Genomic DNA, 72089 nt, shown 5'->3' on the forward strand with positions numbered 1-72089 from the left:
CACTTTGCTTTGATAGCAGCCTTCAGCTCGTCTGCATTGTTGGTTCTGGTGTCTCTCATCTTCCTCTTGACAAGGTCTGACGAGTTTACTGGCCAATCAAGCACAGTGATACTGTTGTTTTTAAACCAGGTATTGGTACTTTTGGCAGTGTGGACAGGTGCCAAGTCCTGCTGGAGAATGAAATTTCCTTCTACCAAATTTTGTTAGAAAAGTGAAGCATGAAGTGCTCTTAAATTTCCTGGTAGATGGCTGTGCTGACTTCAGTCTGGATAAAACACAGTGGACCTACACCAGCAGATGACATGGCTCCCCAAACCATCACTGATTGTGGAAACTTCACACTAGACCTCAAGCAGCTTGGATTGTGTGCCTCTTCACTTTTCTTCCAGACGCTGGGACCTTGATTTCCAAATGAAAATTGGAACGCTGGGACCCTCTGCTGTGTGTCAATGACTGCCTTCTGCGTTCAAGTCAGCAGTCTTCCCTATGATTGTGGAGCCTACTTAAACAGACTAAAGGCCCCGTCACACTAAGCGATGCAGCAGCGATCCCGACAACGATACGACCTGTCAGGGATCGTTGCTGCATCGCTAATACATCGCTGGTGAGCTGTCAAACAGGCAGGCTCACCAGCGATGAGGGGAGCAGCGATATCGTGGAAAGAATCGTTCCACGATGTCCTGCTCCCGTTACCAGCCTGCTGCTTAAGCAGGAGCAGGCTGGTAACTATGGTAAATATCGGGTTACTAAGTGCGCGTGTGCCCCTAGTAACCCGCTGTTTACCATGGATACCACTGTGCTACGGTGCGCTGGAGCCTCCGCTCAACGTAGCAGAGTGGTATCTATGGTAAACAGCGGGTTACTGAGTGCGCGCGTGCCCCTAGTAACCCGATATTTACCATGGTTACCAGCCAGATCGTTGGTCCCGCTGGTCACACACAGCGATGTGTGCTGGCCAGCGGGAGGCCAACGACCAAAAAATGGTCCAGGACACTTTGCAACGATCAGCGACCTCACAGCAGGGGCCTGATCGTTACAAAGTGTCACACATAGCGACATCGCTGGTGAGGTCGCTGGTGAGTCACCAAAACCGTGACACAGCAGCGATCTCGCTAGCGATATCGCTTAGTGTGACGGGGCCTTAAGGGACCTAAACGCTTAGGAAGCCTTTGCAGGTGTTTTTTGTTAATTCTTTTAATTTACTGAGATAATTACTTACGTGTTTTCATTGGCTTTAACCCATAATAATCAACATTAACAGAAATAAACACAAATAAGTCACTCTGTTTGTAATGACTCTACATAATATGAGTTTCACTTTTTGGATTGAAGAACTGAAATAAATTAACTTTTTGATATTCTAATTTAGTGAGATGCACATGTATGTGTATATATACACTGCTCAAAAAAATAAAGGGAACACTTAAACAACACAATGTAACTCCAAATCAATAAATCTTCTGTGAAATCTACCTGTCCAGTAATGAAGCAACACTGATCTGATTGTGAATCAATTTCTCCTGCTGTTGTGCAAATGGAACAGACAACTGGTAGAAATAGGCAATTAGCAAGATACTCCCTATAAAAGAGTGGTTCTGCAGGTGGTGACCACAGACCATTTCTCTGTTCTCATCCTTTTTGGCTGTTGTTTTGGTCACTTTTTCATTTTGCCATTGCTCTCATCCCTAGAGGTACCGTAGCATGAGGCGGTATCTACAGTACAACCCACAGAAGTTGCTCAGGTAGTGCAGTTCATCCAGGATGGCACATCAATGCGAGCTGTGGCAAGAAGGGTAGCTGTGTGTGTCAGCACAGTGTCCAGAGCATGGAGCAGATACCAGGAGATGTGGAGGGAGCCATAGGATTGCAACAACCCAGCAGCAGGACCGTTACCTCCTCCTTTGTGCAAGGAGGAACAGGAGGAGCTCTGCAAAATGACCTCCAGCAGTTCACAGATGTCCATGTGTCTGCACAAACGGTTAGAAACCGACTCCATGAGGGTGGTATGAGGGCCCGACGTCCACAGATGGGGGTTGTGCTCACAGCCCAACACCGTGCAGGACGCTTTGCATTTGCCAGAGAACACCAGGATTGGCAAAGTCGCCACTGGCGCTCTGTGCTCTTCACAGATGAAAGCAGGTTCACACTGAGCACATGTGACAGACGTGACAGATTCTGGAGACGCCATGGAGAGAGATCTGTTGCCTGCAACATCCTTCAGCATGACTGGTTTGGCTGTGGGTCAGTAATGATGTGGGGTGGCATTTCTTTTGAGGGCCGCACAGCCCTCCATGTGCTCGCCAGAAGTAGCCTGACTGCCATTAGGTACCAAGATGAGATCCTCAGACCCCTTGTGAGACCATATGCTAGTTCAGTTGGCCCTGGGTTCCATCTAATGCAGGACAATGCCAGACCTCATGTGGCTTGAGTGTGTCAGCAGTTCCTGCAAGATGAAGGCATTGAAGCTATGGACTGGCCCGCCCATTCCCCAGACCTGAATCTGATTGAGCACATCTGGAACATCATGTCTCGCTCCATCCACCAATGTCACGTTGCACCACAGACTGTCCAGGAGTTGGCAGATGCTGTAGTCCAGGTCTGGGAGGAGATCCCACAGGAGACCATCCGCAACCTCATCCGGACCATGCCCAGGCGTTGTAGGGAGGTCATACAGGCACGTGGAGGCCACACACAATACTGAGCCTCATTTTCACTTGTTTTAAGGACATTATATCAAAGATGATACAACGAGTAATCAGTTAGGAAAAGACACTGTAGTGCTGTCATACATGTATATGTTTTATAAAGCAAAAGAAAATAGTATATAAGAAGAGTTTGGCTCAGTTCACACGATGCGTATTTCATGCGTTTCCGCGGCGTTTTTGCAGTTGCGTAAACGCCGCGGAAACGCATGAAAAACGCATGGTAGAAGGGAAGCAATGTTCCCCAATGGAAATCCGCATGTGCTGTGCCCATGATGCGGATTTTTCCGCAGCGTTAACGCTGCGGTCAAAAATCCGCAGCATGTCAATTAATTTTGCGGAAACGCGGCGATTTCGCCGCCATTGACTTGCATTAGAACGCGCCAATTCCGCAAGACTGCATCTGTACTTGCGTAATTGGTGCGTTCTAATGTGCGGATGGTACCCGGGTGTGGAGGAGAGGAGAGTCTCATCCACACCCAGGTACCATTAAAAAAGCTGTAAAAACAAGAATAAAATAAAAAATAAATGTATTCTTACCTTCTGTCGGCCCGCGCAGCGCTCCCGCTTGCTTCCCGGCACTTGCAGTGAGTTGTAGGACCTGCGGTGACGTCAGAGTCATGTGACGGGTCACATGACGCTGACGTCGGCAGGTCTTTCAATTCAAAGTTGCCGGGAGAACGGAGTGAGCAGGACAGCGCGGGCCATCGGAGGTAAGTATATACACTCTCTCGGGTCACACTATATAAATCCATGCTGTTTGCATGGATTTATATAGTGTGACCCAGTTGTCAAGCACTTTCCAGGTGATGCTAAAATCGCCTGGAAAGCGCTTGTCAATCTGCATGCGGAAACGCATGTGAATCTGCATGTGGATCCGCATGTATTCTGCAGGAAAAACGCATGCACAATCTGCATGCGTTTTTTCTGCCAGGGAGATGCAGAAATGATGCAGAAATTTTCTGCTTCATTTCTGCATCGTGTGCACATACCCTTTAAGTGAAAAAATATACAACGTATACCTCAGATATATTGTGTTCAGGAAAGCTACTGTTTACTCGTTGTATCATGAAATGATGTGTTTATATGTTATAAAATATGACATTGTTTCTGTATAGATCCTCATCCCTGATGAAAATCATGTTATGATTGAAACCATCGTCGGATTTTTTCTTTTGGATCAAATGAATAAAAGGATCTTCTTTTTGCATATTATCTCCTTGTCTTCCAGGATAGTATATTATATATTGGACATCTTTTTCCTGAGCACCAGAATATTATCGGTTGAACACAGCCTTATCCTCTATTATTACCATCATTTTATAGACTGTCATCTTGGCTAGCTCATACATAAATATGACTTGTAACTATGTAGTATATGATTTGTTACACAGAGTCCCGTCAAGTCACTGCTTAGTTATTGTTTTGCTCCAAAAAATCAACATTTTAATTTTTATTCAAGGACAGAAATCCTTAAAGAAGTCGTCCTCTACTTTCACATTGATGCCCCATCCGTAGGGCATCAACAATTAAAAACACAAGAAATGCACTGTACAAGACCACAACATTATACTCTCATGGTCAATCCTCAATTCATATTATAATTAAAATATCGCAGAATGCAAAAATACCCCACAGCAAACCCAAGACAGTATATCAATGCCAAAGTAGTGGACAACCCCTTTAACTGTATTGACTGAACAGTACCATTATATGCCACCATAACATTACTAAATATGTAACTGTAACGAATACTGCCATATAGCTAGTAAATTATAAAATAATACTTTTCTAACATGACTTTAGCACCACCATACTGTAACTGAAAAGCAACATCATATTGTGACTTGATTGCTTGGGGGCTCAGCAGTTGGATCCCCAGCAATCAGTATGTTGTCACTTAATTCTAATTCTCATATAGAAGTTGGCTAAACCTATAATTTGGTCTTGAATCGGTTGACTATCTAATGTCTGTGGGGGCAGGGCTGATTGTAGCTTTTTAGTTGCCAGACGTGAATATTCAAGTGTCACTGCTCCCAGCAGTTCAATATAAACCTGTAATGAATAGACACAATTCCATCATTGTTTTTTTTGGAGTTTTGCTTTTAAGATATTGATTGTGTGGTAAAAGTGACATGTGAACATGATTCTCCAGGTCATTGCAATTACAGCAGTACCAAACTATCATAGATTTTTACTTTTTGTAAAAAAAAAATGAAGATTTGGTTTGTGATGCCATTTTTGAAGACCTGTTATATTTTTATTCTTCTGTCCATAGAGCTATGTGAGGGCTGTTTCTTGCTTTGTAAGTTGAAATATTTATTGAAATCAATTCAGAGTGCAGAGAACATTTTGATGGCTTTTTGCTGCATTTTTAGGTGTGAAAAAGCAGTTCTATTACTTTTTTTCTCTGTACTGTATGGCTAGGTTGACACATGTTGGGTTTTTCAGTGTTTTTTGCTGCAGATTTTTATGCAAATTTTCAGCTGCATTTTGCAGTACCAGCAAAGTCTATAAGAAACCAGAATTCTCTATTCACACATCTTTTTTTTGCGTAATTTGGGCCTTGGTTGGGTTTTGGAAAATAGAGCATGTCACTTCTTTTAGCGTTTTTCCACCCATAGGAAGTAATGGGTGGGGAAAAAAATGCTGAAAAAACGCAGGTAACGTTTTTTCAGCGGTTTTGATGGCAAAATAGAATGGGGTTCTTTTTTCACAGAACTTTATGTACATGCATAAATAGAGTGTGGGGTTTTTACTCACTTGGGTGTGTCAGGAGGCAAACAGGAAGCATTTTCCTTTAAATGTTCGTGTCAGTTTATTACTTCATAAACCAGGCAAAAGCAAAGGAATACAAACATCCTTTAGTTCAGGCAAAAACAAAGTAAAGAGTCCTTAAGGCAAAGTTTCTGCTTAGCCAGTCGTGTGGGCACACAGGCTGGATAGCATCCCGTTCTCTGGCTCAGTCAGGAGACCACAATACACAAGAGGCCTACTCCCTGCAAACACACAGACCATGTGCCAAACAACGGTCTCCATTTTATAGCTTAACCACACCCAGAGGTGAGGTATGTGGCTAGCTAGACCCGCCCATCTCTCCAACTACCCGTAACCCGGGCCAAACAGTCTTATTAGTGCTTATGTGCACTAGAGCAACATTCTGGGTTATGTCACAGAGGACAGACATCTCTTTGATACATACCTCCCATCAACTATGTGTTCATTAGCTACCTTACATACCTCCCCCTCTGCCTATTTCAGTGGGGCTTGGCACCTTCTACTACTTGACAAGGGATTCTCGAGAGGGCATCGGCATTACCATGTACAGTTGTGCTCAAAAGTTTACATACCTCGGCAGAATTTTTGCTTTCTTGGCCTTGTTTCAGACAATATGAATGATAACAAAAAAACTTTTTCTCCACTCATGGTTATTGTTTGGGTGAAGCCATTTATTGTCAAACTACTGTGTTTTCTCTTTTTAAATCTTAATAACAACCAAAAACATCCAAATGACCCTGATCAAAAGTTCACATACCCTGGTGATTTTGGCCTTTTAACATGCACAGAATTTGTCACAAATGGGTTTGAATGGCTACTAAAGGTAACATCCTCACCTGTGACCTGTTTGCTTGTAATCAGTATGTGTGCATAAAAGCTGAGTGAGTTTCTGGGATCCAGACAGACTCTTGCATCTTTCATTCAGCCACTGACGTTTGTGGATTGTGAGTTATGGGGAAAGCAAAAGAATTGTCAATGCATCTATGGGAAACGGTAGTTAACTGTATAACACAGGAAAGGAACACAAAGAGATATCCAGGGAATTGATAATGCCAGTCAGCAGCATTCAAACTGTGATTAACAAATGGATAATCAGGGGCTTTGTAAAAACCAAGCCACGGTCAGGTAGACCAACAAAAATTTCGGCCACAACTGCTAGGAAAATTGTTCGGGATGCAAAGAAAAACCCACAAATAATAGCTGAAATTCAGCACTCTCTGAAAACTAGCGGTTTGGCTGTTTCAAGATGTACAATAAGGAGGCACTTGAAGAAAAGTGGACTGCCGGGTTGAGTCACCAGAAGAAATCCATTACTGCGCAAATGCCATAAAGTATCTCGCCTACAATACGCCAAACAGCAAAGAGACAAACCTCAAAACTTCTGGACCAAGGTAATTTGAAGTGATGAGACCAAAATTGAACTCTTTGACCACAACCATAAACGTTACATTTGGAGATAGGTCAACAAGGCCTATGATGAAAGGAACACCATTCCTACTGTAACGCATGGAGGTAGCTAGCTGATGTTTTGGGGATGTGAGAGCTACAAAGGCACAGGAAACTTGGTAAAAGTTGAAGGAAAGTTGAATGCAGCACCTTATCATAAAATACTAGAGGCAAATTTGCACTCATCAGCCCGGAAGCTGCGCATGGGAGGTACTTTGACGTTCCAACATGACAATGATCCAAAACACAAGGCCAAGTCGACCTGTCATTGGCTACTGCAGAACAAAGTGAAGATTCTGGAGTGGCCATCTCAGTCTCCTGACCTCAATATCATTAAGCCTCTCTGGGGAGATCTGAAACGCACAGTTCATGCTAGATAACCCAGGAATTTACAGGAACTGGAGGCTTTTTGCCAAGAAGAATGGGCAGCTTTACCATGTGAGAACATAAAGAATCTCATCCACAACTACCACAAAAGACTTCAAGCTGTCATTGATGGTAGGGGGGGGCAATACACGGTATTAAGAACTGGGTTATGTGAACTTTTGATCAGGGTCATTTGGATGTTTTTGGTTGTCATTAAGATTTAAAAAGAGAGCACAGTAGTTTGACAATAAGTGGCTTCACCCAACCAATAACCATGAGTGGAGAAAAAGTTTTTTTGTTATCATTCATATTCTCTGAAACAAGGCCAAGTAAGCAAAAATTTTGCCGGGGTATGTAAACTTTTGAGCACAACTATAGCTTCGCTGCTCTATGTTCTACCTGGAAGTTGAAATCCTGTAGGGCTAAAAACCAGCGGGTGACCCTAGCGTTTTTTCCTTTTTTTCCCCTTCATTCATCTGAGTGGGGCATGGTCGAATACAAATCTAAACTTTCGTGCGATAGTACCGTAACGTGTCCACCACCCACTTTATGGCCAAGCACTCTTTCTCTATGATAGAATAATTTTTCTCGCATGAGTACAGCTTCCCACTCAGGTAGAGAACAGGGTGCACCTCCCTGTGTATCTCCTGGGAAAGGACTGCTCCTAATGTGACATCTGATGCTTCTGTTTGGAGTATAAATTTTTTCTTGAAGTTGGGGGCAACCAGAACCGGTTGCCTACACAGAGCCACTTTCATTTCTTGAAAGGCCGTCTCCGCCTCTACAGTCCATTTGGCCATGGCTCATTTTGTTCCCTTAATGAGATCAGTCAGGGGTGCGGCCATCATGACGAAGTTTGGGATGAACCTCCTGTAGTATCGCACGATTCCCAGAAAGGTTCTAACTTGCTTCCTCGACAGTGGTTTCGGCCAAGCTTGGATTGGTTCCAATTTAGTGATTTGGGGTTTGATCTCGCCTCTACTCACTACATATCCCAGGTATTTGACTACTACTTTCCCCATGGCACAATTTTTTCAGATTTATTGAAAACCCCGCCTTCTTTCGAGCATCAAACACCACCTGGACCTTTTCCAGATGACTTTTCCAGTCCAGTTTGCAATATCATCCAGGTACAGTTAGGTGCATATATATTTGGACAGAGACAACATTTTTCTAATTTTGGTTCTAGACATTACCACAATGAATTTTAAACAAAACAATTCAGATGCAGTTGAAGTTCAGACTTTCAGCTTTCATTTGAGGGTATCCACATTAAAATTGGATTAAGGGTTTAGGAGTTTCATCTCCTTAACATGTGCCACCCTGTTTTTAATAGGACCAAAAGTAATTGGACAATTGACTCCAAGGCTATTTCATGGACAGGTGTGGGCAATCCCTTTCTTATGTCATTTTCAATTAAGCAGATAAAAGGCCTGGAGTTGATTTGAGGTGTGGAGCTTGCATTTGGAAGGTTTTGCTGTGAAGTAAACATGCGGTCAAAGGAGCTCTCCATGCAGGTGAAACAAGCCATCCTTAGGCTATGTGCCCACGATGCAGAAATGAAGCAGAAAATTTCTGCAGCATTTCTGCATCTCCCTGGCAGAAAAAACGCATGCAGATTGTGCATGCGTTTTTCCTGCCAGGGACATGCGGAAATGAAGCGTTGTTCATTTGCATTTCCGCATGCGGGTGTCAAGCGCTTTCCAAGTGATTTTAGCATCACTTGGAAAGTGCTTGACAACTAGGTCACACTATATAAATCCATGCAACCGGCATGGATTTATATAGTGTGACCGTAAAGAATGTTAAAAATAAAAAATAAATCTTTACTTACCTTCCGATGGCCCCTGGTGTCTTGCTGCGCTCATGTGCTGGCTGCCGGCACATCGCGGGACACTGTACTGAAGGATCTGCCGTGACATGACTGCCCTTCGCGATCTGCTCGCTAGCACAGGGAAGGAGTCCGGGGGCCGTCGGAAGGTGAATATAATCTTTATTTTTTATTTTATTCTTTTTTTTTACAAGTTTTATGGTACCTGGGTCCGGAGGAGAGTCTCCTCTTCTCCACACCCGGGTACCATCCGCACATTAGAACGCATGGAATGCGCATGTACAGATGCAGTGATGCGTTTTTCATGCTTTCTAATGCAAGTCAATGGCAGCGAAAACGCAGCGCTTCCGCAAAATTAATGGACATGCTGCGGATTTTTGAGCGCAGCATAAACGCTGCGGAAAAATCCACAGCATGGGCATTGAAAGTGCGGAATTGCATTGGTGACCATGAGGGAAGGTTTCCCAAGCGTTTACGCTGCGGAAATTGCGCAGTGTAAATGCTTGAAAAACGCATCGTGGGCACACAGCCTTAAGCTGCAAAAACAGAAAAAAAAACCATCCGAGAAATTGCTACAATATTAGGAGTGGCAAAATCTACAGTTTGGTACATCCTGAGAAAGAAAGAAAGCACTGGTGAACTCATCAATGCAAAAAGACCTGGGCGCCCACGGAAGACAACAGTGGTGGATGATCGCAGAATAATCTCCATGGTGAAGAGAAACCCCTTCACAACAGCCAACCAAGTGAACAACACTCTCTAGGAGGTAGGCGTATCAATATCCAAATCTACCATAAAGAGAAGACTGCATGAAAGTAAATACAGAGGGTTCACTGCACGGTGCAAGCCACTCATAAGCATCAAGAATAAAAAGGCTAGACTGGACTTTTCTAAAAAACATCTAGAAAAGCCAGCACAGTTGTGGAAGAACATTCTTTGGACAAATTAAACCAAGATCAATCTCTACCAGAATGATGGAAAGAGAAAAGTATGGCGAAGGCATGGTATAGCTCATGATCCAAAGCATACCACATAATCTGTAAAACACTGCGGAGGCAGTGTGATCGCTTGAGCATGCATGGCTGCCAGTGGCACTGGGTCACTAGTGTTTATTGATGATGTGACACAGGACAGAAGCAGCCGAATGAATTCTGAAGTATTCAGAGCCATACTGTGTGCTCAGATCCAACCAAATGCAGCCAAACTGATTGGTCGTCGTTTCAGACTACAGATGGACAATGACCCAAAACATAAAGCCAAAGCAACCCAGGAGTTTATTAAAGCAAAGAAGTGGAATATTCTTGAATGGCCAAGTCAGTCACCTGATCTCAACCCAATTGAGCATGCATTTCACTTGTTAAAGACTAAACTTCAGACAGAAAGGCCCACAAACAAACAGCAACTGAAAACCACCGCAGTGAAGGCCTGGCAGAGCATCAAAAAGGAGGAAACACAGCATCTGGTGATGTCCATGAGTTCAAGACTTCAGGCAGTCATTGCCAACAAAAGGTTTTCAACCAAGTACTAGAAATGAACATTTTATTTACAATTATTTCATCTGTCCAATTACTTTTGGTCCCTTTAAAAACAGGGTGGCACATGTTAAGGAGCTGAAACTCCTAAACCCTTCATCCAATTTTAATGTGGATACCCTCAAATGAAAGCTGAAAGTCTGTGAACTTCAGCTGCATCTGAATTGTTTTGTTTAAAATTCATTGTGGTAATGTCTAGAACCAAAATTAGAAAAATGTTGTCTCTGTCCAAATATATATGGACCTAACTGTATATCATTAAGTATTTCTTATGGGGTGCAAGGATTCAATCCATGACTCTCTGGAAGGTGTCAGGTGTTCCCTGCAGTCCAAACTGCATCCGAACATATTGGAAGCATCTGTCCGGCATAGATAACTCAGTCTTCTCTTTAGGCTCCCTGTGAAATAGGGATCTGCCAATATTCCTTCATCAACTCCAAGGCGGTTATGTACCTTGCTGGCCCAAGTCTCTAAATCAGCTCATAGACACGCTGTATCGTATATTGGTCGAATTTAGAGACCTCATTCAACTACCGATAGTCATTGCAGATTCTCCATTCGCCATCTCGTTTTGAGACCAGTACCGTTGGGCTCGACCAACTGCTCTTGGATTCCTCAATGACCCTGAGTTTCAGCTTACGACTCACTTCTATGGAGAGCAACTCTCGTCAGGCCTCAGGAATCTGATAGGGCTTCAAGTTCACGCGCACATGAGGTTCCGTCAGAACCTCGTGCTTTATAACCTTTGTGCATCCCGGAAATTTCGAGAACAGATCCCTGTTCTTCTGTAGCAATTCCCGACACTGCTGTTTTTGGTCTTTCATTAGTGTCTCCGCTATTGCGACTCCTCCAACCTCGCCTTCTGGTTTGGCCAACAAGCTCGGAGCTTCAACAGCCTCTCTGTCTTGCCACGGTTTGATGAGATTCACGTGATAGATCTGGTATGGCTTACGTCATCCTGGTTGATGAATCTTATAATTCTCTTCACAAACCTTTTTCACCACCTCATAGTGCTATTGCCACTTGGCCAAGAACTTACTTTCAACAGTAGGAATTAACACAAGGACTCTGTCACCAGGAATGAACTGCCGCACTCTGGCTGATCGGTTGTAGACCCTGACCTGAGCCTCTTGTGCCCGGAGGTGATGTTATTTTATGATGGACATCACCTTCGCAATCCTCTCCTTTATCAGGGCTACGTGCTCGATGATGCTCCTCTGGGGTGTGACCTTGGCTTTCCAGGTTTCCTTTGCTACATCCAGGAGACCCCGCAGATGTCTGCTATACAGGAGTTCAAATGGCGAGAACCCAGTAGAGGCCTGTGGAACCTCTCAGATAGAGAACAACGGATACGACAGGAGACAATCCCAGTCTCTGCCATCCTTTTCTATGACCTTCCTCAGCACAGTTTTGTTGAACCTCTCCACGAGGCCATCTGTCTGAGGATGGTATACTGATGTTTTCAGTTGGGAGATTTGCAAGACCTTACGCAATTCCTTCATCACCTTACTCAAAAAGGGTGTTCCCTGGTCGGTCAGGATCTCTGTTGGTAACCCTGTCCGGGAGAAAACATTGACCAACTCGCGAGTTATACTCTTAGCTGAGGAGTTTCTCAGAGGGATCGCTTCAGGATAGCGGGTGGCATAGTCCAAGATGACCAATATATATTGATGCCCACAAGTAGATTTATCGAGGGGACAGACCAAATCCATAGCAATTCTCTCGAACGGCACTTCAATGATGGGCAAAGGCACGAGGCGACTTCGAAAGTGAGAGGTGGGGGCGGATAATCTGGCATGTAGGGCAGGACCTGCAATACTTTACTATTTCCTGGTGAAATCCAGGCCAATAAGGCTTCTGCATGATTCGTTCCTGCATTTTTCCACTCCCAGATGTCCTCCCAAGACATGTCAATGGCCATGTCCAACACCCTTAGTCTGTAGGGCCCTTTACCAATAACTGTTCCACAAGCTCCTCCCTCACTTTCGTAACACGGTACAACTCCCCACTCAACATTAAATAGAGAAGTCTTGTGTCAGCCCCCGGCTCCTGTGCAATCCCATTCATGACCGTGACATTATTAAAGGCTTCCCTCATAGTTAGGTCCCTATGTTGGGCATATCCAAAATTCTCACTGGTCACCCCTAACTCCGGAATGTCTGACTCAGGAGACACTATCGCCTCATCATCCACAAGAACACAAAAGAGAAATCCGTCTGACTCTGGGTGTGGTGATACCACTTATGCTATGTTCACACACGTTGTTTTTTTCTGCTGAAAATCTGCTGCTAACTTTTCTCTGGCAGGAAAACAGTTGCGTAAAAAACATGCGTATTTGCTGCGGATTTTGTTGCGTGTTTGCTGCGTATTTTTGACCAGCCATTACTTCCTATGGGTTAAAATACGCAGCAAAAACTCAGGTGCGTTTTCTGCGCAGAAACGCTGAAAGAAGTGGCATGTTCTATTTTCCAATTACGCAAGCAAGGCAGAAAATACGCAGCAAACAAAAAGCAACATGTGTGAACAGAGAATTCTGGTTTCTCATCGACTTTGCTGGTACTGCTAGACCCAGCTGAAAATTTTCATAAGAATCTGCTGCAAAATACGCAGCAAAACACAACGTGTGTGAACAAACTGGTTTCTTATCAAAGCAAGCGAGCCCAGAACCCTTCCCCAACAGATCCCAAAACAAACAAAAGTCCCGGCCTATAATGATGGGGTGCAACAAGTCTTGGACAACAGCGACCTCGTGGGACTCAATACCGTGGCCCGTTTCATTGTCCACTCTGGCCGTGGGGAAGTCTTTAGCATCACTATGAATGCTTCTTTCCTGGGATCAGTTGGAGAGGAAATGTGGCCTTCACAAGTGTCACCAGACTCCCGGAGTCCAGCAGTCCCGTTACCTGCCAACCATTTACCTTCATAGGACATGCTTGTGGCCCCTCGTTGGGTGACAGTTCACACTGCAGGCCAGACACTGCAGTCCATCTGCTCGAGGGTCAGGGGACAACGGGCAGCTATATGGCCTGGGCCGCTGCACTTCCAGTAAATAATTTCACTCGTAGGGACTTTGAGCATTACCTTCCCCGCCCCTTTGGACCTGGGACGTCCCACCCCCTTTTGGGTCTCCGCCCCCTGTATTGAGTGGGCTGCCTTCCCAGGGAGCCCTCAACCCCTTGTTGTCTCTCGACCAGTCCATCTACATTCCGGGGATCACCTTGGGCAAAACAGGTCTTTACTGGCTTCGGCATGGAATGCACAAACCAATCCATCATCACTCGCTTTACCATCAGCGCAGGGGTAGAGGACTCCGGCTGCAGCCATTTTTGACCAGGTGCAAAAGGTCAAACATTTGGGAGCGAGGGGGTTTGTACCGGTAATACTCTCAGCGGTGGACCCACTGTGCCCTGACAGTCAACGTCACCCCCAGGTGAATTTCGGTTTTAAGTTTTCCATATTCCTTGGCGTCCTGCAGAGCTAAGTCATAGTAAGCCTTCTGGGACTCCCCCATCAAGTATGGCACCAGCACTTCTGCCCACTGCTCTGTCTGAAGTTTCTCCCTCTCGGTGACCCTTTCAAATACAGTCAGGAAGGCCTCTGTCATCCCCTGGGTCATTTTCTGTAGGGCTCTCCTTACTGCCTTCCAGATAGAAAAATCGTCCACTGACCTGGTCTTTGCGGTCGCCGTGCCACCGATCGTCTCTGCAAGTAACTTGAACTGCTGCTGCTGTTGATGATACTCATCCTGTTGCTGCTGCTTCTGGAGCTGGATCTGCTGCATCAGCAACTTAGTGGTCTCTTGTTGCACCATTTGTTGCTACTGCATTAATTGCTGGTGTTGCTGATGTTGTGCCTGCTGCGCCTGCACCAAATGTTTCAGCAGGTCCTCCATTTTGTCTGCTGTCACTTGCTGGCTTGTGGCAGACTTCACCCTGAACATGCAGTCTTCCTTTTAGCGGTCACACGTTTCTGCTGGGAATGCTGTCCAAACTACTAACACCAATTGTGGGGTTTCTACTCACTTGTGTTCATCGAGAAGCATTTTCCTTTAAATGTCCATGTCGGTTTATTACTTCATCAACCAGGCAAAAGGAATACAAACAGCCTTTAATTCATGCAAAAACTAAGTAAAAAGTCCTTAAGGCAAAGTCTCTGGTTAGCCAGTCGTGTGGGCACACAGGCTGTGGATAGCATCCCTTTCACTGGCTCAGTCATGAGACCACAACACACAGGAAGCGTTCTCCCTCCAAACACACAGACCATGTGCCAAACACCGGCCTCCTTTTTATATTTTAACCACTCCCAGAGGTGAGGTATGTGGCTAGCTAGACTCGCCCATCTCTTCCAACTACCCGTAACCCGGTCCCAGGTGCACCAAACAGTCCTCTTACTGCTTGCGTGCACTGGAGCAACATTCCGGGTTACATCAGAAGACAGACATCTCTGTGATACATACCTCCCATCAACTATGTGTCCCTTAGCCACCTTACAAGAGACAGTAGGACTGTTAAAAAAAACGCACAAAAAATACAGTAAAACCTGCATTTTTGACACAGCTGATTTCCTGCCAGAGACTAGGTTTTGCTGCAGATTTGTGACGCTGAAAAACCAGACATGTGTGAACAGAGCTTATGTGTTTTTATGCATATGGACATAACAAAATATTTTTAATTGTGTATTTTATTTTAATGAGGGAAGGCAGCACCAGAGCCATTATCTTTACATGAATATATCACAAGAACATTTCATCAGTGTATAAATACAGCACCAGCACCACCATCAGTACTTAAACACAGCTGATACATAAATTCATCACTAGAACCATAATCAGTAATTGAATATAGCACTGGAACCATCATCAATGCACAAGTACAGTATCAGAACCCTCATCATTACTTGAATACATCAGCAGAACCACCAACAGTACATGAATACTTGACTAGAACTACCATACAGAGATAACAATATCACCAGAACCACCATCAATACATTAATACATAATAAAAAAAAAACAGAATTTGTGCATGAGTACTTTTCCAGAATCATCATCAGTACATAGATACAGCACTAAGCTTAAAGGATTTGCCCTGTTAAACTCTGAAAATGTTGTACCTCTGCGCAGTTTGTTATTAAAAAATAAACCAGCTGTACTCATTGTCCCCAGGTCCACTGATACATTTCAGCTGCTGCACTAGTGCCTGGAATTGACTGCAGTCCTGATGTCACTTTGACAATGCGGCAGCTAATAAGTAAGCTCTGCCAGAATAGATAGAATGACTTGCTCAGAGCCGCTGAGCTAGGTTGTTGTCTGACACACTGTCGATGTGACATCAGTAATGCAGCCAATTCCAGACACCGATGCAGAAGACTTAGCACTGCACCTGGAGACAGTTTGTAATGCACGTATTTTATGTTTATACAGTATAACAAACTGCACTTGGGTAAAAAAAAATTCTGAATTGTGACACCTCCTTTAAAGGTGCTCTGTCAGCACAAAATTACTGCTCAAACAAAGTACAAGCTCTCGGTGCATCACCGCTGGGCCAATAATTTAAATTTCACTTTCTCATCTGCTTTGCTTCCATCTATCTCTGCCTTTCTCAGGCCTTATGAATTTAGAGCTGATAATCAGAGAAGAAAGGAGTATGAAGCAGATGTAAAGGTGAATTTAAATGATTGGCACAGCCGTGAAGAACCAAGCACATGTACTTAGCTTGAAGAGTCATCCTTTGCTGAGTCCCTTTAATACAGCAATCAATTGCAATGTCAAATCTTGCCCCAACATATACATTTTTATCTCCCAAATCTATAACTCCCAGTATGTCCATAACAATGGTAAGGAGATATTAAGCGTTGCTATCAGTCAACATCAGACTGCGGACTATACAGAAGCCACAGTACTGATGAGACAGGCAACATCACAAATAAACATTTATATCCCGGTACTTTATAAGCGACATCTTCTCTGATTGGTGTTGTTTTCTTTCTATTCTTCTCCATGTTGTCCAGACGCCATGATGACTTTTCACATCCACAGCTTGTGTCTACAGACTTCCATCTTCTCTAGTCTTCTGCAGCACATCCCAACACAGTACCTTTCAAAATAAGAGTATCATTATAATGTTCCTGATTGAAAATATCTGCCCTATGCTGCAGGGCTGTGAAGTCGGAGTCGGAGTCGTGGAGTCGGTGTCCATTTTGATGGAGTTGGAATCGGAGTTGGTATAAAATGGACCGACTCCAACTCCTAAAATATATAATAAATTGGGTACAGTAGTTCAATGAAGTTTGTGGGGAATATTTTTTTCATAATAATTTGGGAAATTTATGAAATGTCCTATAAATGTCTGTCCTATTCCTCATCTAAGGGTCTAGGACGTGCAAGAAAGAGTTTCCAGTTTGTCAGGGAGCGCTTCCAGGTGATTCATTACTTACTCCAAATCTTTCAGGAATAATCCAGTTTATTTTTATACAAACAACGCGTTTCGGCTATACATAACATTAGCCTTCATCAGGTAAAATCATAATTGTCTTTAAAGGATACATTTATATAGAATAAAAAGAGGAGGAGGAACTAATCCAACCCCTCAATCAATTTTCAGCAATTTAAAACACATGTGCAATTTCTAAAAGGTATTAAGCAGTTAATAAAAAGTGAACTCTATGAATTTAGAAAGGGGAGAGGGGAAAAAATTAAAAAAAAACACCACTATATATTGTTTTTTCCTATTCAATAAAATTTTTTCTATAAAATTGTTTGTCATATGACTCCATTTACTATCCTATTTTCTACTTCACTGATAAGGGAAAAAGGGTCTAGACTTTTAGCTGAGATGAATCTGTGCTGCTACAGTAAATTTATCACTTAAACATGAACTATGTATGTCTGAGTCGGAGTTGAAGTCGGTGTCATGGAAATTGAGGAGACAGAGTCGGAGTCGGAGGTTTGGCTTACCGACTCCACATTCCTGCTATACTGTGCCCCTGAATAATTGCCCCTCACTGTGCTTCTTGTACAAAATTTGACACCCACTTTGTCCTTCTCAAGATATATGTCCTAAACTTCCCTGTACTAGAAAATATTTCCTCCACAATATCCCCCCTTATGATTTATAACCGCTACACTGCTCTCCTTGTCAACCACAGCCTCCATACAATTCTGTCTTAGGAGCGATGACCACCACAATTGTCCTTATGAATTATAACCACCAGACTGTTTGCTCATATTAGCTATAACCGCCAGACTGTTTTCCCTTTTGAACTATAATGTCTACATTCTCTGATTTTGTGAACTATAACTGCCACACTAACCACCCTTATGAACTTTAACCTCCACACAGTTCCCTTATGAACTATGACATCCACACCATCCCCAGTTTATGCTGTCCCCTATCTACTAATTATGTTGATGCTGTAGCCATCTCCACACTGTCCCTTCTTTATCAAGTCTCCCACAAGCTGTCCCCTCTCCATTCATACTTCCCCCTCATGCTGACCCCTCTCCATTCTATCCCACACACGATGCCTTCTCTACAAACAGTTCACCACAAGCTGCCCCTTTTCAATACTGTGCATCCCACAAGCTATCCTCCTTACTGACAACATAATGTTCCTCCCATGCTGCTTTCTAGCACATTTCTCCCCCCTCTTGAACCATGTTCTCCCATACTGCCCTCTCATACTCAAGGCTGTGGATTCGGAGTCAGTGTTCATTTTGGTGAACTCGGTATAAAATGGACCGACTCCTAAAATATATAATAAATTGAGTACAGTAGTTCAATGCAGTTTGTAGGGAATATGTTTTCATAAGAATTTTGGAAAGTTATGAAATGCCCTACAAATGTCTGCCCTTTTATAGTCTAAGGGTGTAGACTTTTAGCTGAGATGAATCTGTGCTATCATAAATTTATCACTTAAAGATGAGCCATGTATGAGGGATTCGGAGTCATGGAGTCGGAGTCGGTGTCATGGAAATTGAGGAGTCAGATTCGGAGGTTTAGCTTACCGTCTCCACAGCCCTGCTCATACTAATACAAAATTATAGTTTTCAGTGTCTTCAGCTAATACCGAGAACTTACCTTAAAGAAGTTGTCAACAACTTTTACAATGATGCCCTATACGTAGAATAGGGCATCATCGTCTGATTGGCTGGGGTCCAGCACCCTCGCCGATCAGCTGTTATCGGTGGTGGCGGCGGCTGCTGGAAATGCTTACTTGTAGAGCTTGGCCATCTAATTGTAGTGGCCACCACGGGGTACTGCATATCCGCCTCCTATTCAATTCATTGGGAGGCAGATATACAGTACCCACAGCGACCTCAACAACTAGATGGCCAAGCACCGCAAGTAAGCACTTTTGGCCAACGACAGCTGCTGCCGACACCGATAGCAGCTGATAGGCGTAACGAGTCTGGGAGGTGGAACCTCTGAGCAACTATACAAAGGGGCAGTCCTTGTAAGGAAGCGGGTGGCTCCCAGGGAAGGCGGGCAGGTAGTCACGGCAATTGACAGGGACAGTCTCTGGGTAGAAGGGGCAGGAGGTCACGGCTAGTGACGGGGACAGTCTCTAGACAGGCGGATGGTCACGGCAAGTGACAGCAGGGTAAGAGTCTCTAGATGGGCAGGTGGTCACGGCAAGTGACAGCAGCGAAAGAGTCTAGACGGGCAGGTGGTCACGGCAAGTGACAGCAGGGAAGAGTCTCTAGATAGGCTAGCAGGCAGGTAGCAGGTGAGCGCTCCCAGGTGAGCGGGCAAGAGTCTCTGGACAGGCAGGTGGTCACGGCAAGTGACGGCAGAGCCTCCAGGTAGGCTAGCAGGCAGGTAGCAGGTGAGCGCTCCCAGGTGAGCTGGCAAGAGTCTCTGGACAGGCAGGTGGTCACAGCGAGTGACGGCTAAGCCTCCAGGTAGGCTAGTAGGCAGGTAGCAGGTGAGCACTCCCAGGTGAGCGGGCAAGAGTCTCTGGACAGGCAGGTGGTCACAGCGAGTGACGGCTAAGCCTCCAGGTAGGCTAGCAGGTAGGTAGCAGGTAAGCGCTCCCAGGTGAGCGATTAAGAGTTTCTGGACAGGCAGGTGGTCACAGCAAGTGACGGCTAAGCCTCAGGTAGGCTAGCAGGCAGGTAGCAGGTGAGCGCTCCCAGGTGAGCGAGTAAGAGTCTCTGGACAGGCAGGCAGGTATCAGGCAGGTATTTGGCAGGTACTTCCTGGTCCGCAGGCGGACTGATCCATAGACAGACTGGCAGGTGCTGGTAGGCAGACTGTCGGACCACAGGATAACAAGCAGGTAAGCAGATATCAGGCAGGTATCAAGCAGGAATCTGGCAGGTGACTGGCAGGTAACTGGTAACGGGACCTGAGGGCTGAAGCAGAGTTGAAAGGCTTTGCAACAACATTGCTCGGGCACCTCCATTTTGGAGGAGGTGCCTTATATATGGTGAGGTCCTCCGGCCATTGGCCGGGGACTCCTTAGGACGACGCGCGCGGCCCCTTTAAGAGAGGGGGAGCATGCTCGCGCGCCCTAAGCGCAGAGGCCGGGAAGCAGCGCGCGCTGCCAGCAGAGCGGGAGGAAGCCGCCGGGCACGGAGCGGAGAGGTGAGGGGAACGGCGTCCCTGTCTGGCAGGAGGCAGGGACGCCGACACTACAATAGGCCAGGGTCCGCCAGCCCTGCCAATCAGACATTGATAGAGCATCAATATAAATGTAGTGGACAACTTCTTTAATGCACCTCTAAAGCACAGTTGTGATGTCAGCCGTAAAATAAGTTCACTTCATTATGCCACTGCACATCGTGGAAGTGGAGGATGAGCGCTTATTCTCTGCCGTGCCAGTCATTTGTGCAATTGTGAACATGTGTATAAGTGTAACATACCTGGTGGCGGGCTTGCATGGTGCACCATCTCTCACTATGCAAACTTGATCTTCAGTCCAGTCTGCTAGCCTGGCTTCTATTCATGCTGTCTGTTTGTCTCTGTTCTGACTGCTTAGGGCGGCGGCCCGGTTACTTCCTGTTTCTTGTAGCTGCTGTGGGCACACCCCTAATGCATTCTCAGCCTATTGCAGTCTGTCACTGGATATTTAAACCAGCTCCACCTGAAAGCTGATGCCTGAGCAGCTCTATCATTTAGTGTGCTCCTTGACTCTGAATGTGCTAGGTCCTGTTCTGTGTTTTCTTGCCTGTCTTTCTGCCTTCCTGGAGGCTGTATTTCCAGGCCAGTCTGAACATGCTCCTAGCCTGTTCGTCCCGCTTTCTAGGGGCCGCATACCTAGATCTGTTACCTGTGTTTTCTTGCCTGTCTGTCCGCCTTCCTGGAGGCTGTATTTCCAGGCCAGTCTGAACACGCTCCTAGCCTGTTCGTCCCGCCTTCTGGGGGCCACATACCCAGACCTGCTCCTGCTCCTGTATCTCGCTGCAGTGTCAGTTCCTGTCTGAACACTCAGTTCCTGTCTGAACACTCTCCTAGCCTGTTTCCTGTTTTTCTCTATGTCCGTTTTTCCCTCTATGTCCCTTTTTCTGCAGAGTCTGAACCTGCACCTAACTCCTACTTGTTGTCGCTGTACTTCCGTTTGTGAGTTTAGAGTCCACTCGCTACTTCATTGCAAGTATCTTGTGTGTATCTGGTTCTGCCTTTCCCTTCCAGTCTGTTCGGTGTGAACAGAGCCCTGTCCCCTCTGCTCTGACTTGCTCACCGCTCCGGCGGATTCTGCCCGCTCTGCCTTGCTCACCGCTCCGGCGGTTTATCTCTGCTCTGCCTTACTCACCGCTCCGGCGGTTTCTGCCCGCTCTGCCTTGCTCACCGCTTCGGCGGTTTCTGCCCGCTCTGCCTTGCTCACCGCTCCGGCGGTTTATCTCTGCTTTGCCTTACTCACCTCTCAGGCAGTTTCTGCCCGCTCTGCCTTGCTCACTGCTCTGGCGGTTTCTGCCCGCTCTGCCTTGCTCACCGCTCCGGTGGTTTCTCTCTGCTTTGCCTTGCTCACCGCTCCGGCGTTTCCTGCCTGCTCTGCCTTGCTCACCGCTCCGGCGGTTTCTGCCTGCTTTGCCTTGCTCACCGCTCCAGCGATTCCTGCCTGCTCTGCCTTGCTCACCGCTCCGGCGGTTCCTGCCTGCTCTGCCTTGCTCACCGCTCCGGCGGTTCCTGCCTGCTCTGCCTTGCTCACTGCTCCGGCGGTTCCTGCCTGCTCTGCCTTTCTCACCGCTCTGGCGGTTTCTCTCTGCTCTGCCTTGCTCACCTCTCCGGCGGTTTCTCTCTGCTCTGCCTTGCTCGCCGCTTCGGCGGTTCCTGCCTGCTCTGCCTTGCTACTTCATTGCAAGTATCTTGTGTGTATCTGGTTCTGCCTTTCCCTTCCAGTCTGTTCGGTGTGAACAGAGCCCTGTCCCCTCTGCTCTGCCTTGCTCACCGCTCCGACGGATTCTACCCGCTCTGCCTTGCTCACTGCTCCGGCGGTTTATCTCTGCTCTGCTTTACTCACCGCTCCGGCGGTTTCTGCCCGCTCTGCCTTGCTCACCGCTCCGGCGGTTTATCTCTGCTCTGTCTTACTCACCGCTCCGGCGGTTTCTGCCCACTCTGCCTTGCTCACCGCTCAGGCGGTTTCTGCCCGCTCTGCCTTGCTCACCGCTCCGGCGGTTTCTCTCTGCTCTGCCTTGCTCACCGCTCCGGCGGTTCCTGACTATGCTTACCCCTTTAATTTAACTGCACTAATACACTTCTACACCCTGACATTTTCTTTAAATATTGGAAGCAGCAACTTGATGACGTTGAAATCCCTACTAAAATCAGATTAGGCTGGAATATATTTAGAAAATACATTATAAACGAATCATGGAGAGAGACTCAGAATAAAATAATACACGGGGCCATTTACGCTTTTAATATACCGAAAAAAGATCCCTTGTCAAATAGGATGATTGCATGCCCTAAATGTCATCACCCATACTCTGATCTTATGCACGGCCTATGGTCCTGCCCTGATTCAACAGTATACTGGAATCAAGTCTCAGATGTGATAAAGACTATATGGGGCCCAGGATACACTCTCTCTCCATATGTAGCCATACTACATCATTGGAATAACCCAGAAAATCCTGACCAAAAATCAAAAGGCCCCCCAAAACTACTTCATACTCTATTCTTGCTGGCAAAAAAAGTTACTTAAACATTGGCTGGATCCTATCATTCCCCCTATAGCAGAGCTAATAATCCAAATGAAACATTTTATGGGAGTAGAGCAATTAGATACCCTTTGTAACAAAGAACAGCAAGCTGGCAAATTTCTATCAAAATGGAAGCAGTTTATTATAACATGCTGTTCTCTGTCTGAAAAGAATAAAATTGTCAAACCATTTACTTCTACAGAATGGTATATTCTGGAGGATCTAAATAATAACCTAGGACTCTTACGTGTTAACTAAAGCAGGGGAGATAATCATCACAATTTATCGTTATTTAATTAATTCCATTGACTGTAGATGACTGTAACTTGCTAATACTTAGTTTAGATGTCTATTTGTTAAGCCAGCTAACCGGAACTTATTGATTATTCATTGTGGATGATCTGTGTACAGGTTCCTTATTATGTGCATCCTGGCTTTGATTTATTTGTTTTATATGTCTTTCTATGATTTGTTCTGTTGAAAAAAACAAATAAAAATGATGTTTGAAAAAGGCTGATGTATCTGATAGGGCCGTCACTGTCACAGTTCCTCCTTTGGTGGAAGACGGCGAATATGAAATTTCTCGTATCTTGAATTCTAGATGGCATAGAGGGAGATTACAGTATCTTGTCTCCTGGAAGGGTTTTGGTCCCGAAGATAACTCCTGGGTAAGGACGGATGATGTATCTGCTCCTAGGCTTGTTAAAGCTTTTCCACAGGAGGTTTCCGGATAGGCCTGGGCCTGGAGAATCCGGAGGATCCTCATAAAAGAGGGGGTACTGTTAGAACCCTCCTGTTTGTTTTTTCCATCTTGTGTTTTGCGGTCACGTGACCATTTGCCTTTATATTCCAGCTCCGCCCTTCTGGCTGTGCTGGACTTCAGTGTTTGACTGTTTCTCTAGCCTGGTGCTTTGGTGCCCTTCTCTGTCAGTTCGCTTGGTCCTTCTGGGACCTCTTGTACCTTTTGTCAGTTTGTCTTTTTGTGTTCTGCAACAACTTCTCTGTTTAGGAGGTGTCCCATTTTTTGTCCCAGTCCTTAGTTCTTTTAGGAACCCCTCCCTTAATGCTATAGGTCTTCGTTCAGACTAGCCGAGGACTAAGGTGGGTCTGTTCGCTAGGAACAGGCAGCCTGCTACATCATAGGGATTCAGCTTAGTCTTAATGTAGGGACAGCTTTCCCCTATCTTTCCTTAGTACATGTTGCAGATCATAACACTTTATTTCTAATTGGGATATTGGTTGGTTTAATATAATTTTATCTTCTGATATTTTGGGTAGCTTTATACTTTCTAAAAATTGATTGATCAGTTGGGCATTAGGTTGTGGTATTGTATTGTTTTTTTTTGTAAATTGTAGAGGGTTGAGTAATAATTTGCGAAGATATTGGCAATCTCTTTGTTTGGTCATTTTAGCTTTGACTTTATTCGCTTGTATTTTACCTGCTCTGTTTCCCTGCCAATAGTATTTAGCTTTGCTTTTCCGTAGGTTATGCCCGTATTTATGTTGGAGCAATTGATATAAATCGTATCTTAATTTTTGTAATTTTTGGAGAGTTGTGTTTACGGGGCTGTTTTTATGCATTTCTTCTAGTGAGGCTTTGTTTTGGTTGATTTCCTCTATTTGGCATATTCTTTCTTTTTTGTTTTGGGATGCTATTTGAATTAGTTTTCCTCTAATATAAGCCTCATGAGCATACCATACTGTTGATGCGGACACGTTGGGTGTATTATTAATTATAAAATATTCTTTCAAGGTCTCCTGCAGTTGGGGCCTAATTTTATGTGTTGCGATTAGGTAATTATTTACTCTCCATGGGGAGTATGTCGTGTAGTTGTATCCCTCTTTAATGTGTTACGAGATGGGCATGGTCTGACCATGTGATGTTACCTATCGTGGCTTTTGCATGTCATGTAATAACCATTTATCTGTAAGAATTAGGTCGATTCTTGAGTAGCCTTTGTGTGAATGTGAATAGAACGTGTAATCACGTACGGAGGTGTGCAAAACTCGCCAAACATCGTAGAGTTCTTCTGCCAAGAGAGTCTGAGAAAGAGAACGAGCTTTTTTTTTGAGGATGTACAGATTTGTCTATGCCTGGCATGGGGTGATATTAAAATCCCTGCGCACCAGGAGGGCTTTTTTTTTGCATCTGTTATTACCGCTAAAGTTTCCTTAACAAAGGAAATCTGCTTGGAATTAGGGGCATATTTGGAGGCGATCGTGTAAATTTTGTTATTTCTTCTGCATACTAAGATGATGTATCTGCCTTCATTGTCTACAATGCTGTTGATCAATTGGAAGGCGATGGTGTTTTTTATCACTATTACTACTCCCCTTTTTTACCAATTGCGTGAGAGTGAAACACATTGGGAAGTTTCTGTTCTGCAACCTGTGTGCGTCAACACTGTTTAAGTGAGTTTCTTGAACACACAGTCGGGCCTCTCTCCATAGGAGAGATCTTTTAACCCCTTTATGACCTGGGGCATACTAGTTCGCCCCAGGTCATCATACCCGCGGTTCAGCACGGGCTCCGGCGCTCAGCCTGCGCTGAACCAGTGATTTATACAACTGACATGTGCTCGCAACAGCCGCGGGTGGAATCGCTATCCACCCCCAGCTGTTAACCAGTTAAATGCCGCTGTCAATCTTGGCATTAGCCCCGCCCATCGGTGTTCCCATCACATGATCGCGGGTCACCGATGGGTTGGCATGACAACCCGCGGTCTGCAGCAGACCCCAGTGGTTGTCATGTCCTGATTGCTATGAGCGCCGCCGGCCAATGGTTGATGCTCATAGCAAGTGAACAATTCTGCTGCATATAGGCGATCTGCTCATCTCCTGTATGCAGCAAAGCCGATCTAACCCAAAATAGTATCAATAAAAACGTCAGCTCGACGCGCAAAAAATAAGCCATCACCTGGCCCTAAATTCCGAAAAATGGAGACGCTCAGGGTCTCGGAAATGGCGTGGCTTTTTTCTATAAGGAAATTTTGGATTTTTTTTTCACCACTTAAATAAAAAGAACCTATACAAGTGTGGTATCTACGAACTCGTAATAACACAGAGAATAATAATAGCAGGTCAGTTTTAGTATTCAGTGAATGTGGAAAAAAAAAAAAAAAACATTTTTTTTTGCAATTTCACCGCACTTGGAATTTTTTCCCCGTTTTCTAGTAAATGATATGGTAAGAACCAATGATGTCGTTCAAAAGTACAACTTGTCCCGCAAAAATTAAGCCCTCACATGACCATATTGAGCGAAAAATATAAAAGTTATGGCTCTGGGAAGAAGGGGAGCAAAAAATTAAAACGGAAAATCGCAAGTTCATTAAAGGGTTAAGCAGACTATTTAACCCTTTCACGTTGATATTCAAAATGTGAAGTACCATATACAAAATGCAGAGAAAATCTATATGACACCACTAGACAGTTAGGGAAGAATGGGGAAATAACAAAATACAAATCTCAAAAGATATAAATAACTATAACAGTTCCAAGAATAGAGTCCGGTTCTAAGTGAACCTACTGGACATGCCGCGCTATCCAGTATACAACAAGGGGAAGTGAGAATGAAAAAATATTTTTCTCGTGCTACCGCAGAGTATTGGAAAAAATAGTTGTATGATCTGCTCAAAAAAAAATAATAAAAGATCTAGGCAGAGCAACTAAATTGAGGGTACAACGGTTAGGAAAGTAAGCTTGCTGCTTGTTCAGATCCACTCCTTCCTCAACATCGGCGGTTTCTTCTTCTTTATTAGAGAACTTGTCCCTTCTGCCACAGTCGCCAGCGACCACTTCTGCATCAGAGTCATTCCCTGCCGAGGAGATGTCAGGACATGTGTGACTCCTTTCTTAGTCATGATCAGCTTCCAGGGTAGCCCCACTTGTACACGATCTCGTTGTCTTGCAGGATTTTGGTCGCTGTAGAAAACTCGCATCTCCTGTTCAGGGTGACAGCAGACAGATCAGTGAACATCATGATGCTCCTGAACCTGTCCGGAAGCTCTGGATTTCCCGCCGCGTCTTTGGTTATGGCTTCTTTAAAGTGGAAAAAGTGAAGCCGGGCAATTACATCTCTGGGTGCAGAGGTGGGGGCACTTTTGGGTTTGGGGATCCTGTGCGCCCTGTCTATTAGAAGGTCCCGCTGATCCTTCTCAAGGATTAATTCAGTAAAAAAGTCCGTTAGGAACTCCTTCAGTGCGTCTGCAGCAATACTCTCCGGTATCCCTCTAAAATGTAGATTGTTGCGTCTGAAGCAGTTCTCCATATCCGCCAACTTTAATCTCCGTGCATTAATCTCCTCATCTGCCTCATTATGAGCGTCGACCAGATTATTGTGAGCAGTAGTGAACTCCTCCAACTTCTCCTTAATATGTGCTTTTCTATCTCCAATGTGCACAATGTCTTTCTGTAATGCAGTGAAGGTGGAGGTAATATCACTGTGTATGCCCTGTTTAAGATCCCCTAAAAGGGACTTCAGTGTGGTCTCTGTAATGGGGGCAGAGCTGTGCCATGTGTCAGGTGCATTTGATACTTGCTGTTTGGTGTCTGGAGGTCTCTGGGCTGCAGGATTGCGATCCACATGGGTCCTCTGTCAGGGGGTGATGTTCCTGTGCAGGTCTCGGACTATAACCGCTCTTATTAGGTGAGGTCTGACCCGATAGCAGAGGATCAGACCTCATGGAGCGTTCTGCACCGCCTCTGGCTGCATGATGAGTTCTACGGCAGCCATCTTGGATTTTACAGGGTTCCTGCCCTGTGCCACATCTCTGCTCTTTGTGGTGCGCCCCATCGCCGCCCAAAGTGTAGCGGAGCTTGTGCTGCACGATATTAAGGTAGTCCTCTACTTTTTTTTGCGCTGTGAGCCGCTATTCGACGGTGGAAGCTCGGAGCTGGGTCTATGTGCGGCCGCTCAGCTCCTCATCTGGACACACCCACTAAATAACATTTCCCACATGTCTACTTTACATCAGCACAATTTTGGAACCAACATTTTTTAAAAATGGGTTAAAAATTGACCAGCGACTTTGAGGGGCCTTTATGACAGAAAATACCCAAAAGTGACACCATTCTAAAAACTGCAACCCTCAAGGTGCTCAAAACCACATTCAAGAAGTTTATTAACCTTCCAGGTGCTTCACATGATTTTTTGGAATGTGGAAGAAAACAATGAACATTTACCTTTCTTTTTTCACAAAAATGTTACATTAGACTCAAATTTTCTTATGTTCACTCACAAGGGTTTTCAACAGGAAAAAATGAACCACAATATTTGTTGTGCATTTTCTCCTGAAGAAGCCGATACCCCATATGTGGGGGAAAACCACTGTTTGGGCACACGGCAGGGCTCAGAAGGGAAGGAGCGCCATTTGACTTCTTGAATGTAAAATTTGCTTGAATAATTTGCGGATGCCATGTCGGGTTTGGAGAGTCACTGATGTGCCTAAACAGTGGAAGCCCCCCACAAGTGACCCCATTTTGGAAACTAGACCCCTCAAGGAACTTCTCTAGATGTGTGATGAGCACTCTTAAAAATAAAGAAATCACTTTTTAGGAAAATGAAAAAATCACTTTTTCCACAAAAATGATGTTTTAGCCCCAAATGTTTTTATTTTCACAAGGGTAAGAGGAGAAAATGGACCGTAAAAACTGTTGTGCAATTTCTCCTGAGTACAGCGATACCCCATATATGGGGAAAATACACTGTTTAAGCGCACGGTAGGGTTCAGAAGGGAAGGAGCATGGTGTGACTTTTTGAACGCAAAATTGGCTGGAATCGAGAGCGTATGCCATGTCACGTTTGGAGAGCCCCTGATGTGCCTAAACAGCGGAAACCCCCCACAAATGACCCTATTTTAGAAACTAGACCCCTCAAGGATTTTATCAAGGGTTATAGTGAACATTTTGAACCCAGAGGTACGACACAGAATTTGATACCCATTAGGTCATCATATTGAATAAGTTGTCATTAGTATTGAGCGCATGTGCTTGCTACTTGAGTTTGCATCGGGTAAGCACCATGTATTGCGGGTGCACGAGTGACATGCTCGAGTCCCCGCCCCTCATGTTTCATGGTTGTTAGACACCCAAAAAAAAAACATGCGGGGATCGCTCGTGCATGGCAGGCAATCCCTTCAAGTTTTTTTGGCTGTATAACAGCCGCAAAACATATGGGGTGGAGACTCGAGCATGTCACTCGAGCATCTGCAATTCTCGGTGTATACCCGAGCACCCGATGCGAACTCAAGTAGCAAGCAGTTGCTCTCAACACTAGTCGCCATATGGTCATCATTTTTTTTTTTTTTTTTTAACTTTTGATAAAATCCTAACCCCAACCCTATCTCCAACCCTAACTACTAGCACAACCCTAAAAGTAACACAACCCTAACCTTAGCACAACCCTAATCCTAGTACAACCCTAAGCCTAGAGGTTTTTTTAACACCTTTCCTTGTGATTAGACGACTTTATTCTTTCGGTCAGTGCAATTACAGCAATACCAGATTCATATCGGGTTTTTATGTTTGGCAGATGTCACACACTAAAATACACTTTTTTTTGCAAAGGCTAGTTTTTGCAATCATTTTTCCATATTTTGACCGACAGTCATGTAAGGGCTTGTTTTTTGCGGGACAAGTTGACGTTTTTATTGGTACCATTATCGGGCAAATTACATTTTTGATCGCTTTGTTTTTTATGCAGTTCCGCGTGTGGTAAAATTGATAAGGCAGCGATATTCTTCGGGTACGACATTTATATAGTTTTTTTCATGTTTTGTCACTTTTACACAATAAAAAATATTTTATAGAAAAAAAATTTTTTTTGCATCGCTTTATTCTGAGAGCAGTAACTTTTAGATTTTTTCGCTGATGGAGCTGTATGGCAGCTTATTTTTTTGCAGGACAAGATGACATTTTCAGTGGTACTATTTTTATTTACATTCGTCTTTTTGATCACTTTTTTTTGTTTGGCTGTATGATGATAAAGCATAGTTTTTTGATTAGTTTTTTATTTCTTTTTTTTACTGTGTTCACTAAAGGGGTTAAATAGAGGGATAGTTTTATAGGACAGGTCTTTCCGGGCGCCGCAATACCAAATATGTGTACTTCTAATATATATATATATATTTTCATAATAATATTTATTTATGGGTACAGAATATTTTTATTTTTTTGGATTTTTTCTTTTTTTTTAAATATTTTTACTATTTTTTTTTTCACTTTCTGATAACTCTTTTACACTTTGTCCCACTATGGGACTTTCATTTTTTTGCAGACCGATCACTTTTAAAGCATAGGGATGCAGTAGCATCCTTGTGCTATGCAGGCTGTCAGCCCTGCACTGGCACAAGTTAGATAAATCGTGCATTGCACACGCTCTACCTATCTTCCTGATGCCTGGTGACCCAGATGTTGTCATGGTATTCAAGGTTAGAGGGGCGCTCTTAACTCTGCTTGCCCCGGAAATGCACAGCCTCTGTGCGGGCGCGATCACATTGTGCGTAATCGTAGGTACCTGGTCCATAAGTACCAGGGCGCAGGGACGTACTATTACTGACAATGTCAGAAAGGGGTTAAAGTGCATTTACTCCTCGCAAACGCACCCAAAAACACATCTATATCATAAATAATTTTAAAAAATGACGCGGGGTCCCCCCTACTTTTGATAACCAGCCTAGGTAAAGGAGACAGGTGCGGGCTTATATTATCAAGCTGGGAAGATCCATGGATATTGGCCCTTTCCCAGCCCAAAAATGAAAGCTCTCAGCCGCCCCAGAATTGACGCATCCATGAGATGCGCCAATTTGGGCACTTTGCCGACTCTTCCCGATTGCCCTGGTGCGGTGGCAATTGGGGTAATAGTTTATGGGGTGGATGTCAGCTTTGTAATGTCAGTGAGCAACAAGCCTAATGGTTATTAATGGAGAGTTGTCTATCAGACACCCCCATTACTAATCCAGTAGTCATAAAAAAAACCACAGGAAAAAATCGTTTATTTTAAAAAAACACTCCCACACACCTTGCTCGCCAATTTATTAAAAAGCAAACAAATCAACATGAAGATCCGACGTAATCCAGCCACTTAGAAATAGTCCAAAAATGGGAACCTGAAAGACATAAAAAGAGAGTTAACTAAATGAAAACAAGAAACATTCCCTCATTCACCAATTTATTATTAATAATAATTCCCGCAGCTGTGATGTGACCCATTGGGGTTCCCACGACGTCTCGCGATTCTGTACAGCAACCTTTGGTGCGTCATTCTGAGAACGACAATTCACAGATCACTCCTGGTCATGTCTCACGAGCGATGACATCAGTAACTTAGTAACGTCATCGTTCGTGAGGGACCTATGAAGGGACCTATTAGCACATTCCAATAAAATGAATGAAAATTATTGCGTGAACTGTTGTTGTTAAACTTTTTATTGGTACTGTACATGAGCATCCCTTTATAGGGAACCCCTTCGGTGCTGTTACTTTTTCTTCACTTTGTAACTTATTACGCAAGGGACTATCCTCTTTTTTTCATATATCGTAAAGTTCTAGATGTAAAATTTCCTTAGTTCATGTCTGTGCATGTGAATGGTTAAAGTGGATCTGTCGCCAAATTTCACAATCCTTCCTGCACTGCTACTGGTGGCATCTCACACGGCTAAATGCATGCGGATATATTGTCCTCTATTTGCTTCTTCTTGAACATTGGTTTGTGGTTGTTTTCCCTATGATCAGAATGCACCTTGGTGTTTCTAGGTTCTCCACTGATGTAATATATTTTTTTTGTTCCTTAAAGGGAACCTGTGACGTGAAAAAAAGCTATTTATCTGCAGATATGGGGTTAATCTGCAGAGTAATAGCATCCTGAACCTGCACTGCACTTAGACCCCCGCTCTCAGGAGGAAATGAACTTTATTCCTCCTGGTAGTGTTCTGGGTTCAGTCACCGGGATGGTGCCGGTGTGGTTCAGTCACCGCTCTGTGTATAGAGAGGGCAGCTGTAACCGCATCCCCGGCTCTGAGTAATGCTGAGCTGCTTTCAGTCAGTGCCAGTGATGTGGTTACCGCCACGGCTCACTATACACAGAGTGGTGACTGAACCTACACCTGTGCCACTCCCGAGATGGAAACCCAATGGATGCCGGGAGAAATAAAGTTCATTTCCTCCCAACAGCAGGGGATTAAGTGTCGGCGCCGGGCGGGTTCAGAATAGTATTAACCTAGAGATTATCCCCATATGTGCAGGCTAATTTCGTTTTTTCACATGACAAATTCCCTTCAAGTAAAGAAGCTTTTTTTATTGTAGTTATTATTTCTTACAAGCATGTAGTAATGTCTTTTTTTGTTTTGTTTTGTTTTTTAAATCTGCAGTGCAAGCGGACCTTCAGACCGCACCTATTATAGCGGTAAGACATTTTATGAAAATTCAGATGGTATAATGAAATATGTGACTTTATATTTTATTCCAAAATTTTTATAGGTTTTATTAAAGGTACGGAAAGTATTCAGACCCCTTTAAATTTTTCACTCTTTGTTTCATTGTAGCCATTTGGTAAATTCTAAAAAGTTAATTTTTTTTCTCATTAAAGTACACTCTACACCCCATCTTGACTGAACATAAACAGAAATGCAGAAATTTTTGCAAATTTATTAAAAAAGAAAAACTGAAATATTACATGGTCATAAGTATTCAGACCCTTTGCTCAGTATTGAGTAGAAAGACCCTTTTGAGCTGGTACTGCCATGAGTCTTCTTGGGAATAATGCAACAAGTTTTTCACACCTGGATTTGGGGATCCTCTGCCAATCTTCCTTGCAGATCCTCTCCAGTTCCGTCAGGTTGGATGGTGAACGTTGGTGGACAGCCATTTTCAGGTCACTCCAGAGATGCTCAATTGGGTTTAGGTCAGGCATCTGGCTAGGCCAGTCAAGAATGGTCACAGATTTGTTCTGAAGCCTCTCCTTTGTTATTTTAGCTGTGTGCTTAGGGCCATTGTGTTGTTGGAAGGTGAACCTTCAGCCAAGTCTTAGGTCCATAGCATGATGATGCCACCACCATGTTTCACAGTTGGGATTGTATTGGGCAGGTGATGAGTAGTGCCTGGTTTTCTGCACACACACCGCTTAGAATTACCACCAAAAAGTTCTATCTTTGTCTCATCAGACCAGAGAATCTTATTTCTCATAGTCTAGGAGTCCTTCATGTGTTTTTGAGCAAACTTTATGCTGGCTTTAATATGTCTTGCACTGAGCAGAGGTTTCCTTCGGGCCACTCTGCCATAAAGGCCTGACTGGTGGAGAGCTGCAGTGATAGTTGACTTTGGAACTTTCTCCCATCTCCCTACTGCATCTCTGGAGCTCAGCCACAGTGATCTTGGGGTTCCTCTTTATCTCTCTCACCAAGGCTCTTCTCCCACGATTGCTCAGTTTGGCTGGACGGCCAGGTCTAGGAAGACTTCTGGTGGTCCCAAACTTCTTCCATTTAAGGATTATGGAGGCCACTGCGCTCTTAGGAACCTTGAGTAATGCAGACATTCTTTTGTAATCTTGGCCAGATCTATGCCTTGCCTCAATTCTGTCTCTGAGCTCCTTGGGCAGTTTCTTTGAGCTCATGATTCTCATTTGGTCTGACATGTACTTTGAGCTGTAAGATCTTGTGTGTACCTTTCCAAATCAAGTCCTATCAGTTTAATTAAACACAGCTGGAATCCAATGAAGGAGTAGAACCATCTCAAGGAGGATCACAAGGAAATGGACAGCATGTGACTTAAATAAGAGTGTCTGAGAAAAGGGTCTGAATACTTATGACCATGTGATATTTCAGTTTTTCTTTTTTAATAAATTTGCAAAAATTGGAGTTGGGGAACACTTTTTTAGTGTGTGACAGCAGCCAAACATAAAAATCCGATATACAGTGGCTTGCAAAAGTATTCACCCCCTTCGCAGTTTTTGTGTTTTTCTACCTTACAACCTGGAATTTAATTGTTTTTTAAAGGCTTTGCATGAGATCATGTAAAGAACATGCCTACAGTTCTGAACATTTGGTTTTATTTTTGTTGTGAAGCAAACAACAAATAGGACAAAATACCTGAAAACTTCAATGCGCATAACTATTCACCCGTCTAAAGTCAGTACTTAGTAGAAGCTCCTTTTGTAGCAATTACAGCTGAAGGTCGTTTTGGGTCAGTCTCTATGAGCTTCTACCTCTTGCCACTGGGATTTTTGGCCATTCTTCAAGGCCAAACTGCTCCATCTCCTTCAAGTTAGATGATTTCCTCTGGTGAACAGCAATCTTCAAGTCTGACTACAGATTCTCAGTTGGATTACAATCTGGGCTTTATCACTACAAAACATTTAGGCTATGTGCCCACGATGCAGAAATACTCCGGATTTTTCCTGAGCGTTTCTGCATCTCCCTTGCAGAAAAAACGCATGCGGATTGTACATGCGTTTTTACTGCCAGGGACATGCGGATGTGAAGCGTTCTTCACATGCATTTCTGCATGCGGATTGACAAGCGCTTTCCAAGCGATTTTAGCATCACTTGGAAAGTGCTTGACAACTTGGTCACACTATATAAATCCATGTGTGTTATATAGTGTGACCTTAAAGAATGTTTAAAAATAAAAAAATTAATCTATACTTACCTTCCGATGGCCCCCGAAGTCTTGCTTCGCTCCATTCTCCCTTGCCGGCAGCTCGCGGTACACTGCACTGAAGGACCTGCCATCACATGACTATGATGTCAGCGCAGGTCCTTCAGTCCATCGCAAACTGCCGGCATGGGAGGATGAGCGCAGCGGGGGCCGTCAGAAGGTAAATATAATATTTATTTTTTATTTTATTCTTTTTTTTACAGGTTCTATGGTACCCTGGTCCGGAGGAGAGTCTCCTGTCCTCCACACCCGGGTACCATCCGCACATTGAAACACTTGGATTCCGCATATACAGATGCAGTGATGCGTAATCCATGCAAGTCAACGGCGGCGAAAAAAATAATTGGTAGTGCTGCGTTTTTTTCCGCAATGATAACCCGCAGCGGAAATTTCCGCAGCATGTGCACAGCACATGCGGATTATCATTGGGGACCATGGCTGGCCTTCTACCATTCGTTTCTGCAGCATTTTTGCCGCTGCGGAAACGCTTAAAAAAACCGCATCGTGGGCACACAGCCTTACACTTTTTCCCTTAAACCACTCGAGTGTTGCTTTAGCAGTATGCTTTGGATCATTGTCTTGTTGGAAGGTGAACCACTGTCCCAGTCTCAAATCACTGACAGACTGAAACAGGTTTTGCTCAGAAAGATCCATGTTTTTCGCAGGATCCATCTTTTCCTGGACTTGAACAATTTCCCCTATCCCTGCTGCCGAAAAACATCCCCATAGTATGATGCTAACACCACCATGTTTCACTGTGGGGATAGTGTTCTTGGGGTGATGAGTTGTGTTGGTTTGGCACCAGACATAGCGTTTACTTTGGTGGCAAGAAAGTTCAATTTTGGTCTCATCTGACCACATCGCCTTCCTCCACACCTTTGAGGAGACTCCCACATGTATTTTGGGAAACTCAAAATACCTTACAATTTTTGTAAGTAAAGGCTTTTTTTCTTGTTCAATTATGTTTATTGGTATTTTAAAACATTTTAAAGGGAGAAATGCACACACAATATAAGCCTAAAGGTTGGCGGAGAGTAGGGGAGGTAGGAAAGCTAGGGGGAAGGAAGGGGAAGTAAAAGGTAATTCCTTTTGAAAATATGGAAAAGAGAGGCAAGTGTACAAAAAGCTGTCTTTCAATTTTACATGTAACTTATACTTGTTAAAATTATAGCTTATTCCTTATGAATTAATTGCTGAAAAAAGAAAGAGAGAAATATTAGTAAGACACATATAGTACATTAAAAGTAGCTTAATGATATATGTGGACACTTGCCGGGGATCAAGATGTTCTCCATCGACCTGGGGGGAAGGAGTTTGATTTAAGTTTCCATTCAGTCAGAGTGAAGTATGAATAGAAGTTCGCTGACCTAATGCAAATATTGAAGATTGTTTCAATTGGAAGATGGAAAAAAAAGGATTATGATCTTTTTATAATCTGGTTCTTGAAGATAGATTGTAATTCTATGGTAATAGTCCAAGATGGAAAATTGTATTACAATCCAGATGAAATCCAAGGCATAGACCCAAATTGACCCATATTGTAATCGAATTTAGTATGAATTGTAATTCAAGTGTTTATAATGTTATAATCTTGGTTAAAATCCGTAGATATTAGCTGATATTTATTCACCTAGTCCAAGAAATTCTAAGCAACACTAGACACTGTGAAAATATTACTATACACTTAATCCTATGTGGTTATTTGTTTCAAACCCATCAGGATAACAGAGACTCTAAATTCAATTAAAAATCAATATTTTTTATTCATTATCCATATAAAAAACAGAAAAACAATTTTTTTTTTAAAAAAATGACAGGGGACATCCAGAAAAGAGAGATGCAATATATAGCTTGGTCATATCACATTCATCATGATTGTATAGCCGAAAACTAAACCACCTTATTCACTTGATGCATATTTGAACCGGTATTATAGACAGATGTAAACAGATTTGACAAAGTGCAAATTATGCAATAGTCAGTCAAATATAATAAATTAAATTAAATGGTAGGGAGTCAGACATTTACATCTATGATCATAAAGTGCTAAGTGCTTGTATTTAGAAAAAATTGTCTGCATTATTTCATTGCATTAGTTGGACCGTAAACAACTGCTTACAACTATGCAAAGTGCCATGGAGTAGTCAATATACCTATTAAAAATTGGTAAGAAAGTAAGAAAAGATCAAAGATATCTAATGATAGGCCAGGCGTCCGGGGGAGCCGTCCATAGGAAGTTATCCCATCAATCATGTGCCAGTTGTAAGGTGCCGCACGCCACTATACAGGAACCGGACCCGTGGAGTAAAGCCTAGCTGTGCAGAGCAGTGGAACGCATGTGTGGAACGCATGTGTGGAACGCATGCGGACCACATGGAGCACAACCTCAAAAAGGTCCATCCCCACTTCCTAAACCATGAACCTGTAGGACATGGCATACATATCAAGGAATGACAAGGGAAAATGGGAGGGGAATGGGGAAGGAAGGAGGGAAGAAGAAAAGAATAAACCAAATGTAAAGACAGAAAATAGATGCTGTAGGAGCATCGATTACCATAAAGTGAAATGTGAAGGGGGTGGGGGGGTGAAAATGAAAGTAAGGCTGAGTTCACACGATGCGTTTTTCATGCGTTTCCGCTGCGTTTTTGCAGTTGCGTAAACGCCGCGGAAACGCATGAAAAACGCATGGTAGAAGGGCAGCAATGTTCCCCAATGGAAATCCGCATGTCCTGTGCCCATGATGCGGATTTTTCCGCAGCGTAAACGCTGCGGTCAAAAATCCGCAGCATGTCAATTAATTTTGCGGAAACGCTGCTCTTTTGCCGCCATTGCCTTGCATTAGACCGCATGGAATCCGCATCACTGTATATGTTGATGCGCTTTTCATGCGGTCTAATGTGCGGATGGTACCCGGGTGTGGATGAGAGGACTCTCATCCAGACCCAGGTACCATTAAAAAAAAAAGAATAAAATAAAAAATATATATATTCTCACCTTCTGACGGCCCGCGCTGCGTCCTGCCGGCTTCCCGAGCACTTCGGGGTTGAATGAAGGACCTTCGCTGACGTCAGAGTCATGTGACGGGTCACGTGACGCTGACGTCGGAAGGTCCTACAGTCTTCACTGCCGGCAGCCGGGACCGATGAAGCAGGACACCGGGGGCCATCAGAGGGTAAAGTATAGATTTATTTTTTATTTTTTGACATCACACACTATATAAATCCATGCCGGCTGCATGGATTTATATAGTGTGAAGTTGACAAGCACTTTTCAAGTGATGCTAAAATCGCTTGGGAAGCGCTTGTCAACCCGCATGCGGAAATGAAAGTGAAGACCGCTTCATTTCCGCATGTCCCTGGCAGGAAACCGCATGTACAATCCGCATGCGTTTTTTCCTGCCAGAGAGATGCAGAAACGCTCAGGAAAAAATCCTGAGCATTTCTGCATCGTGTGCACATACCCTAAAAGTGTAAATTAAAAAAGAAAAATCATGTATGAATGAAAATATGTATTTGTTGAATGTGAAGTGTATAAATAACGAAAATAATGTATGTATAGTGAAAAAGCAAAGAATAAGTGAAAAGTAATAAAACAAATATATGTAAGTAAGTGTTAATATGTCTATTGTCAAAGAGAAGCGAAGTGTAACAATTAGAAACATTTAATTGTGCTAGGATTTTATGCCACGCAATCACGGAGAATAAGGGGAGAAGCCTACACAATGCCACGAATTTCAAAAATATTCAATATGTTTCAGATTCACTTGTTAAAGGGACACAGCGCCATCTATAATTATAGTCCATGCATATCATTGGTAGATGGTTCCAAACTAATGTTCCTTGATTCTAATTGTCCGTTATCATGGATCTCCACAGAAGGCTCTAGGAACACCATCCCCTTCGGAAGGAGGAGTCAACCAGGTCACCAGACTCCACCCCAAGTAGCCAAGGCAGCAGGTAAGTAGTGGATATAAGTAAGTCTTTGATTTGGGATAAAAACACAATCAATTAGAAGTACATAATGGTTTGTAAAGAGGACTACTCATCCTTTACAGTACCCATGATACACAAAAATGAAAAATGAGAATGGGGGCGGGAGGGAAAAAAGGGAACAAGGGAAGGGAAATTGGACCTAAGATCTATTTAAAAGCTGATTACAGCATAATTCTCGGCTACCCTATAAACGGCCTCGCAGACGCCAGGAAAAATGGTCAGAATGAAAAAAAGGGAAAAGTTAAAAAGGTATTAAAATACCATAAGATAAAAACATAAAAAATAGCCACCCAGAAATAAACATGAAACCTACCAACTCGAAAAAAATGGGGGAAGAAATATGAATAAATTACAAGAAAGAACTAAAACCCGTAGCTTCATTTAAACCCTGTGGATTCAAGGTACCCAATCGAAAAATCCAATGACTTTCTAACTAACCTAAGGCTTTTCCAAGATCTCCACCCCTTAGACCTAGGACTATCTGATCTATGGCAAATGCCTTAAGGCCTTTAGGGGAACAATTGTGGTACAGTTTAAAATGACGCGGAATAGTTTTAATGTGGGGTCATCAATGCCAACTGCTTTTTCGATGTCCTTCACATGCTCTCTTTCCCGTATTTTGAATTCTCTCGTGGTAAAGCCAACTTAAAGTTTTCGGTAGCGACATTCGGCATAGTAGATTACTCCTTTGGAGCTGTAATTCAGATGTTTGCATTTCTGGAAAGTTCTGGTGCCATCATGGTTGGCAAATGTTTTGGCTTTCACGAGATTCCAGCAAGCCTTACAGTGGCCACAAGGAAAGAAACCCTGTGGAATAGTAGAAGGTTCCTTGTTTTTGGCAGTTGAATCATAGTAAATATGTACTAATATATCTTTCAGATTTCTACATCTCTTTGCCACCATTGATGGGGCTGAAGGGAGAATTTTGGACAAAACATGGTCCTTAGCAAAACTTTCCAATGTTTGTTGATAATTGATGTCAATTCATCCCATTGGTTATTATACGTTGATATAAACCGTACCACTCCATCATTATTTGTATCAATCTTCCTGGGCGCATTATGAATGAGCTGTTCTCTGGATACTTTTTTGGCTCTCATATATCCGCGTCTAATTTGTCTTCGACTGTAACCCCTAGCCAAAAAGCGTTGAGCGAGATTAGTGGCTTGTTGTTCAACTGACCAATAGGGATTCCCCTAATGGTGGAGGGCAAATGAGACGATTCTGCATGTAGCAGTGAGTTAGTGGCCATAGACTTGCGATATATATCCGTAATGACACGTCCTTCACTAGAAATGTGGATTTTGAGATCCAAGAAGTCTAGCTCTCTATGAAAATGATATGTCAATTTAATGTTAAGATTATTATTATTATTGAGAGCTTTCATCAGAATATCCAAATCCCCCACTGACCCCTCCCACATAAACCATAAGTCATCGATATATCGCATCCACCCTTGCACCAAATCAATGCCAGGAATTGATTTCCCTGGAATATGTCCCTCTCCAAGCTCATATAAACAAATTGGCATAGGAGGGGGCACAAGTGGCCCCCATCGCTGTGCCCTGTAGTTGTAAATAAAAAAAATTATGAAAAATAAATACATTATGCTTGAGGACATATTCCAGGAGGATCAATATTAAGTCAGCTAGCTCTGAATCCAAATTTGTAGATGTCTGATACCAAGATGCCGCTCTCAAGCCATCTTCATGTTTTATACAAGTATACAAGGCTTCCACATCTGCCGTTACCATGATGGCTTGGTCTGGAATATAAAGGTGGTTTAATCTTTGGAGAGCCGCATTGGTGTCCTGGATGAATGATGGTAGGGTGGATACGATAGGTTTCAAAAAATAATCAATGACGTCGGAAATTACCTCACATAATCCCCCATTGCCTGAAACAATGGGTCTACCGGGGGGTCAGTGTGCTTTTTGTGGACCTTTGGAATGAGATACAATGTGGGAAGTTTTGGATGAAAGTTATTAATTGTATCTAACATTTTTTGGGTAATAATACCCTTCTCCAAAGCCTTCTCCATGATGAAAATTAATTCATTGTGGAAGGTAGGGGTCGGATTATATACCATTTTTTTTATAGCAAGATGGTGGGCTTGTTTTTCGTATAAATAGGTGGGCCGCACCACCAGATTCCCCCCCGTATCTGCTGGTTTATATACCACGTCGGGGAGGGATTGTAATTCTTTTACAGCTGCTCTCTCCTGTTTTATTAATGTTTGACTTCCAGGGGGACAGCTTGGAAGAGATTGAATGTCATTAGTAACTAGTTTGGTGAAGACATCGACCGCTGGGCATGTACTTAGAGGGGGGAACTTTTTGGATTTGTGAAAAAGGTTCGAAGGAATGTTACCAACGTTTGTAAGTTGATTTTCATCATCCAATGATTCCAAAATCTGAAGTGCTTCCCTTTCTTCCACGATGGAAAACATACTCTGATGGTCGGCCTTGTTATGCAATTTTTTAAAAACTAGCTTTATAGCAAGGAGATGTACATCTCTCACCACCGAGAACGTGTCTAAATACGAAGAGGAGAAAACGTCAAACCTCTTTCAAGAACTCTGAGTTGAATTTCTGATAGAACATGTGAAGACAAGTTAATTACCCTTAATTACCCTTAAGCGGTTCTGACGCGCCCCCTGGGCCATGTTCAGGGGATACCCGGAGCCGGATCTGGATAGGGGTAGTAGTCCTTGTGGCGGTGACCCGGTCCGTGCCCAGGGTGTCAAATTAAGTGGCAGTCTAAGGCAGTAGATGTTAACTTGATCGACTACGCCACCCGTTGAGTGCGGCTTTGAAGCCGCCGCTGCAGAACAGTCCGCTGAGGCCGGTGGTATGGGTGCAGCAATGATGGTATAACCCCCAACGGGAGGGGTATGGCCTCAGGGCAGCTGGTGCGGATGATGGGGGTAGTTATGGTGTAGTAAGAAGAGTCAGAGACACGAGATGCAAGTTCAGTGTTTTTACTCATGGGTGTTCCTTGGTCACTCTGGCCTTGAGTGACCACCCGAGCCGTGCCGCGTCCACCAGGTCCTGGACTCGGCTAACCCCCAGGCAGTCCGGAGCGTGGTCCTGAGCTTCCCTGTCTCTCTCTCTCTTCCTCCTGGCCGTTCCCACCAGGGATCCACTTATGGCCGGCTCCCTCGGGTCTCTTGGTGGTCAACCCTTCTCTGGGTTCCCTGACCCTATACTCGGTGTGCCTTTCTGGTGGATTTGGTGAGGGTCGTGGCAAATCTTGACCAAGACCTCCGGTTTCTGGCTGAGGATAAGTGGCCAGTTCGGGTTCCGGTACCCGTGTCCGCCAACCCTTCACCCTTCTGGCTTAATTCTGGGATCTTGGGGTTCCTTCTGTCTCTCTCTCTGGGTCTTTCTTACTCCTCTCTTCCTCACTGCAGACTTGGCCTTGGAGCTGGGCCCAGCCGGAGCCACAGCTCCCTGTCAGCCCTCCTGGCTGAGCTCCTCTGAGCTGACTGACTCTCAAAGACTGACTGGCCCTGACCTAAGATGGTGCCCACCTTATATACTCCCTCTATGTGTGAGCTCAGGTGACCAGCACCCAATGAGCTCCTAGCTTTACCCAGACTACTCCCCCTATCTGCCCCTACACTACTGGGATGTTCCACCCCCCTTCCCACTCCAGCCAGGGACAGACGCTGTCGTACCTGCACATATACCTAGTGGGAGTACCGTAGTTCTGTCCCCCGGAAATGGGATGTATGTAGTGCATGCAGCCTACTAAGCTCAGTTCCACACTCCATCCTTACCCGGGAGTGGAATACCACACCTCTGGCTTGAGGTGTAATACCCCTGTAGCAGCCGAGTCCTCAGGGTGCTACATTCCCCCCTGGTAAATCACAGCACGTCCTCGGGCTGTAAAAGAGCAAAAACATACAAAAACATACAATTTTTTTTATAACATCATAAACATATAAAACAGTATATATATCATCAGCAGCATAAAACTTTTTCATAATAAACTTTTCATCGTAAATATTCTTGTTCCTCCGGCCACGGTGCAACTTGTGACCGGGTAAAGTGCAACAGTTTCTTTTAGAAAAAACACAGTTCTTTATAAAACCGGTAGGGAGCGCTTTAGGAAGCGCAACTATGTACAAGGGGGGTATGTGGCCGCTCTCAGTCCTCGGCCAGGTATTAGGAAAGAATGACCGCTCTCAGTCCTCGGTCAGTGGGAATAGGGACACACGGGTAACAGTTCACACTTGTCCCAACGGGGACTGTACTTTTCTGGCAACAGTTCGCTGTACCCTTACGGGTAACTATATACAGTTCTCTTTACCGTACTTTAGTAACGGCGTCCTCCTGCTCCTTCTCGCGGGTAGGCTTCAGACCCGTCCGGGTCCTCTTGCTCCTCCTCACACCGCAGCTCTTCCTCTGTCAACCGGTGTACATGAAGGGCATAGGGTCCTTTGGCGCATTGGTGCTGGGTAAAGGTGACCTCGTCACCCAGGTATAGGTCACGTCCTCTGTGTCCCTCCGGTAGGTGGGACTCGACATCTCTGCGGGTCACGAAGACGTCTCCGGGGGTGTGGTGATCCCTGATGAAGCCCCAACCGTGCTGCAGTTGGAATTTAATTACAGTCCCGGTGGCACGGGGAGCGTGGGCTGCACGGGGGTTCCGTCGGGTCCGGCTCTTCTGTTCTGCACTCTGTATTTGCAGCCGCTGCTCACGGACCCGCCTCTCTCTCCGTTCTCGCTCGAAGACCTCCAATTGCTGCCGGCAGCACTCCGCACGCTCAGCTGCAGCCGCCCGGGTTTCCTGAGTGAACCCGATGAGGTCTCCTCCAGTGGGGTCCCACTCAAACTGCGCCTCCTCTAACGAGAGTGGGGTCATCTTGACAGGCGCCGGAGCCGGGATCAGGGGCTCGCACAGGGGCCTTTCCTTCTGGAGTTGGAGTTGGTAGTACTCCGGTGGCCACACAAAGGGCTGCCCATCCGGGCAAGTGTGCTGGGCAAACAAGTCTTCACCCAGGTGCGGCACTTTGGATGTTGAGGGCGCGGTGGTAGCAGCGGCGCCCGGGTTCACCAGGCCTTGGGGCACCCTGAAGGTAAAGGGCACCGTGAAGACGGCGGCGCCCGGGGGTACTCGGCCCTGCGACCAGGCCGGTGGCTCAGTGGAGGTAGAGGGCGCTGTTGGAACTGCAGCGCCCAGGGGTACTCGGCCCTGCGACCAGGCCGGTGGCTCAGTGGAGGTAGAGGGCGCTGTTGGAACTGCGGCGCCCGGGTGCGCTCTCTCCAGACTCCTCCAGGCTGCACCGATCTTCGCTCTTTTGTTCTGTATCCGCCCACATCGAGGGTGGTCCCGGGGCAACTTGGTGATTGTCAGTTCCAGGGGCAGTCCCCTCACGCTGATGGACATCTCTATCACTACAGTCTCTGCTGGTGGGGGCGGTTTCCGCTTTTGGCGCCATTCTTGGTCCTGGCCCACGATGGGAGGTGGCCTCTTGCCACCCTCTGGCACGCCCATAATGGCGTCCGCTCTGCCAAGGCGGGAAATCTTCTCTGATGGCGGGAAACGTCTCCCATTGGCGGGAAACTCCGTGGATGGCGGGAAAAAGCTGCAGATGGCGGGCAACCGGCGGGAAACGACCTGTGATGGGGTCCGATGGCGGGGACCCTCCGGAACCGGCGGGAGACTTCTTTTTCAGGTAAATGTGAACTTTTCTTCAGGCACGCAGTACCCGGTAGTTGCGGGCACGTTATCCTGCCGACTACGCCAAATTTGACGCGCCCCCTGGGCCATGTTCAGGGGATACCCGGAGCCGGATCTGGATAGGGGTAGTAGTCCTTGTGGCGGTGACCCGGTCCGTGCCCAGGGTGTCAAACTAAGTGGCAGTCTAAGGCAGTAGATGTTAACTTGATCGACTACGCCACCCGTTGAGTGCGGCTTTGAAGCCGCCGCTGCAGAACAGTCCGCTGAGGCCGGTGGTATGGGTGCAGCAATGATGGTATAACCCCCAACGGGAGGGGTATGGCCTCAGGGCAGCTGGTGCGGATGATGGGGGTAGTTATGGTGTAGTAAGAAGAGTCAGAGACACGAGATGCAAGTTCAGTGTTTTTACTCACGGGTGTTCCTTGGTCACTCTGGCCTTGAGTGACCACCCGAGCCGTGCCGCGTCCACCAGGTCCTGGACTCGGCTAACCCCCAGGCAGTCCGGAGCGTGGTCCTGAGCTTCCCTGTCTCTCTCTCTCTTCCTCCTGGCCGTTCCCACCAGGGATCCACTTATGGCCGGCTCCCTCGGGTCTCTTGGTGGTCAACCCTTCTCTGGGTTCCCTGACCCTATACTCGGTGTGCCTTTCTGGTGGATTTGGTGAGGGTCGTGGCAAATCTTGACCAAGACCTCCGGTTTCTGGCTGAGGATAAGTGGCCTCCACCAGTTCGGGTTCCGGTACCCGTGTCCGCCAACCCTTCACCCTTCTGGCTTAATTCTGGGATCTTGGGGTTCCTTCTGTCTCTCTCTCTGGGTCTTTCTTACTCCTCTCTTCCTCACTGCAGACTTGGCCTTGGAGCTGGGCCCAGCCGGAGCCACAGCTCCCTGTCAGCCCTCCTGGCTGAGCTCCTCTGAGCTGACTGACTCTCAAAGACTGACTGGCCCTGACCTAAGATGGTGCCCACCTTATATACTCCCTCTATGTGTGAGCTCAGGTGACCAGCACCCAATGAGCTCCTAGCTTTACCCAGACTACTCCCCCTATCTGCCCCTACACTACTGGGATGTTCCACCCCCCTTCCCACTCCAGCCAGGGACAGACGCTGTCGTACCTGCACATATACCTAGTGGGAGTACCGTAGTTCTGTCCCCCGGAAATGGGATGTATGTAGTGCATGCAGCCTACTAAGCTCAGTTCCACACTCCATCCTTACCCGGGAGTGGAATACCACACCTCTGGCTTGAGGTGTAATACCCCTGTAGCAGCCGAGTCCTCAGGGTGCTACAGTTCTCTCCCTTTTTGGTTCCAGCAGCCTTAGCAAACATATCCTGAAATCTTCGTTCCTGTCTTTTGCCCTTGTCCATATGAAAGCCCCTACTACTGGTGCTATCAATATCACTAGAGGATGAAAAATTCATCCGTCTGTGACTGATAAGGACTTTCATAAGACTGACCTTGATTGAAGACTTTAGTGACGTTTTTATGTTTTTTAATCTGCCAGCGAAATATTTTATTGTTCTCAAATTCAGTTAGATCTCGTTGGTGTTTCTTAGATTTTATCTGACTGATATCTCCTTCCCATTTATTTATATCAGTCATAAGTTTTTCAAAATTTTCCCCTGTAATCTCCTTGTGAATAGTTTTCTCCAATGCCTCCAACTCATCATCCAAGTCACCAAGGGTTTTAGTATTTGTTTCAATGATGATCTGGATGAAATCCAGCGAGCATAAAGTTGCGGCCTTAATCCATTTATTGCTCAAAGTCTCGTCTTTTAGATCAAAAGATGGGTACACTTGTATACGTAAGCCACGTGGGATGATTCTTTTGGTATAATAATTCTCTAAGGATGTTTTATTCCACCATACACTGGATGTTCCCTGTTTGAATAGATCTGAAGCCTTAGTTTGCCAGGCATTCATTCTGGCTTTTAAATCCATTTTAAGTATTTTGAATGGACCAAGCTGTTTGAAAACAGCAAACATAATTATTCACATAGTCCAAGAAATTCTAAGCAACACTAGACACTGTGAAAATATTACTATACACTTAATCCTATGTGGTTATTTGTTTCAAACCCACCAGGATAACACAGACTCTAATTTCAATTAAAAATCAATATTTTTTATTCATTATCCATATTAAAAAAACAGAAAAACAAAACAATTTTTTAAAAATGACAGGGGACATCCAGAAAAGAGAGATGCAATATATAGCTTGGTCATGTCACATTCATCATGATTGTATAGCAGAAAACTAAACCACCTTATTCACTTGATGCATATTTGAACCAGTATTATAGACAGATGTAAACAGATTTGACAAAGTGCAAATTATGCAATACCCTAATTATATTAAAGTAGGGAGTCAGACATTTACATCTATGATCATAAAGTGCTAAGTGCTTATATTTAGAAAAAATTGTCTGCATAATCTCATTCCATTAGTTGGAGAGTAAACAACTGCTTACAACTATGCAAAGTGCCATGGAGTAGTCAATATACCTATTAAAAATTGCTACAAACTGACCATATTGACAGCATTTACCTCTCAGAACCCCTACGCCGTTTCGCTGTTAAGCTTCTTCCGGGGGTGTGTCTATCCACTGAGGGGCTTGAGTATATATAGAGCCATGTAGCCAATTGCATCATCTGATGTATGAAAAAGAAAGTAAGAAAAGATGAAAGATATCTAATGATAGGCCAGGCTTCCGGGGCTGGTGCGTCCATAGGAAGTTATCCCATCAATCATGTGCCAGCTGTAAGGTGCTTTGATGGCGCATCGCTTGCGTGTATACTACACCTGTTTGCAAAAGGGACTTCCGGGTGGTGCGCAGTGGAACGCACGCGGTCCACATGTAGCGCATCCCTGGAAGTCAGTAGGTGATGTCACACGCCCGTGTGCACAGCTCCCATGCTTATTCTTTGCTTTTTCACTATACATACAGTACAGACCAAAAGTTTGGACGCACCTTCTCATTTAAAGATTTTTCTGTATTTTCATGACTATGAAAATTGTACATTCACACTGAAGGCATCAAAACTATGAATTAACAAAAAAGTGTGAAACAACTGAAAATATGTCTTATATTCTAGGTTCTTCAAAGTAGCCAGCTTTTGCTTTGATGACTGCTTTGCACACTCTTGACATTCTCTTGAATGGGACTTGAATGGTGTGGCCCCCATGCTCCCCTGACCTCAACCCCATTGAGAACCTCTGGAGCATCATCAAAAGGAGTGTCTATGATGGCGGGAGGCAGTTCACATCTAAGCAACAGCTCTGGGAGGGTATTCTGTCCTCATGCAAAACAATTGAAGCAGAAACCATCTAAAACCTGACAAATTCAATGGACGAGAGAGTTCAGAAGCTCCTTTCGGACAAAGGGTCCTATGTGCAAATGTAACATCACCTAGAATAAAGTTTTGAGTTGAAAACGGTTTGATTTCAGTTTGTAATAACCTGCTAATGCTTATAATTTCAAAAATGACCATTTTTTTGTTCTTTATTAAAATGAAAAGGTTGAAAACTCTGCTGTGCATAATAATTTGGAACATGCATTTTGAGTGCAGTTTGAGTATTTTATTTTTTTTAAATATACTGTTATCATAGGCAGTTTGTACAAAAACCTTTCAATTGTACTCTAATAGTTATTTGACTGGAAAATTACAATGACTGCAATTCATATAGGTAATTTGGGAAAATCTGAGAAAATATTATTTGCATAATAATTTGGAACACAGTGTATATTGCATCTCTCTTTTCTGGATGTCCCCTGTCATTTTTTTTTTTAAAAATTGTTTTTCTTTTTTTTAATATGGATAATGAATAAAAAATATTGATTTTTAATTGAAATGAGAGTCTCTGTTATCCTGATGGGTTTGAAACAAATAACCACATAGGATTAAGTGTATGTTAGCTGATATGTAGTCTGTGATGACTGAGTAAATTACTGGGATTTTATTCCCGTTGGTGATAATTAGCATTGGGATTAGATTTGTTTCAAGATATTTTGCAGTTTTAGGCTGCGTGCCCACTATGCGTTTTTCAATCGTTTTTGCCACGGAATTTCCGCTGCGAAAACGCTTGGTAATACGTGCCCCATGGTCCCCAATGATAATCCGCATATTCTGTGCACATGCTGCGGAAATTTCCGCTGCAGATTATCATTACGGAAAAATACTCAGCATGTCCATTAATTTTGTGGACACGCTGCGTAATTGCCGCCATTGACTTGCATTGAATCGCTTAATATCCGCATGACTACATGTGCACATGCGGATATTTAGCGTTTCAATGTGCGGATGGTACCGGGGTTTGGAGAAGAGGAGACTTTAAGATAAAGAATAAACATTATACTTTCCTTCCGATGGCCCCTGGTCTCCATAGCGATGCGTCTTGGCTCCACAGCGTCTCGCGATGGTCTAAAATGACCTTCCATGACGTAATTTAGTCATGTGACAGGTCACTTGACCGCTGACGTCGGCGGTCGCGTTACCTGTCACATGACTAAATTACGTCATCAAAGATCCTCTTAGACCACCGCAAGCCGTACAAGAGACCGGACTCACCGGAGAAAAGACCGGGGGCCATCTCAAGGTAATCATAATGTTTATTTTTTACTATTTTTTTTTTCAACTATTAACTTGGTCACACTATATAAATCCATGCCGGTTGCATGGATTTATATAGTGTGACCAAGTTGTCAAGCACTTTTCCAAGTGATGCTAAAATCGCTTGGAAAAGCGCTTGATAACCCGCATGCAGAAATGCACGCAAAAACGCTTGACAAGCGCTTCTACCATGGCAGGGAAAATGCATGTAAATTCCGCATGCTTTTTCCCTGCCAGGAAGATGCGGAAAAAATCTGCAGCATTTCTGCATCGAGGGAACTTAGCCTTAATGTTCTTAGGAGATTTAGTCCTACTGGCAAAAAAGGAAGTAAATCTTGCTTCCTAAATTGACCTGCAAAGTGGCTGATTCTAACCAACAGTAGCTTATTCCCGCACAAAGTGTTATGGATCCGAGTGGTGGAACCTCTGTGCTGCGGTGCAAAGAGGGACCAAAGGGGCGTGACTAAGTATCTACTCGGACTGACCAAGGTCGCACGGCGGCTCAAATGACTCCGTGAACCAGGGAGGGACCGAGCAGAGGGACCAGGTGCCACTCTGGGCCAGTCTTTGTATGAGAGCAGGTGACTCCCATGGGTCAGATGGCAGGGACTGACCGGTACAGCAGATGAGCACGGCAGGCAGGCTGATGGGTGGTCCGGGTAGACAGACTGGCGTACACCCCGGGTAACTGGCTGGAGCCTCCAGGTAGGCAGGCTGGTAGGCACAGCAGGTAACAGGCAGGAGCCTCCAGGTAGGCTGGCTGGTAGGCACAGCAAGTAACAGGCAGGAGCCTCCAGGTAGGCTGGCTGGTAGGCACAGCAAGTAACAGGCAGGAGCCTCCAGGTAGGCAGGCTGGTAGGCACGGCAGGTAACAGGCCGGAGCCTCCAGGTAGGCTGGCTGGCAGGCAAGACAGGTTACTGGTAAGTTCTCTGGGTAGGCGGACTGGCTAAGCCCATAACAGACTGGCGGGTTGGACCGTAGGCAGACTGGAGTGTGTTCCGGCTGGTTGAGACAGGTAGCAGGTAAAGGCTCCAGATAGGCTTACTGGCCAAGCCGAGAGACAGACTGGCAGACTGGATTGGAAGCTGACTGTCGGGCTGGACTGGTAGTCAGGCTGGCGGGCTAGACTGGTAGTCAGGCTGGCAGACTGGACTGGTAGTCAGGCTGGCGGACTGGACTGGTAGTCAGGCTGGCGGACTGGACTGGCAGTCAGGCTGGCGGACTGGACTGGTAGTCAGACTGGCAGCGGGACCTAAGGGCTGAAGCAAAGTTAGCACACAGAGCAACAACCTTGCACGGGCACCTCCATTTTGGAGGAGGTCCCTTATATGTGAGAAGTCTTCCGGCCATTGGCCGGGGACTCCTTAGGACGGCGCGCGTGGCCCCTTTAAGAGGAAAGGAGTGCGCGCGCCTTAAGCACAGTGCCCAGGAAGCTGCGCGTACCGACTGCAACAGCAGGGGAGCCTCAAGACGCCGGGGTAGGAGCGCGGCGGTAAGGGGGACGACATCTCTGCCTGGCAGAGGGCAGAGATGCCGATGCTACACAAAGTAGTTATTTTGTAGTTTGTTAGACAGATTTCCTGGCTTGTAGAGTGGCTCTTGATAGATCTATAAAGAGATGAAATCATAATGGGCCTATAGTTTTTGAGTTCCACATCATTGATAGTGGTATTTCTTGTTAAAAAGGAGTAGAAGTTTACTTTAACGTCTCTTGGAATATCGGGAGAGATGTAATGAGGCTTTGCAATCCTATAGACCTTGGCGACTGTCTTATCTTTGCATATGTTTGAAATTAGTTGAGCTAGTATTTTGGTGATATAGCTATCTAATTTAATTGGTTGGACTGATTTAGGAATGCTTCTTATTTTAAATTGTTCCTTCTAGAAATGTCTTCAAGATTAGACATCTTAGCTTTAAAAGATGAGACCTTTTTGTAAAGAATTAATTGAGCTCACCATCTCCGAATGATTTTGTGTTGTTTACTAAGATACTACCTTATCGATTCTTACTTTCATTTTTGTAATTTCAGAGGATGTAACTAAACTACCGTATTTTTCGAACTATAAGACGCACTGGACCATAAGACGCACCCCAAATTTTGGGGTGTAAAATAGGAAAAAAAATAATTTTTATAAGATGGGGTCCGTCTTATACTCTGATTAGGTATCTTACCTTGGGGGGGGGGGTGGAGCAGGATCGCAGGTCCCTCCATTTCCTGCCTCAGGAACTCGGCGGCAGCAGAAGAGGTGAGATGCCGGTGTCTGGTTGGGGCCTGGCCTGGCCTGTGGACTGGGGCCTGGCCTGGCCTGTGGACTGGGGACGGGCCTGGGGCTTGTGGACGGGCCTGGGGCCTGGACCTGTGGACTGGGGCCTGGCCTGGCCTGTGGACTGGGGCCTGGCCTGTGGACTGGGGCTTGTGGACGGGCCTGGACCTGTGGCCTGGGGCCTGTACCTCTGCTGGTGTCCGGTGGTGATGCAGAGGAGCCGGGGCCTCTGTCGGGCTGTGAGTGGTTTCCGGAGATGCCGCAGAGCAGCGTGTGCGGTTTCCGGCGTCCTGAGGCTGTGATCTGCAGGAAAATGGACGCCGGAGCTCCGGGTCGGCGCATGCGCCGGCGGCCATTTTCCCTTGGGAAGATGGCCGCCGCCCCCGGAAGCCGTACACCGTGCTCTGCCGCACTGCAGGACATCGCTCACAGCCCGGCAGAGCCCCCGGCTCCTCTGCCTCACCGCCGGACACCAGCAGAGGTACAGGCCCCGGCTCCAGCCGCATCTCACCTCTGCCGCCGCCGGAGGACCCTGCGATCCCCGCTCCACCACCAACGGTAAAGTACTGTTCGGACCATAAGACACACCCCACTTTCCTTCCAAATTTTGGGGAAAAAAACTGCATCTTATGGTCTGAAAAATACGGTATGTGAATCAGGGCTATTGACCTCCATTAATATATCCTTAATGAATGTCTCTCATGGCATTGCTTGAATAAGGGTAACTTTGTCTATTGCGGTCGTAGTTTTGTGAAGAAAATTACCTTCTGGGTTAGTCAAGTACCTGTCTAAAATATTAACTTGAGTTGGGGTGGGGCGACATTCAAGGGATTGAAGTAGAGCATTGCAAATTGTCCTCAAACTCTTCTGTTACAGGTGCGTTGGTAGCGTGTATGTTCTTAATGAAATAATTATTAAGGACCTGAAATGACTGATGACCATTAGACTCGTTATAATTATTTTGTGATTGGATGCCTTTTGAGTTTTCAGAGCTTGCATCTGACGTGTCTAAGGGGTATTCAGATTGAATTGAGACAAAGCTATTGCTTCTATGGTAAGAAGATGTAGAGGATGTGTTAGTATAATTTAGACCATTGGTTCGTAAGGTTGCAGATTCTTTCTTTCTCTCTTGGAGATTTAACCCTCAACTGGTGAGGTGGGGTTTTTGTCACGCAACTGGTGGTGGGGTTTCCAATACCCCAGTGTTTAGAAATCTCTTATTTTTACTGAAAATGCAAAGATCACATTAGTTTTAATCGTTTTCTTATTGGCGATTGATTACACATGAGTATAACAAATTTTTGACACCCGCAAGTATCGGAAAATGTAATACTTTGATGATTCAATCCGAGGGCATTATGAAACGTGGCAGCCGATCAAAAATTCACTGGGGTGTGCCAAACCCCACCTCACCAGTTGAGGGTTAAATCCTCTGTGTTAATGCGCTCTTGAGAACTCATCTCCTGATAGCTATTCTCAGTTTCTTGATTAGATTCATGTGATTAACAGGTGGCAGACAGCCTTTTAAAGGTCTCTTCATTATCTTAAGGGTAGGAGTTATGATCCTTTGATTATGATTGTTCCTCATCTGGACATATTTAAGGGGAAGCATAGATGGGAAGTTTAATCCCTTATAAAGAAACGCATATCTCTCCATTAATTATAAACTCCTCTATGCCATTGTTATTTGGCTGGAGTAGCAAGCTTTTATATTGGAATAGTAGTCTGTGACTGCTACTGACAGTTCCTGGATGCTCTTTTCCTGTTAACAGTCACTATCCATGGACTCATATCTCTGACAGGGAGACAATCCCTGCCTGTAATTTGTCTCCAAATCCTCTCCATTTGTCCATCTATCATCGATTTGCCTCCTATCCATTCCTGTTACAAGTTGCTCAGCTGTTGTACTCTCCTGCTTGCTATATAGAGGCTGTGCCTCTGCCTCCTGTCTCTCCCCGGCTTCTGTGCTGCGCTCACAACACTTAATAATTGGTGGCAAAAACCCTGTTGGCAAGCACAGCAGTCAGATGTTTTTTGTAGTTGATGATGAGGTTTGCACATGTCAGAAGGAATTTTGGACCACTCCTCTTTTCAGATCATCTCTAAATAATTAAGATTTTGAGGCTGTCGCTTGGCAATTCGGAGCTTCAACTCCCTCCATAAGTTTTGTATGGGATTAAGGTCTGGAGACTGGCTAGGCCACTCCATGACCTTAATGTGCTTCTTTTTGAGCCACCCCTTTGTTGCCTTGGCTGTATGTTTTGTGTCATTGTCTTGCTGGAAGATCCAGCCACGACCCATCTTCAGTGCTGTTACTGAGGGAAGGAGGTTGTTGGCCAAAATCTTGCGATACATGACCCCATCCATCTTCCCTTCAGTATGGTGCAGTCGTCATGTCCCCTTTTGCAGAAAAGCACCTACAAAGTATAATGTTTCGCCCACCATGCTTCACGACTGGGACGATGTTCTCAGGGTTATACTTATCCTTCTTCCTCCAAACACGGCGAGTTGAGTTAATGCCAAAGAGCTCAACTTTTGTCTCATCTGACCACAGCACCTTCTCCCAATAACTCACAGAATCATCCAGGTGTTCATTCGCAAGCTTCAGACTGGCCTGCACATGTGCCTTCTTGAGCAGGTGGACCTTGCGGGCACTGCAGGATTTTAAACCTTTAAGGCGTAATTTTCAGTGACTGTGGTCCCAGCTGCCTTGAGATAATTAACAAGTTCCCCACGTGTAGTTTTAGGCTGATCTCTCACCTTCTTCATGATCAAGGATACCCCACGAGGTGAGATTTTGCATGGTGCCCCAGATGGATGTCGATTGACAGTCATTTTTTATTTCTTCCATTTTCTTACTATTGCACCAACAGTTGTCTCCTTCACATCCAGTGTCTTACTTATGGTTTTGTAGCCCATTCCAGCTTTGTGCTGTTCTATTATCTTGTCCCTGACATCTAGGTTTTCCACACTGGGAGCAAGAATTCAGTTTGGCGCAACCCCCCTTCCTCATGCGGTTTGAGTAGTCGTCATGTGACCGTTCATTCATATGCGACTTACACACTTACAATCATGTGCCAACTAGCTGCTCTTCCTAATTCTCAATGTTCAGTGAAAAACTGAGAGCAGCAACCAGAAACGCTAGATTTCACTTGACCGTAAGTATGCAAATCGCTTGAGTGAATTGGCCATGTGATGACTTCTGGAACTAGCAAGCTGAGTTGACAGTGAGTATATTACACGCTTTTAGGATTGGAATGCTACGGGGCAGTCATTCTAGGTGACAACAGGCTTCTGAATTCTCACAATGCGTGTACTGCACACTTTTAGGATTCTTCCATGATTGCGGCAAGAGTGTACGGTCATACAAACGCAGTGTTTGCAAACTTCCAACCAGATTCCGACTAGATGTGTCCAGCCTCACTCAATTAATTTTAATTTAGCGAGGCCATGCATGTCTAGTTGGCACATGATTGCATGTATGTAAATCGCATACATGTGGTCTCTTGACTTCCTGCTCTCACCGATGGCACCAGAGAATCCAGTTAGGTTGCAGTGCTCACTGTGGGAATTCAGAAGTCTGCAGTCACGTAGAGTAACTGCATACTTTCATTACAAACTTAGACAACCCTTTTAATGCTCCTAACATAAATAAAAATATAGTAACCTATAATTTGTCAGACACAATGCTTTATTAATATAGACATGTATCACGTAATCCTACAAGTCATGGATTATTACATGTGTACACGATCAAATTCAATAACAGCACAATAATACATCAATAAAATCACTATCAGTACAGAAATGCATCAGTAGAACCGACATCCATACAGAAACACACCATCACAAACCTCATCAGTACAGATATACATCACCAGAACCACCAGCAATACAGAAATTCATTACCATAATGACTAGCAGTACATAAATACATCACCAGGACCACCATTGATACATCACCAGAACCACTTTTCATTCATGAATTCAGCACCAGAACCACCATCAGCACAGAACTACATCACCAAAACCGGCATCAGTTCATGGTACATTAATAGTAATGTCAGATCAGATCCATACACATTTGTATCATTTTTATCGCATGAACCTAAACTCCCAGTATATCCTTAACAATGGTAAGATGATGCTGGGAGTTGTTGTTATAAATCATCATCAGGCTGCGGACCATGCTGAAACCACAGTACTGATGAGAATTAGTATCACATACAAACATTTACGTCCAGGTACATTGTCTCTGATTGAAATCATTCTCTATTCTTCATCTTGTTCAGACGCTATATTGACTTTTCTCATCCACACTTTGTCTTTGTAGACTTCCATCTTCTCCGGTCTTGTGCAGTACATCACCACACAATGCCCATAAAAATAGTAGCGTGATTATAATGTTCCTGAATAAAAATAACTGCCCTATGCTGAGTCCCTCAATAAATAATTGCCTCTCACTGTGTTCCCTGAACAAAATATGACTTCCACACACTGTCCTCCTTATGGTACTTGCCCTTCATTTCCCCTCTCCTATACTGTATATACTGGGCCCCCTCTTCACACTGTCCTCTCACACTGTCTCCCCTATAGTGCCCAGTCTCTACACTGTGCCCCTCATCACATTCCCCATCCTCGGCACACTGTACTCCCATGCTGCCCTTTCTTTATACTGCCCCCACACACTATTCCTCTCAATAGTCTCTGCACACATTTTTCCCCCCTTCCTCATACTGTCTCCTCACATATTTATCCCCTCGGTGTCTATTTTGTCTACTTGCACCCCATACTGTGTCCGCACCCATTCCCACACTTTGCTCACCATACTGTGTCTGTAACCATCTGTCAGGGAAATATTGAGAGATATTGAAAATTTTCCTTCTCCCCCTGAAGCCCCCCTCACCACTCCCTTATCCCCTATTTGTCACGAGACAAGAGCTGACACTCCACGCAGCTGTCTGTATGCCAATAACAGTACAAGAATCTCAATAGCCTATTCTATTTAACATACGAATGCAGTTCCTCTTAGCACAGACCTGCGAAGTAGACACCTCCAGCAGATGGGCAGAGATGGAAGGAGAGAGGAAATGGCTCGTTAGGCATCAAACGCACTTACAATAATTAAGACAATTCCCCAACCACAAACTGCAGGATTTTTGACTCCGATACGAAATACGGAATAACTAAAGTTCCATACGTCCGATAATAACGGGACCTATATTTTTAGTGGCAGGGTCAGCCAAGGAATAATATGCTTATTTTTGCATAGCCATAAACCCCTCCGTGGAGCTGTAGCGCAAAAGCACCAGAATAACGGATCGAAACTGCGCCATGTGTGGTCTCTAAATGAAGCTAAAATCATAACGGAAAAAATGGCGTCGTTTGCAAGCTTCTGTGATCAACAAGCGATAAGTTATCCCAAAAGCAGGTTTTAAATACAAACATGAAGGGTGGAGCCCGAGCCCACATGATGTCATCACAGGGGTGTGTGGGCCGATCTTCCCCTTCGACACAAGAGAGCCGACGGAAGATTGATCAATGTTCTTTGCCAAGTGGGTATAGAGACTATAAGCAACAGATTGCTTTAGATAACGCTCAAATCAAATCTGGGAGCCCCCCCTACAGCTATACTTATTCGTCTCTGCGAACTCTATAATAAGTTTCTTCTGTAATCCTATTTTATGTAACTGTCTATTCTGTACTATAAATGTCTCCTTTATAACATCCTTGTATATATTTTTCCTAAACACTGCCTCCCTTTTGGATTAAATATAAATATTTCTGTTTCTTTTGTTCTGTAATCGCTCCCTCCCCCGAAGCTATATGCTACCAGAACGCAGGCGTTTGGCCAGGCCTGTATTATATTTCAAACTCGGCCGGTGGTGGCAGCCAATAATATTAATAATTGGGCTATTGTGAAGCTGACAGTGATCGTATGGAGGGCGTAAACACATATTCCATGCGCTGGAATCCAGAGGTGTGACGCCATATGCCCACTGGTTGCTTGCCGATACCTCCGTAGTGAGTAGTGGGGCCGTGTGCTCGCAGATCCCTGGCAAAATCCTGATAGTGACGGCACGGTGAGGTATTGCGTGATCTCCCCGGTGTCGTCCCTGTGGAATACATGACACCATCCCTCCCTCTCTTGCTCCCAATACTGTGTCTGTACCCATCTCCCCTTCCTCGCTCCCCATACTGTCAGCACCCATCCCCCCTTGCTCTCCATACTGTGTCTGCACCCAACTCTGATCGCTCCCCATACTTTCTCCTCAAATCCCTCCCCACCCTATTACAACAAATCTTCTATCCGGCTTCACTGAAGCACTTACCACCGACGTTGTATGCACCTCTGCGGTGCCGCTGATCTGATTACGCTGCTGATGTCACCCAGATGTGATTCGGAAGTGAAAGACGCGAGTACATTTGATTGCTGAAGCTGGCGCGCTGTGCCTTCTCTAATCCATCTGTTAGCTTAACATTATGTTGGGCCTCCCAATACAGTATACAGTATAAAGGTATCACACAGCCCTCATACAGTATGATAGTCCCACATGGTCCACTATATAGTAGGATTGTTCTCCACAGTCCCGAGTCTCTGTCCCCTCTTCTAACCTGTGTCTCAGTGAATGCGCATGGCGTGATGCAGTGATGTCACCGCACAGCCTGATATCCCCTGTGCGGTGCCGGCCTCCAGCTGGCCAGAGGTATCCTGTGGCCTAACAGTAAGCGATGTGGCACTAATATAGTAGCTCTATGCTCAATCACAACTGTTAGGGTATGTTCACACTAGGCGTTTTTTCAGCATTTTTCTCTGCAGCAAAACCTGATCTCTTGGCAGGAAAGAAGCTGCGTCAAAAACTCCAGTTTTGGTGCGTTTTTCAAGATCCCAAAATTCAGCTTTGCTTTCATCACAGAAGCATGAACACATGTCACCAATGCAAAATATATGTGAAACTATATTAACCCGAATTACAAATATAACAGTTGAGGGAGGTTAATTGTTCTGGAATAGTTTACTTAAGACACTGGCAGTGCATTGAGTTTATAGGACACTATTTATTTTCAAACTATGGTCTGCCATTGAGTTGCTCAGGTATTGTTCAATCACACACCTGGCTCAACCAATGTTTATTGTTGTAAACATCAAAAATTTAATTAAACTGTACTAATCCAAATTGTAATCTCAGGTGACCAAGACAAGATGGTAAACTTGGGAAAAACACAAAAATAAATGAGTTTCACATACTGTTGTACTTGATTTTTTTTCACTAAAAATGCAGCAAAGCCTGATGTCTGTGTTCACACGAGGCGTTTTTTGCTCTATTGTACAACAAAAAAACATGCAAAGCACAAAATACTGATGACACAAAAACCAAGGTGTGTGCATGAGATTTCTGAAATCTTAAACTTTGCTGGTACTGTAAAACACAGCTGAAAATTTTCATTAAAAAAAAGCTGAAAAAAAACCTAGTGTGAACGTGTCCTTATCAGTATCAGCATCCACAGGAAGCTGATATTGTTAACAGTGTACCAGACAGTGTGGCCCACGGCTGTACCGACCCGTCTAATGGCCAGTCTGGCCCTTTGTATGTGTAGTGCTCTGTCTTTTTATCATGGTGGTCAGCTACATCCTTAATGCATTAGTATTGTGATCAAATATTGGTAAATTAGGCTGCTTTTTGCTCTTACAGTTTTGGGGGATTTAATGTCCTTTTCAGTGAATTGCTTGTAATTTTAGTGTAGGAACTCACAAGAAAATGGGGACCTATGACACAGGTTACAAACTTGCATATTTTGCTCAAAATATAAACCATTAACTCTAATATTTTTAATCTTTGCAGGATACAACCAGGCTCTGTAGTGTTGGTGGGGAAAATAGGATGGTTGGCGCACTTATACATAATAAGCCGGCGTGGTGCACTACACGTATCTGTGTGACTGGCACATTATACAGGTTTTATTCACATGCATCTAGAATTCTAATCATTCACCCCTTTCCCTATGAATGGTCGGTGTGAGTGGTTGTTCACCAGTATTTTGCACCTGTGCTACCTCCCAGCTTTTATCCCTGGAGCTTGCTGTAGCCAGCAGTTAAAGTATGAACTTATGACTTTTCTTACAAAATCTTCAGTTTTTCTCAAATTAGTTAATGCAAAAATGTATACACCCCACATCAAAAACTACTACATCTAGTATTTGGTATGAGCTTCATGACTTTTAAGGACAACACCAAGTTTTCTAGGCATGGAATGAACAAGTTGGTGACATATTGCAACATCTATCTCTTCCCTTTTTTCAAGAACAACCTCTTTTAGAGCCTGGATGATGGATGAGAGTGATGCTTAAAGGGGTTTTTCACATAAACAAAAGTACATTTTAATCAATAGATTTTGGAATAATAAGTTCCACAATCGGATGTGTTTAAATAAAATGTTTCTTTGCTGAGATCTTATAAATGTGCCCCTGTTGTGTACTGTGTAATGGCCATGTCTCACCGACCATACAGAGACATAGTCTGATAATGCCACATCTCTTGGGCAGGGGGTGGGGGGAGCCAAAGAGTATACAGACATTACAGCGTGGGTTCACAGCTGATTCTTTTTGTGAGATAAAACATTTCCCTGCCTGTTCTTAAACAATGTTATACTTCAAAGAAAGAATCATCTGCGATCCCCTGCTGTAATGTCTATTCACTTTTTTTCTACCCCCTTGCCCAGGAGATGTAGTATGATCAGATCATGTTCCTGCACGGTCAGACACAGCCATTACATAGTACACAGCAGGGGCACATTTATAAGATTATCTCAGCACAGAAACCTTTTTTTTAAACACATCTAATTGTGGAAATTATAATTATTTCAAAATCTATTGATTAAAATGAACTTCTGTTCATGGAACAACCTCTTTAACTTGTCTCTTCAGAATTCCCCATAGGTGTCTTGATTGGGTTCAGATTAATTCTTGGCCACTGAATCTCTTTCCCCCAGTTCTTCAAAAATGTAACATATACAGTACAGACCAAAAGTTTGGACACACCTTCTCATTTAAAGATTTTTCTGTGTTTTCATGACTATGAAAATTGTACATTCACACTGAAGGCATCAAAACTATGAATTAACACATGTGGAATTATATACTTAACAAAAAAGTGTGAAATAACTGAAAATATGTCTTATATTCTAGGTTCTTCAAAGTAGCCACCTTTTGCTTTGATGACTGCTTTGCACACTCTTGGCATTCTCTTGATGAGCTTCAAGTGGTAGTCACCGGAAATGGTCTTCCAACAATCTTGAAGGAGTTCCCAGAGATGCTTAGCACTTGTTGGCCCTTTTGCCTTCACTCTGCTATCCAGCTCACCCCAAACCATCTCGATTGGGTTCAGGTCTGGTGACTGTGGGGGCCAGGTCATCTGGCGTAGTACCCATAAATATTATGCCTCGTCAGGAATGACCTGACCTATGAAACAATCCCACTATTTACCCCTTTAGTGAACACGGTAAAAAAAAAAAAAAAAAATGAAGGAAAAAAAAGGTGTTTTATCATCATGCCGCTGAAGAAAAAGTGGAATAAAACGCGATCAAAAAGACAAATGTAAATAAAAATGTTACCGCTAAAATCGGTACCTTGACTCTGTCAGCCGAAATATGAAAAAATTATAGCTCTCAAAATATGGCGATGCAAAAACTAGTGTTTGGAGAAACTAGTGTTTGGAGGAAAAAAAGCACTTTTAGTGTGTGACAGCTGCCAAACATAAAAATCCATTATAAATCTGGTATCGCTGTAATCACACCGACCTGAAGAATAAAGACGTCTAATCACTTACACCGCACAAGGAATAGCGTAAAAAATAAATTAAGCCAATTCTTCACCTGCTGCTGATTTGTTCCTTCTGCCTCCCAAGGATTGCAGTAAGGCTCGGCTCACATTTATCCTGTGCTGAGCACTCACAGTGCTTCCTGTGTAAATCTCTGAAATACGTGATTCAGACGGAACCCCCGGCGGAAGATTTCCTATAATGAGGCAAATGGAGACCCTGTGGACGCCGTGTGGCCTGTAATCCCACGATGTCCGTCTTTTTTATTAGGTGTGCATAAAAAAGTGCCGTCGGCCATAGTTTTATTCACCTCTGAAAAAAAAGGACACTGCTAAACAGAGGCCAGACAGGGTCCAGAGTAACTCTGCTGCCTCATTATAATGAATGGATCCCTCTGGAGTTTCATCTGAATTACGTCACTCTTAGATTTAAATGGAAACCCCGATATCACTGCTGAGCTTAGAGCACAGGATAAATGGGAACATTTTACATAACATTTTGGATCACAATAAAAGCTTTGGCTCAATCCACGAAAAAAGCAAGTACCCACTCGGGTCCATCATCTGTTAACGGAAATATAGGGGGCTTCCACGTTATTAGTAGCACAAAAGCTCTGGAAAAGCGAAATGGCTCTTGCCCCCAAAAGAAATTCAGTAAATTCTGTGCTCCCAAATACAAATGCCCACCTCCCTTTTGAGCCCCACAGTGTGCCTAAATCGCAGTTAGCATCCACATGTTTGGCATTACTTTTGCGACAAGAGCCCGCCTAATTTACGGGTGCATGTCTCCAGAAGCACAAGCTAGGCGTAACGTACTGGTCACTACAATGGCAGTTTGCAATTTTCAGTCAGCAGCATCCACTGCTGCTTGTTTCTGGAAAACACCCATGTAGTTAAAATCCTCACCACACCTGTACATAAATTCTCAAAGGGGTATAATTTCCAAAATGGAGTCACTTGAGGGGAGATTCTGCTCTTTTAGCACTTAGGGTCTCTGTTAATGGAGTCTGCAAACTATTCTAGCAAAATCTGCGCTCCAGGAGGCAAATAGCGCTCCTTCCCTCCGGAGTCTCACGATGTGGCTAAGCAGTACTGTACAGCCACATATGGGGTATTTCCACATTCAGCATAAATTGTGGGACAAATTTTGGTGCCATTTTTACCCATTTTCCTGTGTGAAAATGTAAAATCTAAAACAAAACTTTGGTGGTGAAAAATGTAATTATTCTTTCTTCACCGCCCAATGGGGTAAATTTCTGTGAGGCACATGTGGTGTCAACATGCTCACTGCACCGCTAGATGAGTTCATTTTCCCTGCTATCCTTGTGAAAATGAAAATATTGGGGGCTAAAACAAATTTTTTGTGGGGAAACTACTGTATATATTTTTTTATTTTTACACATCCATGTTGTAAAATTCTGTGATGCACCTGTGCTCACCACACATCTAGATTTATTCCTTCTGTCTAGTTTCCAAAATGGGGTAATTTGTATGGTTTTTCCACTGTTAAAGCACATCAGGGGCTTTCCAAACGCAATATGACACCTGCAGACTATTCCATCAAAGTGTGCATTCCAAAATTTCTCTTCTTCCTTTCTGAGCCCTGCCGTGCGCCCTTCAATAGTTTTACCCCACATATGGGGGCATCAGCGTACTCAGGAGAAATGGCTCAACAACTTTTGGGGTTCAATTTCTCATGTTATCCTTATGAAGATAAAAAAAATGGGGCCTAAAAGATTATTTTTGTTCAAAAAAAGTGTTTTTTTTTTTATTTTCATGGCTCTACATTATAAACTTTTGTAAAACACTTGGGGTTCAAAGTGCTCACTATACATCTAGATAAGTTCCTTAAAGGGTCTAGCTTCCAAAATGGGGTCACTTGTGGGGGTTTTCCACTGTTTAAGCCAGGGCTGTGGAGTTGGTATAAAATGGACCGACTCCGAAAATATATAATAAATTGGGTGCAGTAGTTCAATAAAGTTTGTGGGGAATATTTTTTCACAAGAATTTGGGAAAGTTATGAAATGTCCTATGAATGTCCTATTCCTGATCTCAGTGTCTAGACTTTTAGCTGAGATGAATCTGTGCTACAGTAAATTTATCAATTAAACATGAGCAATGTATGAGGGAGTCAGAGTCATGGAGTCGGAGTTGGTGTCATGGAAATTGAGGAGTCAAAGTCCAAGGTTTGGCTTACCGACTCCACAGCCCTGGTTTAAGCACATCAGGGGCTCTCCAAACACGATATGACACACACAGACCATTCCATCAAAATGTGCATTCCAAAATTATACGTCTTCCTTTCTGAGCCCTGCCGTGTGGCCAAACAATAGTTTTACCCAACATATGGAGGCCTCAGCGTACTCAGGAGATAATTTTTGTTGAAAAAAAGAGATTTTTTTATTTTCACGGCTCTACGTTATAAACTTTTGTAAAACACTTGGGGTTCAAAGTGCTCACCACACATCTAGATAAGTTCCTTAAGGGGTCTAGTTTCCAAAATGGTGTCACTTGTGGGTTGTTTCCCATGTTTAGGCACATCAGGGGCTTCCCAAACACGACATGGCGTCTGCTAATTATTCAAGGAAATTTTACATCCAAAAAAATCAAATGGCGATGCTTCCCTTCCGAGCCATGCCGTGCTCCAAAACAGTGGATTTCCCCCACATATGGGGTATCGGTGTACTCAGGATAAATTGCATAACAAATTTTGAAATTTTGGGGTCCATTTTTTCCTGTTGTACAGCCGAGCATGTGTTTGCATCTTCTTGTTGACATGACTGCTACTAGAAGGTAGGACTGTGGAGTCGGTTTGCCAAACCTCTGACTCCTCAATTTCCATGACACCAACTCCCTCATGCATGGCTCATATTTAAGTGATAAATTTACTGTATCACAGATTAATCTCAGCTAAAAGTCTAGACCCTTAGATGGGGAATAGGACAGACATTTATAGGACATTTCATAACTTTCCCAAATTCTTATGAAAAAATATTCCCCACAAACTGCATTGAACTACTGTACCCAATTTATTATACATTTTAGGAGTTGGAGTCGGACCATTTTATACGGATTCCGACTCCACCAAAATGGGCACCGACTCCCGACTCCACAGCCCTGCTAGAAGGGAGCATGCCCCATATTTTTGAACTAACCAAACAGATATCATGGCGCTGGAGCTCTGAACAGCACTGGAACAGGCCATGTCCCCTCTTCTCAGGGTGGCTGTTCCTTACGGGGGGGGGCTGAACACTTGTGTATCATGTAATGACCCGGATGGGAAGGGTGAGTGGTCAGGAGCAGATTCTGTCACGTGGAATTGCAAGGGTTATAAAGATAATTAAACTGCACTGACCATTTTGTCTTTATAGTGTATGAGTGCAGGAACAGTACACATTTTTTTTATCTCCCCAGAGTACCCCTTTAAATAAATGCGAACCTACATATGTTTTGTATCTGCAAACTTGTAATGACCTGGAGAATCATAATGGCTGATTAGTTTTAACATTTGGTGAGCATGGTAGATAAAAAAAAAAAAAAACAGTTGTGGAATTGCACTTTTTTTGGAATTTCACCACACTTGGAAGTTTTTTTCCCTGTTTTTCAGTACATTATAGGGTAAAATCAATGGTGTTGTTGAAAAGTACAACTCGTCCTGCAAAAAAATAAGTCCTCACACAGCCATATTGCCAGAAAAATAAAAAAAGTTAAGGCTCTAGAAAGAAGGGGAGCAAAAAGAAAGCACAAAAATTGAAAATGGCCAGGGGGTGAAGAGGTTAATTTGCATAAAAAACATGAATCAAAAACGCAATATGTGAACATTGCCTAACACTGACAGGTATAATGTATTGCAGTGCTGGAGCATTGAAATGTGTTGTACCAGTAATCTAGAGTAATAAAAATTAAAATCCTATAGGACAAAGTAAAAAAAAAAAAGTAAAAAATTGTAAAAATCTAAAAAAAAAATTACAAAATAAAAATAATAAACATACCAATAAATAACTATATTTATGTAAAAACAAAAATAAAAGTACACATTTGTTATCGTCGAAATGACCTGATCTATAAAACTGAAGTTAACCCCTTCAGTGAACACCGTTAAAAAATAAATTAAAAACTTGGCAAAAAAACTGGAAAAGCAAATCACAGTGGGCTGTGCCTTTCTACACAGAAGCCCACGGCAGAGAAACGTATGCTATACAGTATGTTTTCCTTGCAGTGCGCCCCTATAGCTGATGGATGACACCCATCCTGACTGTGGCCAATGTCAAGCACAAACAGAGTGTGTACCTAGCCTTACAGTTGTCTCTGTTCACATCAGTTTTACTTCTTTAAAGTGTGATAGTGGCATGTAAAAGACTTCAACATGGTGGCCATCAGTTCTATTGACCATGTGCCCACCGTGCAGTATGGACGCAGATTTCCGAAGGGTTATCTTGATTGCCGGATGCCCACTTTTTAAAAAATTATGGCTGTCAGAAAATTGTCGACAAAGCCAAATTGTTTTTGTAATTGGTTTTATTTTATTTTTAAGTAGTAAATCAAAAGAAGAATATATAGATTTGGTATCCCGTAACCATACTGACCCATAGAACAAAGTTAACAGATCACCACCACATTACCACAAAGTGAGCAGAGCTAATGCAAAACTCCAAATAAGACTTTGTGGAACTAGTGTTTTTCTCCTCACCGTTTCCACTTATTTCATAAATAAATGGTGTTCTGCAAATAACAAGCCCTCTTGCAGCTATGTTGAAATATAAAAAGTTTATGGCTCTTATTAGAAATGGAGTAAAAGACAAAGTTACACTATCCTGGGAAAAAGCTCTATGTCTACCTCGTTGCAACCTCCTGCTCAGGGTTTGTTATTCGAAGGATGACATGTGTAATAGATTCCTTTGACTAAGGCCCCCTTAACACATCCATATAATACTGGTACCATTGTCATCAGTATTTTGGATCAGTGTTCCATCCGTGTGCCATCCATTTTTTTTCCACTATGACTTCAGAAATATCAATTCAAAAGCTTCTCCTATACTTTGCAATGTTAAACATGTACAGCACAAAGATGTTACAAGGATGTTTTACACAGAGCCATAAACTTGTATTGGCCCTTGTCATCCATGCAGCCGGGAGAAAATGGACTGGTCATACGAAGATCACCATAGATTATAATAGGTATGTGTGGATACTTGTCTCCGGTGCATGTGAAACCGGATGCCACATGTACCGGAAACACGTACATGTGAAGGAGGCTTTAGGGCTCTTTCACATGTCTTGATATTTCCGGTACCAGAAACACCAGTACCGGAGATATCTGTGTCCGTGTGTGGATCACACGTACAGGGGCTGGGGAATCAGTGTACAGTTAGCCCTGTTCCCAAGCACCGGGTGGGTGCTGAACTCTGCCTTCATCATAGTTCCCTGCTTGCGCTGTGATCAGCACCAGCAGGGACAATTTTGAGAATAGAAGTGTCTGCTCCCGCAGTGTCCAACTGTAGAAATGAGAATTAAACAAAAAAAAACTTATACACATCTGTCCTAAGTGTCCACTGCTGTAATCCATGCAACCGCTCACACAGAGGAGCCGGGGAAAATGGCTCCTGCAGCAAGAGGGCACCGGACCTCTGCTGAGCTCATCAAGCGGTGTCCTGTCACTCACTGAGCGCAGCTCCGGGGCCCTCTCGCTGCAGCATGTCATTCTCCGCGTGTAATCATTCGTATGGATTACAGCGGGGGGACACCTAGGACAGGTGAGTATAAGTTTTTTTTATTTTACAGTTGGACACTGTGGGAGCAGAATACTACTATTCATCATTGTCCCTGCTGGTGCTGATCGCAGTGCAAGCAGGGAACAATGATGAGGGCAGCATTCAGCACCCGACACTTGGGAACAGCGCTAACTGTACCGCTGATCCCAGGCTCCGGTACGTGTCATACGGATAGCATCTGTGTGCCGTATGTGTTTACACAGACCCATTGACTTGAATGGGTCCATGTGATCCAAGCTGCTGGCCAAAAACAGACATGTCTACGTGTGTGTCACTCGGACACACGGTCCGTGGAAACACACTGACATTTGCGTAGACCCATTCATTTGGTGTCTTGGGTATGTGTGGAAACTGACACCACACGTACCGGACACACTGACGTGTGAAAGAGCCCTTACACTGTATGGACAAGGATGGAAAGTCACCTCTTAATCATTGAATTCAGGTTTTCTCTTTTGGTCCCAATGGCACGGGTATATAAAATCCAGCATCTAAACATGTAGTCTGCCTCTGCAAACATTTGTGAAAGAATGGCTTGTTCTAAAGAGCTCACTGAATTCAGCATGTTGCTGTAATATGTTGTCTTAAGGCAGTTCATGAAAGTCCAAATAAGCCATAGTTGGATGAGTTTGATGTGGAAGAACTTGATTAACCTCAACTCCATCAGATACCTCTATCAGATGAGCTAGAGATTGCAAGCCAGGTCCTCCTGTCCAACATCAGCGACTGACCTGATAAATGCTCTTCTAGAAGAGTGGATAAAAGTCAACATAGAAATATTCCCAATTTTTTTTTTAAGAAAGCCTTCCAAAAGAGTGGAAGCTTTATTACCTGCAAAGGGAGATCAACTCCATATTAATGACCCTGGATTTAAAAAGGAATGTCATAAAAGCATCTCTGGGAGTAATGTGTATGTGTCTCAATAGGTTTATCCATATGGTGTGTAATAGGTTCTGCTTCTTTCATTAGTGAGAGGTGGAGACTGCTGCTTTTGACAATGTGTAAATATGGAGATGAATGAGAATCATAATCAGTTTTGTTATATATTTTAGGAAGGCAACAGAAAAAAAGAAAAAGGCCAGTAATTGAGGAAGAGGCTGTAGAGGCAAAGTAAGCACAAAATAAGACTTTTGTGGATGTGGACATACCAAATATTTTAAATTGTTATTTTATTTTTAATGAGGGAAGGCATCAACAGAACCATCATCGTTAAATGAATACATCACCAGAACATTCCATCAGTATTCCACAAGCATCACCATCAGTACTTAAATACCCCATTGATACATAAATTCATCATTGGTTGGGTGAAGCCATTTATTGTGAAACTACTGTGTTTTCTCGTTTTAAATCTTAATGACAACCAAAAACATCCAAATGACCCTGATCAAAAGTTCACATAACCCAGTTCTTAATACCGTGATTTGCCCCCTCTAACATCAATGACTGCTTGAAGTCTTTTGTGGTAGTTGTGGATGAGATTCTTTATGTTCTCACATGGTAAAGCTGACCATTCTTCTTGGCAAAAAGCCTCCAGTTCCTGTAAATTCCTGGGCTGTCTAGCATGAAATGTGCGCTTCAGATCTCCCCAGAGTGGCTCAATGATATTGAGGTCAGGAGACTGAGATGGACACTCCAGAACCTTGAACTGTCTGCATCTGAATCTAGGAGCGCAATCTGAGGTATCAGTAAGGAATTGGTGGATGCTGCCTTCCATGGTAATTGTAGTGTCTTGTGATGGTGTAGGTGTCTATCTTCTCTTTTGCCACCCATCTGGTTAGATAAAATGCAATCTGATTAGTTGTGGATTAGGGCCCAGGAGAACAATGAACACGTCTTCACTCCACATTTGCTAGGACAATGCCCCCACCATGATGGTTTTATTAGTTAAAATGTTATTTTTATTTTGTTTTTAATACTAAAAGAGACCTTGATTTGTATGTTTCTGCAGTAAATCATGTGGGTGTAAAGGCATCCCCCCCCGCAAGTTCATCTGTGTCGTGGAAGATTCAGAGTTGTAAGTAATTTTGACAACATAGAATAATAGAAATAAAAGATTATCAATTTATATAACTTTTGAATTCAACTTAAACTTAACTTAAAGTAAAAGTTAATATTAACATAATATGCATAAAGCAAAGTGATAGTGTCTTTTCTAGCCATATATATGCTGTTTTGCACAGCTGGACCATTCTAGGGCTAAGCCAGGTGCTATGTTATCTATGTTGGCTATATGCTCTTATTCATAATCACTAGGGCTCGGGCTGTACGCGCTCATAGGCAGAGGCCTGTCATGTCAGGGATGCGAGTGGCTAGTAAAAGTTTGTTTTTCTCTGTTTGGTACTGTACTTAAAGGGAACCTAAGAACGCAGCTTTTCAGAGTAAAATATACATGGCTGAGTTCATTCAGTCAGTGATGGAGATATGCTGCCCACGGATTAGGCAGCATGTGTCCATTTCCCTTTAACCCCTTCACTCCCGGGCAATTTTCTGCTTTGTTTTCATTTTTGATTTTTGTTCCCTTTCTTCCCAGAGCAATAACTTTTTTATTTTTCTCTCAATATAGCCATGTGAGGGCTTGTATTTTGAGGAAGTTGTACTTTTGAAAAACATCATTGAATTTACCATATAGTGTACTGGAAAACAGGGAAAAAATTCCTAGTGCCAAAGTTTTGTTTTTTTTAAATAAGTGCAATTCCACAATTGTGTTTTTTTTACCATGCTAGCTAAATTCTAAAAGTGATCTGCCATTATTATTCTACATGTCTTTACGAGTTCACAGATACCAAACATGTATAGGTTCTTATTTGTGTAAGTGGTGAAAAAAAATCCAAAGTTGGTAAAAAAAACAAAAATGTCGCCATGTCTGAGTCCCGTAGCGTCTCCATTTTTCCGGATTTTGGGCTTTATTTTTTGTGGCCTGAGCTGACGTTTTTATCGATACCATTTTGGGGTACATACAATGTTTTGATCCCCTTTTATTGCAATGTTGAGGCGACCAAAAAAATGTAATTCAGGCGTTTTGAATTTTTTACTCATTATGCCGTTTACCGATCGGATTAATTATTTTTATATTTTGATAGATCGGGCATTTCTGAACCTGCCGATTCGTATATCACAAATATGTGTTTTTTGTTTTTTTTTATATAGTTTTATTTTGAATGGCGCAAAAGGGTGTCGATTTGAACTTTATATGGTTTTAATTTTTTTAAATATTTTTGGAAATCTTTACTTTTCTTGGGAGACTTCAACTGCGGTTATCCGATTGCTTGTGCTGAACATATTAGGGTTTCAGCCTTGCTATGTGTAGCAGAAATGCTCATATACTATGAACGCTGGCCACTGGGTGGCGCTCATAGCAGACAACCTGCAGTCTTCTACAAAACCCGTGTTGGCAGGCCAACCCATGGGCGCCCTGCGATCATGTGACAGGTGCGCCGATGGCCGTAGCCATTGACGCGCTTCCAGCCCGGGCATGTTAAATGCCGCTGTCAGAGGTTGACACCAACATTTAACATGTTAACAGCCGTGTGTGGATCACGATTACACCCGCTTCTGTTAGAGACACATGACTGCTGATCAGATCAGCTGTCATGTGCCTGAAAAGATCAAGGCTCAGCGCCGGAGCCTCATCAAAGGGAGAGACACAACATACGACTTCCCCCAAATGTCACGTCGTGTCATGAAAGGGTTAAGCTCAGTACTAATCAAAAGTTTGAAGAATCCTTTTTATGCAATGGTTTTCCTTTTTTTATTGGAAAGTACTCATTGTAGATTTAGACTTAAGGCTGTGGGCCCAAGATGCGGATTCAAAGCTTTTCCGCGACGGCGTTTCCACCGCGAAAACACATTAAAAACGCTTGTTAAGTTGTCTTCCATGCTTCCCAATGATAATCCGCATGTGCTGTGCACATGCTGCGGAAATTTCCGCTGCGGATTATCATTGCATAAAAATCCGCAGCACAACCAGTTATTGTGCAAAATCGCCGCCATTGACTTGCATTGAACTGCATACATACATACTTGCGGATGTTATGCGGTTCAATGCGCGGATGGTACCTGGGTCTGGTGAAAAGGAGACTCTCCTCCAGACCCGGGTACCATTAGTAAAAAAATAATTAAAACGTAAAAAATAAATAAAAAAAAAACATTAAAGTTACCTCTTTGGCGGTCCCCAGTCTCCTCTCCGGTGGCGTCTTCTGTCCTCGGCGTCCCGCGGTGTTCTGAAAGGACCTGCGGTGACGTAATTTAGTTATGTGATGATCACGCGACCTCTGACGTCAGCGGTCGCGTGACCTGTCAGCTGACTAAATGACGACCACAGGTCATTTCAGGACGCCGAGGACAAAGGATGCAACGGAGAGGTAAAAAGTATAATGTTATTTTTTTATTTTTTATATTTTATATTTATATTTTAATTCTTTTTTTTTTTACTATTGATGCTGCATTTAAAGCAGCATAAGTTGGTGACACAATATAAATCAATATAAATCAATGCCAGTTGCAAGCACTTTTCCAAGTGATGCTCAAAATCGCTTGGAAAAGCGCTTGAAAAAACACATGATAAAATGCATGCAAAAACGCTTCTCCCTGGCAGAAAAAACGCATGTAAAATCCGCATGCGTTTTTTTTCTACCAGGGAGAGGCAGAAACGCTCAGGAAAAATTCAGCATTGTGGGCATATAGCCTAAGACACCAAATCCACAAAAGGACACATATTGAAACAAAGTGTAAAAAAGCACATGTGAAACAAACCAAAGTATGTGCTGGCTTATGAAGGGCTGAATTGTTCAGTCTAAGCAAGCTTCATTTACCACTGCTGCCATTTTGAGTTAGAAGCTGCTTGAGACAATGCCGAGGATGTATAAGGCTGTGTGCCCACGATGCGGATTTAATGCGTTTCCGTGGCTGCATTTCCGCCACAAAAACGCATTAAAAACGCTTGTTAAGTTGTCTGCCATGTTTCCCAATGATAATCCGCATGTGCTGCAGAAATTTCTGATGCGGATTATCATTGTGGAAATATCCGCAGCACAACCATTTATTGTGCGTAATTGCGGTGTGTTGTGTGGTTCAATGCGCGGATGGTACCCGGGTCTGGAAAAGAGGAAACTTTCCTCCAGACTCGGGTACCAATAGTAAAAAGAGAATTAAAAAAAAACATTATACTTACCTCTCCGGTGGCCCCCGGTCTCCTCTCCGGTGGCGTGCTCTGTCCTCGGCGTCCCGCAGTGTTCTCAAAGGACCTGCGGTGACGTCATTTAGTCATGTGATGGTCACGCGACCGCTGACGTCGACGGTCGCGTGACCTGTCAGCTGACTAAATGACGTCAACGCAGGTCCTTTGAGAACACCGTGGGATGCAGATGACCGAGGGCGCCACCAGAGAGGAGACCGGGGGCCACCAGAGAGGTAAGTGTAATGGTTTTTTTTTTGTTTTTTTACATTTTAATTCATTTTTTTTACTATTCATGCTGCATTTAAAGCAGCATAAGTTGGTC

This window comes from Phyllobates terribilis, unplaced genomic scaffold (assembly GCF_046119375.1).
Source record: "Phyllobates terribilis strain yellow unplaced genomic scaffold, ASM4611937v1 Scaffold_15__1_contigs__length_34870131, whole genome shotgun sequence".
NCBI lineage: Eukaryota > Metazoa > Chordata > Amphibia > Anura > Dendrobatidae > Phyllobates > Phyllobates terribilis.